Below are 60,948 nucleotides of genomic sequence, written 5' to 3'. Positions count from 1 at the left end.
CTATATCCCCCGGTTGCATTCTGTTGATTTTCACTAGAATCTCGTTTTCATTGATTACTTTTTCAAAGTTCAATATTATTTGAAGAATGTCATTTTGCGACATTTGAAGTGTGGAAAAAAAGAGATAAATGACTTCGTTTCACAGATGATAACACTGTTTCCTAATTGATAAAATTCAATCATATTTATATAGATGTGTATAACAAATTGCATGATTAGTATCTAAACAGTTGTTATAGTAAAATCCCTTGGTGAAAAGGGTGGGGCATTGATTAAGAGAAATATCTATACATAGTAGCTATCACTAAATCCGTGCATCTAACATGACATAGAAATGTTTGTACTCACAATCAACTGGAGCTATGGAAACGAAAAACATAAATCATTGTGAGCACAAAGCCTATAGAAATTGAAAATAAAGAGGACTTTTACATTTTATTTTGTTAATTTCTTTTCCTATAAGTTGGCCCTTTTAAATTGTATTTCTTGCAATTGTTTATTGCATTGAACGAATACATTTTTTAAAAAATTTTGGCTTAAATGAAATTGCTTTTTTTTCAAAAATTGCAATGCGAGATAGAGTACGAATTAAAATAATAATTATTGACGTCATTGATATTCAATTATATACTTACGTACTGTTGTAGTAGCTACAAGAATTAATTTTTCAATTGGTAAAAAAAAGTCATAACATTCATATTTCAGTTGACTGACGAATTTAAATGAATGTCGATTGGCAAATATAAATGTTTCGAAAGCTCAATAAACAAAATGACAAATTACATCATTTCACATGCCCATAAATGAATATGTATCTTAATCCGATAATGGTAACTTTAACTTTTATGAATGGGTAGTCATGTCTTATGAAATACGTGTTAAAGGAATGGAATATACATCATTTTATTATCATGTGTTATTAAGATTTGATTTTTTTAGACAGTAAATATTTATGTTAGTTTCTTTTTTTATTTTAAGAAAAATATAACAATTAAGGGTCTGTTTGTGTATTAATTTATTTAAAGTTTTAACAAGGTAAATTCTTTGATAAAAATAATATATTTTTGGTCAGCAACGGGAGATGTATAATGGTCAAGCGTCATCGTTTTGTCAGTTATTTTTTTTATTAAAACTCTTCCATTACTGGTAAATAGAATTAACTGAAATCCAACAGTAACACAGAGTGTCATTTTGCACTTCCTGTGTTGCATCTAAACCTGATTGAGTTTGTGGAGATCATGGTTGAAAAGTCATTTTGTCAATAAAGATGGTCTAGCATTTCATTTGCAACTATTAACTCATCCAAGACTGGTAAATGTAATTCATAAAACATGCCTTATTACATAATACAATTGTTCAGCTATTAAGTTACATTTTCATCTCAACTTGTTTATGGTGCTAAGCACAGACTATCTGTGTCATTCGTCATCCAAAGGTCTGTTGTCTTGCTACTGCTTATCGCAGCCACCTTACACCTTATAAATTACAGTAGTATAGTATATGTACGCCATATCATGAGGTTTCAACATCGTCTGCAGCACCATACTTAAGTGCACTTTGCTCAAATTTGATTCTGTTTTTATGATATATATTCATACAGAAAACCGAAACTATTAACACAAAAAGGTACAAAGCGTCAGCGTTATCCTACATATGTAAATATTCTGTCAAAACAAAATCAAAATCTTTCTTTCGGAAGTGACGTTTTAATGAACGGAAGCAGTTAAAGTGTGTTTGTTTGAACTTTAACGCAGACGCACAGCGTGAGTTATAGAGGGTCTCGAACATTCCTGTTGCTGGATGTATGAACGATATAACAATATAGCGTAGTAGTGTAGTGTACAAGTAGGCTTTGGCCTTCGTTAGTGGCGAATGACATCAAGTAAGAAAGAAAATAACACAGATTCTGCAGATGAGAAACGTTAGAGCATAAATCAGTGAACATGATTTTTTATCGTGGATTTGATACATTTTTACTACAAAATCCAAGGTCATGAATTATTCAACACTAGATTATTTGATTTTTCTGGTTGGGGTCAAAATAGGGGTACTCCTCTTTTGGTGTCATTTGCCTCAGATGAAGGCCGTTAAACCGATATTTTGGATAACCTATTCTCATCACCTTCTTTTCTTTCTGTTTTTTGTTGTTTTTTTTCTTTTGTTTTAAATTTGTACTACGTATTTATGCACGGTCAACAAAGCCACTTCACAACACATATATAGTTTTGTTTTAAGGAGTAATCAAGGGAACCAAGGTTCTGGCTGTAATCAAAATAATGCAATCCAGGGACAAAGACCAGGCATGGAAAACAGACATACAAAACAAAGAACATAAATTGACTAAAATAATACGTACAAAGTAACAAAAGCAAATGAGAACTCGGACTCCACTAAGAACTGGGAACATGGACCAGGTGTACCGGTAGGGTAATGGCCTCTGATTTTCTGAAAACATCCGCCGAATGGCTCATAAAAAATCATGTCCGGGGTAGTCGAAAGGGGAAAGGAACACTATGACACGTTGAACAAATCAGTTTTCATGGCGCAGGTGGATACACCGTTACGATCCACGAGTTCATGATGACTTCCATAAAACTTCTGTAGTGATGACTTCAATTTTGTAGCAACATAACCCTGTTCCAGAGGTCTACTTTCTAGAAGTCTAGCCCTATACAAAAAGTCTGCGTAGTTTCGGCAATCTATGTAAAAACAGTACTTACACGGAGTTGTAGACATTGTTGTTGTAGTAACTAAAAAGATGAAAAACACATTGCGTTTTTTTGATTGATTTGTTTTTGCATTTTCTGCTTATAATATTTCATTTTTGATATGCACTATTCATGTATAACTTAAACAAATTAATTTGAAATATTTATTTTTTCACACTTATAAACATAGCTGTGTCACATTTTATAATTCCTTGATTTGAAAAAAAGACGTTACGATAAAGTCATTACAAACATACCTGGTATTTGACAGTTTTTCCCTGTAAACCTTGACGCACACTGACAGGTATAACCTGTTTTACTGTTTATACAGAATCCATTGTGTTGGCATGGATCTGGTTGACAATCTACATGAATTCAAAAAACAGTTAATACCAATTTCATAATGTCTAAAAACTATATAATAATTATACTTAAAAAGAGTTCTTCATGCTGGAGTTCGCTTCTTATTTTTAAATTCCTTGTTACTACTTCTTATATACAATTTATAATGAACTTCAAAAATAGTTAACTATAATGCTGTTGTAAAGGGTTACTTATTATAATATGTTTTGTTTTGTTTGTTTGTTGGGGTTTAACGTCCGAGCACCAATATTTCAGCTATATTCAGACGATGAACATGATATTGATGATAAAATGAACATGAAATGGTAATGAAATGAAAAAGGGATGGGACACAAGGACAATGGGGTCGACAAATTTTGATTGCCACTGGAAATAGGGAGAGGTGGGTAGGGTCGGGCAATTTAGCCTCCTGTGGCTGAGCCCTATGGTTCCTACTTCGGGAGAATACCACAGTAGGGTTCTTTAACGTGCGAGGAACGTGGCATCTTTCCCAACACGGTGCACCACTATGGTTTGCGGTCAGGTTTTCCGTATTATAGCCTGACAACCCAAGCATGCAACACGACAGGGGTATCCCATTCCACCACCTGGGGCACACATCCCAGTTGCTCTGTGGGCAGAGCGCCCTAGCCCCCGGCTAGAGTTCTGAGCACTATTTAGTCGCCTTTTACGACAAGCTTAGCGCTGTGCAGGCCTATTCTTTTAACACCCGGACCTGCACGGGGCTATTATAATATGTGTACATCGGATCGCAATTGCAACACTTATATGATTGGTAATATTGTTTAAGGAAACAACTATGTTTCTTTAAAGGACAAAAGTAGTCAATTCTTTGCCATTCACAAAAAAATACAATGACATTTTTTAAAACTAAAAACAATTGTATTATCTGCAAAATGCAACTTGTCTTCAAACTAAAACACATTAAATTTAGTATGATGCACTCTGGGTATATTTTTATTGATTGCAGAGAAGTGAATCAATCTAATGTTTACCGACATACATGGAAAAAAAAACTACACCAATACTCACAATTGACTGGTTCTAAAAATGAAAAAAAAGTTACAATGTGAAAACCTCAAACATAATAAAACAAAATTAATTTGATGATTGTCGTTTATAATTATCTTTCTTTATTTTTGGTTATTTAAAAATATCATACAATGTTGAGCTATATTTTCGAAAACTGTAATAACATGACAAATTCAATTGAAATGCATCATTGAAGCCGCTGAAAGTGAACTGAAAGCGTTGGTATATCAATATGTTTCTGCCATTCAAATGTGTAGTGTAGATAATAGAAAAAAAAACAAAACAAAACAAAAACAAAAAACAAAAAAAACAAAAACAAAAAAAAGATGTTTTTTTCACATTAATGTCTCAACTTACATTTTTGCATGTGGGAAATTATTACAATTTCAATAATTTTCAAAGCTTCTTTAATAAATAATCAATAAAAACACAAAACACACAACATACCTCAACATAAAGTCTAATAGCACATCTTGAACAGTTCCAGATAAAATTCAAAATTGAAAGGCACATAATACCTATTGCTTCCCTATCATTGTATTCATGTTTATAAATTTGAATATTGTTTATGTAAGCACTTTTTTCTCAACAGGTGGATTGTAGAATATACTATGAATACGGAAGATGAATAGTGTCAGTTCAATAATTTGTGCATACCCTTTTCTTAATGTTATCATTGTAAACGGATAGCCTATGAAATCACACATTAATCATTTGTTGAGTTTTGCTTAGTTACATTAAGTTAAATCTTTTTAGACTAATACATTTCTGCTCTCACAGATTACTCTAAACAAGAAAAAAAGTACAAAGTTGCAAAGGGAGACAATACATAGATATTTTCAAAGACAGCATTAAAAATTAAGTCCGCTTTGAATACTCAACAAGTAAAATATCAGATGTCTATTATTTTAATCCCTTCTTATGACCATATGTTATCAAACATGTGCTACCCACACTTACATATGTGTTTGGTATGTATATCGGACTGTACTTAAACGCTTAATAATGCATATAATCTGCACTTACTTGGAGTCGTTGTTGTTGACGTGGTTGTTGTAACTAAAATGAGCAAAATAAATTTCAACACACCAAGATTTGAGCAAAATATACATGTACAATTTGTACCTTTAGCACAATTTTCATTTACAATTTCATCGTGAGGAATATAAAAGTAAGCTTATTGAAGATTCCATATCTCAGCGTTCGTGTTTGTTGAATGTATGTAATTTGCTTTTCTTACCCTGAATTTGACAGTTATTGCCTGTAAATCCAGTGCTACAAATACACGTATAGTTGTTTGCTGTTGTCAAACAATTTCCTGAATTATGGCATGGATTAGGATTACAATCTGTAAAAAAAAATACTTCGATTATCAAAAGACATTTTATGAGCAGCATCCCCAATCCTTGATATAACCTTCACATGTAAGACACAATGTTTATTTATCATTATCATTCAGACCCAATAAATAATCTTACAGAATTTCATTCTTAACATAAGTACTGAAAATAGGGTTTGTAAGTCTCGTTCTAGTTTCAGTTTTCCTTCCGGAAATTTAGATGTAGAACGTATTGAATCCGAAGGCCGGTCTGCATTTTATTGTTCACTTCCGGTAAATGAAAACGCTGTATCACTATGCAAAATCTACTATTTCTATGCTTTTCTTAACATTTTTTTCAGTAGAACTAGATATTTGTCATTTTTTATCAGTATTTTTTTAACAGAAATATATTTTGCTTTTAACACTTAACTCAGTGCTATGTTAATGACGAATCTCTATGCATTTGAATGGGAGATGAAGACTTATTCTCATGAAATCACGGAGTCACGTGACGAGATTTACATACCCTATATGAGCGAACCGACAAATCTGAAGCGATCAAGAAAGTATAAATAAATTGTTTCAAATGTTTTCGATGTGTACAATAATAATATGTCCACATTGTAAATAGCAAACTACTTCTGTTCTAACGTATATACAACATCAGTAGGTGATTCCTGTCCTTTTACAAAACTACTCCAATTCATGATCACTATAATAACGTGAATACTTACAATCGATTGCTGTTAAAAATATAAGGTTAAAGTAAATGATTTAGCACTAATTTGCAAATCAAAGAAACAATTACACATGATATCACACCATAACCTTACATTATGTAGATAAAGAAGTGATAATACAACATACGAATTGAATTCGTTTGCAAATAAACTCCAGTTACATGTAACGCAGCATGATTATCTTATTTCAAAGTTTTACTGTAAAATGAAAATAAATGTAATGATGTACTTACGTAGGTAATATAAGGTTAAAGATGTTTTTTATCAAATAATTATGTTTCTGTCATTGACAATAGGGGTAATATTTTGAAGAATCAAAAAGAACAAGTGTTTAGAGGATTTGGCTTGATGTATATACGAATCGGAAGAACTTTTTATGAAAAATCGTACATGAAGCTGACAAAAAAGTCATATCGACTACAAGTTAATTTTGATACTTGTCGAAGGAAGTCACAAATGACAACAAAGTGGTTTATAGACATATTTAAGGTATCTCAAAGTTACCTGTTTGACAATTTGTGCCGGTAAATCCTGGATTGCAAATGCAAGTAAATGAGTTTTGTGTGCTCACACAAGTACCAAAAGCACATGGCATTGATAAACAATCTGAAAAGCAAACACCCTGTACACACTTCAAGCTTTTACATGTTAAAAAAACACTAGTGATATGATAAATGTCATCGGGTTTTGAATTGTTTCCCCTTCAACATGTTCAAATAAGGGATATTATATACACATTCACTTACGTCTAGAAATGTAAATTATGGCTGCACTTAGCTACGGCCAAAGTCAAAATCTAGGACATTACTAAACAAATTATTTTATTTACATTTAGTAAATTTCTTACATTTTGCTAATATATAATATCAATATATTTTGCAAAGAACATACAAATTTATAAATAAAACTATAGTTATACCAGTACATGTTTTTCTTTGAAGGTGTACGGATACTGTCCCCTAAATATTTAGTGCAGTGAAAGGGAGCACTAACTATAAATAATAACCGGATTAAATTAAAACTTTAATATTTCATGATTATTGATCTTGATATTTGGCAAGACCAAAACATTAACTACCATAATTTATCAAAATGTGAAGAAATGATGAAATATTTTAGGAAAATCAATGCTCACTTGCTCTGCATTAAGGATCAAGAATATCTGAATGTCAGTCTTTAAATATGAATTTTGAAAGCTGTATATTTCTTTAAAATTTGTCGTTTACACTAATGTTTTCCGAAAAATATAGAAGTTAAATAATAACTAAACTAAACAACAGGGAAAGACCTAGATAGTGACTTAAGTGGAAAATGTTTTAAATGATTCTAAATACAAATATATTAAAAGACAATGATAAGAAAGGTATAAAGCATAGTAAAAGAGACATATTCACATAATATATCTATACACATATGCAAACGATTGACATTGTTAACAAAGTTTTCATTAAACATCTTCAAAGGACGGTGCAATTGCTAAAGAAACCTTTATAAGCAAAGCCTTTTTAATAATATTTTATATATATATATATATAATTCGAATGGAGTACTCTGAGTTTTTTTCAGAAACGTTGTGTTATTTTGGCTTCTATTGTTAAGGTGAGCATAAATTTGAATATATTGTAGTGCATCACTGTTGATAGGACATCAAAACTATCGCAAAAAGAGTTGAAGTGTTTTTTACATATACATTAAAATCATACATACGATCGGTAGCTGAAAGTAGTAATTTAAATTAAATCTTTATACATGGCCAACAATTTTGGTACATGTCAACATTTTTTTAACAAATTTTAAACCATTAGAAATCACAAATCATAGTCTACTTAAAATGAGTGTTGGTTTGTATTGAATAGAAAACACGAGGAATATTAAAATAAGGGGAGATAACTTCTGACCTGTCCTTAATTTATTTGTTTGGTAAAGAAACCTTGAATAATAATACTTTTTATTCAGAGTCATCCCCGTTTTTATACCAACGAATCCGTGTTTCCTCTCTCTACATAGGAACATCAAAAATGGTGGTATTTCATTTATTCTGTGCCGCACATATCAGAGGATCTACCTGGTGTTTTACTGGCTGACCTCTTGAATGCTTTGTTGATTTACAACGTTTTCAAGTGCAAATGGGGCCATGATAATTTTGGGTAAGTGAACAATAAAACAACGTTTTGGAGCTTGCAAAATTTATTTACATAATAAAGTCGGAAAATAAATTGTCTTGGAAATATTTGAAGCATTAAAATGTTGGGGTTTTTTTGCCAATTTATCTATTAAACATTGAATACTTTTTATCATTGTTTGAAAAATAACGATAGAAAATATTCCCAATTTATGAAATACATTAATGTTTTTTTCAAACTATTTCAATATTTCCCACATTTAACATTTACTTACATTTTTCGCAAAACAGTCCAGTATATCCATACTGGCATGCACATCTGAACCTGCCATTTGAGCTAAAACATTTTCCCCCATTTTGACAAACAACTCTAGCACAGTCTTTAAAACAAATAGAATGTTTATGTCTTAAAATTCATATTATCACAAATTAATTTACCTTCATCTTCGAGTAATACATGTAATACAATATGCTTTACCGATTAATATGAGGCTGTTCTGAGGTAATTCTGGAATTGGTTAAGTTGCCTTAAAAATGCTACATGTAATGTAACTGTATTCAATATCGATTCGATTGATTCATTGATGGAATGTGATTGAATGTCATTTGGAAGATTTTAAAATGCATTCTGTCAGGACCACAGCGTTTGAGTAACCGAACAGATCTTGCCAAACGGAGCAGCAGCCCGAAAGTAGGCTTAGTTGGCATACTTGGACCCATAAGTCTTACTGCAAGCCAACTAGTCGTACCTGTATTCTTGATTAGCCATTTTTATGTTACTTATTAAGGAGTCATTTTAATCATAAAACATCACTTATTATATATTCCAACGCTGCTGAGTGAGAATGGTTTTGTCGCTCAAAGTAAGAGGGCATAGGTCGTTGTACATTTTGTGTTAATCGTAACCGTTATTTTAAATTAGGACCGATTTATTATACTAGATATCAAAACATGTTTGACCAATTTATTGGCAGTTTTGAAGGTGATCAACCTTTAAAACATAATTGCGTTTTAAATCAGAAATACGACTATGATTCATTGTATGTACAATCCAATAAATTCAACTCTACAAAAGACAATTTTCCGAACCATTAAGGACTTTACTGTGTAATGAAGCTGAATAAATATGTATACTTACGGTTGATCTCTGTAAAAACAATAACGAACTGTTAAAATACAAATTTTGATCATAAAGATTTTTTAAACAAATAGGAATAGAAAAAAGTGTGTGTATGTCTCTTATCTTTAAAATACATCATTTTTGTAAAAAAAAAACTCCTCAAGAGGTTCAAATCCCACCTCTCCATAGTTATAGTTTATTGCTGAAACTAGATCTAATGAAAAACAAGTACTATTTTAAAGAAAAAAAAAAGAAATAGCCGACGCATTAAAATTTTACTACATTTCCTTCAAGAAAATAACACATGGCACGCAATTTCAACTTTTTTATATAGTTTTTTCAAACGCAATTTTAAATTTTCTATACAGTATTTTTGAACGCCTCTAAGTAATCAGTATTTGGCCAATCGGGAAACAGAATTGCTATCAGGTGGCTTGCGGACCTGAACCTAGGTAAAACTCCAAAATGCTTAAATTGAACAGTTGGACGTAGCTTTGGCAGTTTCACTTTTATCATTTTTTGAAGTTATCAAAGGGTTGTTTTTTGATATCTTAATGTACTTAACTCGTTTTAAATTGAACTCTGTGTCTTGTAATATTTAATGACATTAATGCCGTATCGGAAAATGTTGGTTAGAGTTTAAAAAAATGTCGACAACTTTAAATAAACATGACTCGACATGTGACATTAATCATAATACCTTTAGACTATAATCTCCGTCTTTCATCAATGATGCGATATTTACATTAGAGTATAAATATGATCAAACAAGTACCAATGATCAGAACAGAACGACAACTTAGAAACGTCAAAATCTAAGTGCATATCCATTATTTGAAAACGGGAAATAGAGACAATCTACATAAACAATGCAAATACTAGAATTAAATTGCATATAAAACTGAAGATAATGAAAATAAAGCCACACAAAAGGCAAAATTACATGCAATATAAACTCCCACAAAAACCCGTGAGTAACATCAGGTGCTCTGGAAAGGTTCAAATATCCTTCGCCGACAGCTGCATCTATTAGTTTGATTACAATGCAGTTAGAAGTGGACAGTAACTGAATATATCTAGTACAATCTGATGTATATAAACTTTATATCGGTAAATCATACTGTAGGGAATAAGGACGAGGTGTGCTGCTTGGGTAAGCATTCCGAGGTCTGTTTTAAAACTTTTTACTGCCACAGTTTTTCTAAGAGAGTGCCATTCATAGTTTTAAATATATTTTTCGAATCTTGTTCTATAACGATTCGTCATACAATGATTGCATGACGTTACAATGCTGCTTCCGATAAGAGGCATACGTAGAGTGGACTGAATACCACCCAAGTGTTTTTCATTACAATGTTTTAATTATTTTTCCCTTGATATGTAATCTGTAATTATTTGCAGCGCATCTAAGTTAACCAAAAAGGATTGAAAATTGATTTTAACATCCGATTTGTATCAGACTCGTGTTTAAATTATTTTCCACATTGTCTTAATTTAAAAGATGGAGGTTTGTTATCACGCCAAAGTACTTTACCCCCGCCGCATGTTTTGCGCCAGTCCCTATTCATGAATTTCTGGCCTCTGTATGTCTTGTCGTGGTTTCAATTTCAATTTACCTTTATGTTGCTGGAGTATATATATATATATACGTTTTCGCTGTACCTGTTTATAATGTACATTTTAGGTTTGGGACTAGCTCCACCCTTTCCTGTGGCGTGATAGTTTCCTTGCCGTTCATTGAAGACCCATGCATGGTCTTGAGCCGACATTTTTCATTTCGGTGGAGTTGTTGCACTTTCATATATTAAACATATCCATTTTTGTGTTATTTGAAAATATATTGTACATATCATATTTTTGTCGAAAAACAAACAAAAGATGCATTATGTAGTAATTTACAAAGTACATGGACATTACCAGTCACAAGTTTAAACAAATAGAGGAGTTTCAGCTGTGCGATTCAAACCAAATTAATCATTTTATCGAAAGATCTGTCATTTACAAAAATATTGCTGCATCGTACACATCCATACATTCACATGTAATTTAGTTAAGGAGGACTTTCGCAAACAGGAGTTTGGAACACAGAGGTGACACACGCATGATGAGACCAAATCATCATAACAATTCTTCTTGTTCTGGGGAGTAGCTAACAAAGCATTTAGCAGATTTTACGTTCGACTTAATATCCAATCCAAATTCAACACTAAAATTAATCTTGTGTCTTTAAGATACGAACAAGGTGAACACCGATTAAGCCTTTTTCCCGTCGAACACTTTACTTTTATTTTTTTGCTGAACGTGTGATTATTGAAATGAAAGCGGTGTAGTTTGTCAAAAGTATGATCAACGATTAATAAAAGCATACCAATTATATCATTATCTGTTTCATGTTTGTGCAGACTATTTTATTTAGGTAGTAATGCTTTTCGACTGATGTGAAGTAAATAATATACATGTAAGCAAACGTTCACTCGGTGAACTGTGTATTCATTGGAATTATCATTATATTATCCCTTTAAAAACCTACTCATTGAGTCATATTGAAACCACCTCATCTGTTTGTCACTATGTCCGTCCGTTCGAATGCCGTCGTACTTATCTCGGCTCCCAATGAATAGACAGATTTAAAAATTAGTGTGTCGCTTAATATAGATTGGGCATATGTTTTAAGTGATTTTGGTTGCTCAGTATTATTAACTCCCTGTACTAGTGGGGCTATGACTAGCAAGACATCCCGTTAATGTTTATATATATTTATGTAGTCATCGTATTAACACATGACCATATGTATGGCCCTCGATTCTGTAAAAGAGTAATTAAGGGAACCAAGGTCATAGTGGTAATCAAACGAATGCAATCCAAGGACAAAGACCAGACATGGAAAACAGAAATACACAACAAAGAACACACAGTAACTAAAATCATACATACAGAGTAACAAAAGCAAATGAGCAACTCTGACTCCACTAAAAACTAGGAGCATGGACCAGGTGCACCGGTAGGGTAAACAAATAAGTGGCACAAATGAAATGCGAAAAATACCATGATAAGATCCAGTATGAAACATTAATTTTCCAGCAACTAATATTAATTAAATAACTGCTCAATTTCAATCTTAAAAGATAAAAAAGCAATAACAGTTCGAATTGCAAATAGTTTACAACAATAAATTTGGAACACGAGGTTTATGTTAGCCAAGGCTCATATATTTATACATATACACTGTTCATTGAATTCATGCAACTTGCAAAGGGTATATATGCATTCAATAAAGAATATCATATCTTATCGTGAAATGTTTTTGTTTGTTATGATAACCGGTATATGTGACAAAGAGAACATTTGTTGACGTTACGCATACCAGAAATCCAGCCAAAAATATAATTGATTGATAAATTGATTGGAAAACTACCAAGACCCTCCCCTCTGTGTCTCAATGTCACTCTTTTTTTTCATAATACGGGCTTTGCTACTGTGAAGCCAAGAAAAATAAAGTAGTTTGACGGGGTTGATTTATCGGCCCTATCACTGACAGGAGTAGTACAATGATCGTCCCTGTGAAACAGGACTCATTAACGAGTCATCATAATGCACCTACCAATTTATTCCAACAAATGAGAGAGGCTACGCTGTTTTAAAAAAAAATCAAAACAAGATATATCATCAGAGCATTTAAAATGACGTAGTGAACAACATAAAGACGTGCGACACTGTTTACATCACAAATCTAATGTCAAAAGGGTAAAACCGTAGCCGTAATTCAATAATCGTCAAAACTCTAATTTCTATATTTATCTGTTTACCTCTATCACATGTTGGTCCTGTATAATTAGGGTCGCAGCTACAGATATAGGAATTTGGCGTATTTATACATTTCCCATGTATACATGTATTCCTTGCACAATCTGGAAAGAACAAAAAAAGACGCAGTTTATGTTTTTGACATCCAAAAACTTTCTAAAAAAACAAAATTACTAAACTGATAAATTCTAAGCAACAGTTAAAAGGAAAAAAAATCACAAAACAGGTAAGTGTGATCGTTATTTGTTCAACAATTCACTGTATTTTATATTCCATGCACGGGGAATACCATGTGAATTAGAATAACTAGTGTCTAATCCAAATTTGTTTAAATCAAAAATGCTTAAACTAAGTATGGTTTGGCATAGCATGATGATGACAATTCTTTTTAAAAGTAAAAATTAATTCGATTTTTTTAGGTTAAACAATATTAGTACTAACGTCTTGACGTTATAGCTCTCTTTCCCTCTTTTTCAGTATATATTTATATATAAGTATAAATATGATAAAGGTGTAGTAGCATTATTCTCTGATAATGACCCAAAACGATATGTTGTAAAAACATTAATTGTTCAAAATATATCACTATGCATTTAAATTTAAGAAAAATGAGTAATTTGTTGATTTAGGCCATTCTGACGATTTTAAAATGGTGAAATATCAGAGTAAAAATGTAAAATCAAATATAATGTAATGATTTTCTTCACTAAATAAGAATTTATTTCTTGGGTTTTGGACACCAATTTTAATATCAGATTATGACCGCAAAAAAAATATATTGCGTTTCTGTTCAAGCAATTTATTAGTTATACTAGTGCAAGGGAGTAATCAAAGAGTAATCAAGGGAACCAAGGTTATAACGGTAATCAAAGAGTAATCAAGGGAACCAAGGTTATAGCGGTAATCAAAAGAATGTAATCTAGGGACAAAGACCAGACATGGAAATATTCTTATGTTTCCCAAGTTTCTTTGGGTTTTAACCTCATTATTCAGTTTGAAACACTTTCAAAGCTTGATGACGAGAGTCATAAATAGTGATAAATAATCCTAGACTTAGGAAGTTTGCCTTTTCTTCTTGTAGAGGTAAGGCCAGAACAATATGTGACATTAAGCGACCTTACACCATTCCAGAGACTCGACCAAAATAAAAACTACTTACGATTTTGTACTGAAACATAATAAAAAGCCTATAATTATTTTTTTTTAACTTTTAGGATCAATAAAATACCTCAAATCAAAGACGTTAAAAAAGTCCTTAGCCAGACCTCAAAACTGAACCAAAATCGGGTACTATTAGAAAATCTTATAATTCATTGTCAATGCACAAAAACAACTTGAAGACTTGTTTTTTTGTAGTGTATTTGTTTTCTTCAAATTGCTTGCATGTGCAATATAATGTATTATTATATAGTAATAAATATTGTTCAATTCAAATCAATAGAAAACAAAGCATGCAATATATCCTGGTATTTGCACGCAAACTTTCATTCGTATCTGGAAAAATTCGGAGACGTTCCGAATACGTTCTCAAATTTACTGCACTGCTGTCGTCTGCTAAAAAATGGCTGAACGGGATATTGACAGGCGATGACCTCTTTATATGGGTCAAATTTCCGTGTCTGGTGACAGTTATTTTTCTTTCAAATAGTACAAACAAAAAATGCATTCCTTTTTATTTTACTACAATTTATCAAACATTCATAAATGCATATTGCACTAGTTCATATGTTTATTATGCATCATATTTAAACTAATGCAATAAAAAACATACTACGATGTCAAATGCATTATATCCAACAATTATTAGTATAATGTTAACTGAAATATTTATTAAAGTATAATAAAAGTGTTATTGCATGAATACTGGTGAATAGTGTCCCTCGCAGAAAATTTTAATGCACTCGCAAGCTCGTGCAATATAATATTCTACTCGGGACAATATTCACTAATTTTCATGCAATAACCTATATTATTATTATTTTTTAACTTACGCTCGTCTTAATCACGCAATGTACGCATAAGGTGAATTTATAAACCTCCGATTATAATCAGAACTTTCTTAGATGGTATATTCATACAGGAGTATTTCGTAGAATGAATGAATAACCTTCACTGCAGGTACTTGGCACGATAGATAAAATTTTCATCAACAAGACTCAATTGAAGATTTTTTTAAGATACATTTTCGCGGCGCTAAATATTTTTGATGTAAGAATTTTTAACATGGTAGATTTATACTTAATACTATATATCATCATGGACATAAAAAGCAACCATGCAATTGTTGGTTTGGTAATATATTATAGGAAACAAAAAGGTACAAATTTGTCTAATGCTGAATAAGTTCTCAAACCATTACCTCATTAATATTAAACTAATAAAAATACTGTGACAAACTTGTATTTGTGGATACCAATTTTCGTGGTTTATGGAAAAAAACGCCAGTTCGTAGATTCTTAAATTCGTAGATTTGTCTACTCTATCATAAAATTAAATTGGAAATTTTTATTGTATGATAGGGAACCAAATTTCATCGTTTTCCAATCCACGAAAACCACGAAAATTGATACCCCACAAACAATGATACTTCCAAAGTAAAACACAATTCTTTCATATCTGTGTTAATAGTTCATATGCCCATTCGAACAGTGCATACTTTATACTTTATTTCTTTTTTGTTCAGCCATTGCCTTATAGGATAAAGCATCAAATAATTGAAATACTCTGTTTAAATGTTAGATGTCTACCAAAGTACCACACGTATCAAACTTACGTCATTGATAAATTTCTATTTCATCGGGGGTCTTTCATAAAGCATCTGCCTCGTATTTTCTTATAATAACTACATTTTTGTTCCGTTTTAGTAAGACCAAATCATTAGTTTCCTACAAATTGTTAACACAGTCTGAACGTTGTTTAACTTATGTCAGGAAATACTAGTACATTTCCTAGATTTCGATTTATTTCCTATTTCAAATTTTAACTGAGGGATCAATGACGTCAAGAGTCCATATAACTTTGTTTTATTTATTGCATAAAACTGATGTATAAATTAAAGTTTTATTCCTAAGATATACTGATAGATAATGCTTATACGTACATGTATTACAGGTCTTGCCCTCGTAACCAGGATCGCATGTACATGAATAACCGGATGTATGCCTTACACACTTCCCGTGAACACAAGGGTTGCTAGCACAATCTGAAAAATAAGAAATAGACATAATGTAGTCTTTCATGAAAAAAGGTGAATTGATAACATGAAAGTCATGTTAAATAAATATCATGTGAAAATCACGTTAATTTCATGTGAATTCACACGAATTTCACGTGAAGCTCGATTAGCATGAACTTCACATGAAAAATATTTGTCTGTGTATGATAGTTTTCTAAATCCCGAGTTTTTGTACAAGTTATTTTACTTGTGACCGAAACGAAGACTGTTTTCCCTATGAAACTGTTCTGTACCATGCTTTGCTTTTCAGTCAGGTCAATGATTACTTATGCGTATTTTTGCGAGAAAATATCCACTTTAGTACAGTTTCTGAAATCTTTAATTTCAACACAACATGATATGTTAATGAGTAATCAAGGGAACCAAGGTTATAGCTGTAATCAAAAGAATGTAATCCAGGGACAAAAATCCGACATGGAAAACAGACATACACAACAAAGAACATACAGTAACTAAAATCATACATACAAAGTAACAAAAGTAAATGAGTAACTCGGACTCCACTAAAAACTGGGAGCATGGACCAGGTGCACCGGTAGGGTAAGAGTCCTCTGCTTTTCTAGAAACACCCGCCGTTAATAGTTTGTTATGTTGCATTTACCTATCCATGTAATCTTAAGAAGGTATTTCACTCTTTGAATTGTTTAACCAAAACAATAGTTTCGTGTAACCAATAAATCATTGCGCTGCCATTACTTAAGGAAGAGCGCTTTGTTAAAAATTATTTTAATAACTCAGGACGGTACGAATCAATGCGGTATTCTTTTAACAGCATTTTCATTAAAAAGTAGATAAAGAAATTTTTTTAACACGCACTACACATGTAAAAAGAACATCTATTCTATGGCATGAATGGAAAGGATATAAAGTTGATTGAAGAATGCAGTAAATCATTTAATTAAAAAATAGGTATTTCAATCCAATCCGATAAATCAAAATGGGCTCACACACGCACATATACACACCCAAAGGCTATGAAATGAAATAGGAAACGAACATTGGAAAAATATTAGCGGTTAATCAGTTTAAATTGGTATTACTCACCATCAGTTACTGTAAATAAAAAGATTATTTATGTATTTATTTATGTTGTTTATTAACAACAACAAAAACACGAATGCGAACTGCATTATTCACGCATTTGTATTTGTCCAGATCATACACGTTGGTGACGAGAAGTAAAATATCTGATTTCATAAGTGTCCATTTACATTATTTGAGGAATGGTTAATTAAAATATGAAAAATTTAAAGCAAAAAAGTTGCGCATTCCAATATACACTCTAAAATTGTGTCATCAAAGTAGTATTTAAATTATTTCTTGATTTCAGAATTACTGCCGTTGTCAAACATTACAAGATGCAACGTATCATTCATACAAAATGATCGGCTTAAGTTGGCATTAAAAAAAGAACAGTTATCTTACCTTGTTGACATGTATTCCCGCTGTAGCCATTGTTGCATGTACACCGAAAGCCAGTCCGTAAATTCATACAAGTCCCTCTCCCGTTGCATGGATCAGGATAACAATCTAAAAAATGTGCCAATGCAACTAAGGCAAGCAATGACAAATTGTTACATATTACAATGCAATCCATCTTTTAATTATTCGTGTAGCAAACACATTCAATGTATTTTATTTATCAAATAATACATGTAAACAGCAGTCAGTCAAACACAAATGCTGATAGATAAAAGGGGAAGTGGGATAGATAAAGAAGTTGTGTGTTTCTGATTAATTTTAACATGTATAAAAAACAAATTTTTAAAACGACAAATTTATTCTATTCAAATAACCTTTCGTTATTTGGTGAACGTTTTATAAGTCAAAAAGTTTTTTAGCCTACATGTGTACATTTTTTTCTGTTTATGCTTTAGTACAGCTTTAGGGAGATAGAGTATAACATGTCTGCTACATGTATATGATATTCGTCGTTTTTAGCGGTGCTTAAGGAATGACTGTTATATTTTTCGGTCTAAGATGAAATAACCTCAGTCACGTGGTACACACTTATTAATCAATATGATCTCTGCGTAGTAGCAGGTTATTTTCATTTAAGTATCAGAATTCAACGAGTAAAACATTAAAAACATTTGATCACGTCACATTGATTAGAAAATCGTGTCTATGAGATGATGGATGACATTGTTTATCCAATCAGAAAGCGTGTGACTTCTGAAATTAAATTATTATTTGATTAACAAAATAAAAATGCAGTTCTGTAATCAAATATTACAAAATAAATGAATGGAAAAATTTATTTGAATTTTTTGGTTTAATTTGAATAAAATATATTTGCAATTGGTATCTGAATTGTTTTTCATTGAACTTATTTTGCCTTTTTATTTCTGTTTGCAATTACCCATCGATAGTTAGAAGTGGTGTTAAACATGTTTATAATTTTAAAATAAATATTATATGTTTTTTTTTTTTTTCACATCATAGCAAAAACTTTAGTACGCTGACATGCACATTTTTATACAAATTAATTTGATACCAATGAGAGCTAACCGGGTAATAAGTACTATCTTATACTGTCTTGTAGAAAAGAAATCGTTGCAATTTTGTTAACAAAATACACATTTAAAGATGTACTTACAGTATTTAACTGAAACAAACAATTTAAGGAAAGTAATCTTCACAATAAAATTGAACAGTTTTGTCTTTTAACTACAATGGAGACATGTCTTAACAATCAAATTTTGTACCATTACTATTTTAACTAGGTTTCAGGACGATGTCTATATTTAACAATTAGTTTTTAGTAAAAAAATATCACAGAGCCATAAAAAGATTTGTTTGAATATCAGGTATAAGTTCACATAGCCTAAAAAGTTTGATATTCGGTTTTTTAATACAGTAAAGTAAATGAAACGAGGTATGAAATGTAATTATCCGGTCCAGAAAGATAAATAAAAAGCTCATTTCATCTCTCAACCACCAGTGGACTGCACCTTAAGTTCATGGCTTTAAAAAAATACCAAAACACAGTTTCATGATTTTACCGACGGGATGTATGCTATCCTTCAGTAAATATGAAATTTAAATAAAAAGGATTTGTGAGTCGAATGCACAAAATGATTGCACTACATTAGCCTAAAACAATAAGGCATTCAAAATTGACATTTATTTTATTATACTAATGAATTTACAGTGCAATCCAGTTCCGATAAAATGAAAAAAATTTCGGTCTGATAGAATACGATTTCTCTAATATTATCAATATTTCCAATAGAGTTTTTGTCAATAATTCCTTGCTATAATCGACACAATATATTATCAAAAGTACATGGGAAAATTGATATGATTGTTACCTTGGTCACAATTAGTTCCCTGGTAACCCGTATTGCAGTGGCATGAATATCCGTTAGCTGTGTTATGGCATGTTCCATGCAAACATGGATTAGAGGAACAATCTAAATACAAATATAATTGTTGTCAATTTGTATTATTAGCATGAAAAACATAGGATACTTGTAATGCACTTGACTTTGGACCGTTGAAAGTAAAAGATAAAGTGAACACACATGTGAATATCATGATGATATTGTGAGTTAAAAATCAAACAAACCGCGTTTTATTATATAACTTGATTATCGGAGTTCCCAATCTTTATGCGGTGTAACCTAATTATGGACTTGTAGATGTCCTATAGTTTACCTCTCTCCCTCTCTGTCTCTCGATTGGTCGAAATCTATGGTTATCATGACGTCATAATTTCGTTTTATCTGGTGCTGTCGCATCACAATTGTCTTTTTTTTTACGTTTTATAAAACCATGTCATTGTAATGCACAATATAATCATTGATACACATTTTTTATGTGATCAACTATATATTGAAAATTCCAAACAAGAAATATAATGTGTACTTTAAACGGTGCTTATTTTCCTGACATCTAATTCCTTGTACATTGGATAGTGAAGTCTACTTACGATTAACAACTGAAAGTAGACAAAAAATACATATTAGACCCAACATCATATTTAAAAAAGTCAAAGAAAACCCTAAAGACCCCTTCAACATCTTTCAGTGATAAAGATAATTCTTTGTTGTCGGTAGTTTTGTAATTTCAAAAATTCAAATTTTATTTGTGTATACTGTTTTTACAATATTTTACATTATTCTTCTGTTTGTCATTACACGGTCATAATAGGCTGACAACATGTTATTAAATTTCTTATTTCGTATTCATTCATTAATTAGATGTTAAAACCTAAAAAAAAAAGATTCATTTAATTCTAATAAAAAGTTCACCACTTTTTAAAGTGTATTCTATGGTGTTATTACAATTGTGGATTATTATTTGATATTTTCATTATTTCTTTTCACAACTCAATATCAAAATACTATCTTTTTGTAGTTATTCTGAACATTTCGGACAGTGTTTCTACAAGAGAAGAGGATATCCACAGCCTCACCTGGTTTATACTCAGAATTCTAGATGGTGTCATTCTAGTCTTTGCAAGATACTTGCAAATGCTGTAATATGTGATACATTACCCCAAAAGGATACACATTTTTTTCAGTTGTTTTATCGGTCTTTTTTATAAAACGTAACATTACTCTTTCTGATATGTATGTTAATAGAAGATAATTCATGTCGAAAATCCAATAATTTATATTGTATTTCAGTGTCATTCACTGAGTTGTCTCCCTTAAATTTGAATTGTATAGTACATTCCCTTTTCTTTATATCTCCTATAGATAGGGGTTATATGGAAAGCCACATGTTACATTCTGTTTACTATGGCATTATAAACAAAACAAAAAAAGAACAAAAAACAAAACAAAAAACGAAAAAGAAAAAAAAAGAAAGAAAAAAAAAAGAAATAAAAATATGTAGGCTTTCCTACCATGAATAACATTATCCATGATTCTTACAGTGTAGATGGAATGTTACTTTATTTATAGTTTGGGCATGTATAATTGTCTTGTCTACAAATTGGTTTTATCCTGTTTCTCATTCTAATTATGACATCCTTGTTTGTTTTTGCGTTTGTAGTATCAAAGCCTGTTTTAATGTACATTTAAAGTTTTGTCTTCACAGACTGGTTATATTGCAGCATTGAATATTTCGTTATTTGAGAAATGAAGCCATATTTAGTCATTGACACTCAGATGTATGATTTTATCAATACTGACAATAGTCGTCGTAAATATACGGTAGTATTAACTTTAATAATAGTACGTAAGTTTCTTTTTTACATATATATATATACATAATCTTCCAAAATATAGATATTTGTCCATATGCGGAATATAATATATTCGAGATCATGACCATTATATCGTAAGAACACCTCATGCGGTATATTAAGTGGCATTTTGTGCCCAGCAAAGATACGTTTAATTGAAAATCATCGATTATATAATTTAAACAAATAAATGAGAATTTTTGTTATAAAAATGAACTTCCTGTACAAAGTTTATGCATTCACAAACAGATCATCAATCACAATCTAAAAACGTTACAATGTTAAGAAAATAATACCTTGATCACACTTTGTCCCATGATAACCTGGAACGCATGAGCATGTATATCCGTATGATGTATGGTGGCATGTACCGTGTACACATGGATTAGAAGAACAAGCTAAATATAAAATTCTTTGTTAACGGCACAGATTAAAAGTCCAGAATTAGAGAAAATCGAAAATACTTTGAGTTGACTCTGGCAGTGTTATTATAATTATTGAACCATCTGAATCATAAAATAAAAATGTTTCCATATTATTTACCAAAATGAGCTAAAACTCCATTGTTATGTACTGCAAATTAACACAAAAATTCTACAAATGCCTCATTGATCTAACAATTGGTAATTCAGATGCCGGTCATTAAAAACATATAAGACATATCTTGAGTGAAGTCTTTAATTACAATGACTTGTGCTGAAAGTGAAAATGCTAAAAGAGCGTTTATAGTACAAGAGCTGATCCTTGTAACTATAATTGCGATCGATAATCGGTCATCGATCATTTCCGATATGCCAAAATGATCCGTTTAACCAGTTATTGATCGGTCAAATAGTAGCGCGGATCAATTCAGGGACTGTAAAATTTCGGATGGCAATTTTAAGCTAAAATTGGTAGATTCTTTAAAGTGTTTTCATAGTGTTGACCTCATATGACACATAATCTATTATTTGAAACAATTATATTTTGTTGTATTACATTCTAACATACCCCCGTTTCTGGACATCAAATTCATTGTGTGATTATATCAAACGCTTAGTGTTTTAGATCTTTTATATCTAAAGATATAAGGGCCCTAATAAACAGATGACTAAATCAATTGGGTCAATTTATTTGGACATAGAACATTTCGATTGAAACGCGTCATCAAAATACTATAATATAAAAAAAGCAAGTAATCTTATGACCCACAGGTCATTGAGATGGATCGGACACGTACTCAGAATGGATAACACAAGGTTATATAAACCGGCTTTGACGTGGCATTCAGAAGGGAAAAAGGGTCGGCCTGAAACAACATGGAGGAGAACTAATAAGCATGGGTTTCACTTTCGGGTTTCAGCAAGGATTGCAGCCACGGAAAAAACACAATGGGAATTGACTTTATCTCGACCTTATTTGAAACTTGGCATTTAGGTATGCGCGAATTGGAGGAAATTTTTTAATTTACCTACTGTCGTGATAACGCTCACAATTAGTCCCCACAAAACCTCTTTCACAATGACAACTATAACGACCCTCATGAGGAATGCATCGTCCATTAAGACATGGGTTAGAATTACAAGCTAAAAATATCATTAAATTAATACCATTATGAGAACCAAGCTTGTTAATTAATATGTTAAATAAAAGGGTTTTTTTAAACTCTTTCTTGTAGACACATTTTCACCTACATTTTTTCGGAAAAATTATATTTTTAAATAGCCTAGTTTGGAAAAATAGGTTTACTGTTGTATTTAAACAATTTTTATATAATTTCCCTGCTATGATATGAAAATGCATTTTAAAAGTGTAAAGTCACTGTATTATGATATTGATTTCAATATGACTTCTGCCACAGCCTTAAATGTACATGTATCCTGATGTTATTTTGCAGTTTATTCAATATGTAGTATCGCTATCTTGTTTACAATTGCTTTGATCTTGCTATACGATAATTTTCAATCCCACGCCAGTCGACTGAGAATAAACATTATCGCTAGTTTCTATGTCCTCGCATGACATACAAGCAACAACGTAGGAATATTTTACGACCCAAATAACCGTCTGTTTGTTTACTGCGTATGAAATATTTGCTAATTTGTGGCAATATTTTTTAGTCTACAATGGAGTGATTAAATACCATAACATCCGATTAGAATGAATAAATCCCAAGATAATCCTACACATTTTAAGCGCGAATGTCATAGTTAACCGATTTTTTTTTCAAAAAATATGTAACACAGCTGCACAACATACGTGACGTCACGTAGCACGTTGCTGAAAAATAGTCCCGAAAAGAAAATTTTGCAGCGCTTACAAAATTTACATATTTAGGTTAAGAAAACGGAAAATAAAAGAAAAGTAATATCTTAAAATTCAGCAAAACAGCGATAAGCAGATTATTAAATATTTTTTCAACTCGCGGGAGTTTCTCATGCTCATCTCGTCTCAAAGACGCTCGACGAGACAAGCATGAGGAACTCCCTGTCGTTGAAAAAATATATAATAATCTAATATTTTTGATGATACAAACAAAATATGTACTAAGCAATATGTTGTCGGTATACGTAATTCACTGGAGTTACTTCCTATACATCAGTATTTCAGTATAAACAGACACGCCGCTGGAATGGGTCTGTTTTTCAAGAGTTGAAATATATTATTGGGTCATACGTTTTCTACTCTCCTGTGTGATTGGGTTGTCATTTCTGAGGTTTACTATATAAATGGGTTATATTCCTACAATTTAATAATTTCCAATTATCATTAATGAATTTTCAATTAGTGTCTTTTCTTATCTTCTCAATTCAAATTGATGTGGTAGAATATATGAATGGTTATGTATTTTGCACTGAAAAATATATGAATGAGATGGATTTTCTTGCTCGACAAATATATGAATGGGGAATATTTTTTCAGCTCAAGATGCACAACAAAAGTCACCCCCATCCCCCCCCCCCCTGTGATGTAAGTAGATTCGTGCGTACATTATCTGCATGGAATAAACTTCTCATACTACGGCGTATATAAATATTGATGGATAAAGAACATATTTCATATTTAGGAAAAACAATTTGTGGTAGTTAAACAGAATCAATAGTGATAAAGGAATACAATGGGGAATGTCGACATGAGAGTAATGGATTTAGTTATCGGTTATTTGGGACACGGAGTCTTGCGTGTCGTAAATGCTCAGTTTACCAAAGTAAGGAACCATATCGTTCAGGAATTTCGTTTGTCTAGTTAGTGTCAGTTTTACTAAAAGTTTTAAAGAAGAGTTCATATATACTTAATGGTATGACTAACATATTCCGTTAAATGTTATTGGAGTTGCTGCGCATGACGATGATCCCCTTCGAGGATTTCTTCCTCTTTTCCCCATTGGTTTTTGGCTTTTAATTATGAAAATAAATGGCGTACTTACGATCGATTACTACAAAAATAAATGAGTATCATTGTTTACATTCCATGTACATGACATTTATATACAATGACTGGAAATAAAAAATAACTACAAGAAACTAGTAGCTACCTGTTTTATGCAGAGTTGTTATGTTTGAAGTTAAAGACGCTTACCCTATCGGTGCATCTGCTTGATACTTCCATTAAAATAGAGTCTTGTTTTCTCATTTATCCTTTTTTCGTGTATGGATGTGCGTTTGTTTGCTTTTTATCTTAGTTAACTTCTGTTCTTTGTGTATTGTCTGGTTTTATTTTGGTATAGTCTCTGTTCCTGGGTTATACATAACCTGTTGATTATTTTTTCCTCCGAATTAAATCACATACTATGGTACTTCCATCTGTTTCTAATGTTTGTTTCCGTATATGAGGAAATCAACCAAATGACTCCTTGTACAGTGTACAATCCAAGGTTAGTTAATACGACAAACAAAAATACACTAAATCTTTATGATTCGACATAAACATCTATACAAAACAAAACAAAAAACAAAAACAAGAACAAAACACATCTTAAAGTAAAATAAATTTTTTGAAATCAGAACTAAACCGTGAATGCTCCAATGGGAAAACACATTATTTGTGGATTTGAATTAACCGTTCATCTTTATGATAGAACAAAGTTGACTGCACTTTCTCAAAATAACAAAATAAACCATTTTTATATTATATCAATATGTTTTAGTTTCTGTATTTTTATGTGATTCATTTGATATTGGCTTGTCTCAAGCCTTTGAATTGGGTGGGTATCTTTATAATTTGGTCAACAAAGGTTATTTTGTATAAACATATTTTGGTGCTGTGATATCAATGACATCGATTGCTCGGTAGTCAGAGGTTCAACACAATCCTAAATTGAATACAGTTTTGATTAAGGATCAAACTGTTATTTTGGACTTGAATCAAAACATGACTTTTTGTTAGCATACGCTTGCTCATTTACTGCCACACGGATCAAGAAACGCAAACTGTCCAAAAACTGGTAACCACATGACGACTTTTCATAAATACGAATATTTCCTAACTAATTATTAACTAATATGAAATAGTTCCGATGTCAATATACTCCATCTTTATACAGACTTTACTCTGCGTTGATTATTCAGGTTAAACGTGGTTTACTCTTTGAATGTACATGTATATATATTTCAGACCTATATATATATATATTTATATATATGCAATTACACAAAATACCTAAAAAAATTAAAAAAATAAACGTAAACTTACATCTATCGCATATAACGCCTTTGTAGTTGTGTTGACAAGAACAATAAAATCCGGTATAGGTACTTCCGCAATGTCCATGTACACATGGGTTACTTGCACAATAATTGTAAACTGGCTGCTGAATTCCTGAAAAAGTCAATGAAATTGTCTGTTTACTCATGCAAGTATAATATGTATGAACTGTAGGATTTTTGTCTCTGGATTTACGTGGCTTGTGTTGATAAGATTTATGCATTAAAACTTTTTTTTTAAAAAAAAGAGGAGTTTTAGACAACGGAATAATATATAAAGATAATTTAAACGTATAGAAAGGTCTGAAAAATTCCAAACGATGTTAGACTTGACTTGAGCATGGCAAACGGGTGTTATTTTTATCCAAAACATGGAGAGATACACAAGTTGATTAATCCTACGAGGAGGAATGACCCGGCCAACGAAAGCTATATTTTATAGTCTGGGGCGTCGGATTTCGTGCAAGCGGTGTTGCCATAGATGTCCCAGCGGTACGAGTTCGAGTCCCCGCGGAGGAAACGGCCAAAATTTTGCATCGTAGATTTGACGGTTCTAATATCGCTGGAAATTTTTCAGACCTTTACACACACACACACACACACACATATATATATAGCTGAAATAATAATCATCCTATTTTGTTTTATTTAAACCCAATAAAGTTTGTAGTAGTATCGCCATGACTTAAGCATGAAATATTCTTCCGTGTTTTTTATCGATAAAAAAATAACAAGTGTCGAAGTGAACGAACTATTTTTCTCAGGTGATCGAATAAAACTCTGTTGATTTGCTACCGGACTAAAAATAATTACCACAACAGTCATGTTTACCGCAATGACCATCTGTGCTGGCAACCCAAATATAACCCGCCGTCTGAAACAAAATAATATACCTACAGAAGTGCCTATTGCGCGTGAAAAAAATGTATTGACTTGGCTGAGACACACAAAAGACTTTACATGTTGGAAGTAGCTGATTCTCCGCCAAGTATGCCCTATGTAAGGGAATAGAGTGACGACTGTTTTAAACGAATTCATGATAATATGCCCGAGTTGTACCTGCATTGAGACTCTGAGACAGTACAATAAAGGTCTAGTAAGGCGTGTCAGACTTATTTATAGTCTGTTTGATTGGGAAAATTGTTCTCCCACTCAAATGCATGAAATTTTGCCGCAGTACACTAAGCAATAGTCAATAAATCGACAAGTTGATGTCTAAAACAAAAGCGCAAACGGTAAATTAATCAATAAAAAGCAGATAATTCAAGCCAATAGACAATACCATTGCACTTTTGTATATTAGCCGTGCGCTATTTTATACCCATAAAAACAAACAGTTTTATCTCTCATATTTGATCACAACATATTCATTGATTATGAACTTACTTGATGATAGACTTCGATATAATGGTGCTCCCTGGAGTGATGATGATGTCCCGTATGGTAAACGTGAGTAGCTTGTAGGGTATGGGAGTGTCGCTTCTCTCCCAAGATAAAGTTTTGGTAATTAGAACTTGTATCTATGTTTGTCCCACCAGACGAAATCGCACGGGATATTGATGAACGGTGATGATGTGGATGAATTTGATCTGGTTGGAGATTACGTTGATATACCCAATTGTGTATTTCTCCATGTTTTGGATAAAAATAACAGCCGTTTGCCATGCTCAAGTCAAGGCAACAAAATATAATCGAAACTTGAAATATGAGACTACCCTATGAAATATACATATAAAAATTAGATTTGTTATCAAGTTTAAATATAAAAAAAAATCATGTTAATATCGCAAATTTCAGTTGTACGCTGTACATATGTTCCAAAACGTAACCTCCCAATTGCAGCATTATAACAAAACACTTATGAAATTGATAAATCAAATATAAATTGCATGCAGAAAGTACTCAAAACTAAATAAAATTGATAGTCTTTTTTCACTTACAATGCGTTTCTATAATCTAAAAGAAAAGGAATGGGAAATAGACAAAACTTATGATCACACAATTGGAGGGACTATTTAATAATAATTTTTGAGCAGGCAAGAAATAGCAATTTTATTCTTGATGCGGAACAGGCATTTCAAATATGTTTTTTGGCTTGTCAAACCTCGCGCTTCTTTTTTTGGCAATACGAGTTTCAGTGTAGGTTCGTATTGTGTACATTTTGTGAACGTTTATGTCAAATGTCAACAAGCGTGAAACTTCATTAGAGGTGTAATGAATACATATTTTTATTAGTATATAATAACAATTTCATCGAATAATAGAATAAATAATCGGACAGAGTGAATAACCAAAATATGATCACTCGTTCCTGTTTATATTTACAGGAACACTTCTTTTATAAGGCACATTTTTTTTTTGTATCCTTGGTTAAAAAGTCTGATGGTAGGATATCAATGGCGTATTTTGAAAATCTACATAAAAAGTGCAGGCTCTAGCATATTTTATCAACTCTAAGATGTTAACCCGTAAAACAGTAGAGGCTGGGTTATTGGATATGTAAATGGAATCTATCGAGAAAACTTGAGATTATTCATGGATAATACATCGACAATATATTTTTTTGTAAAGCAAGTCGTCTCGTAAGAGTACAGAAATAAATTGGAAAGAAGAGGGACATTAGAACAAAAGGTCTTTATAATGTCTATTTATATTTAAAAAGAATAGTCATTGTTACATGGAACGGATCAAAATATTACCCTTATAGGCTTTGTGTGCCATTGGCATTAGGACTGATTAACACCTTACATATAGAAACATTAAGAAATTTAAAGTTCGGTTTCTTGAAACTTTAATACAGACCTACAGTTAGCAAGACATTTTAAGTGTCAGTCCCTGTAAGAATCAGGCAGTGGGTGGAACATGGTATGAAAAACTCATCTTTTTTTATAGTGTAATTGGACTATTTGCACCATCAAAATCAAGGAAAACAGATATTTTCCATATCATGCTGGTCACATTTTCATTGAAATGCACTAAAAATGAACATTTTCTAAGATTCTATTTGGAGAAAAATGTCAATAACACAAATATCAAATAATGGTCTTTTCAAATAGAGAAAGTATGTTTGGTGATATTTATCGTCATATTGGTGGATTTTAGGCATGCATGTTTCTGATTGTTTCCATTTTGCCTAATTCTTACAAACATTTACACTTAAAAATAAGACATTTACCTGATATTACACAAAAACAACACCTTTTTTCAAATGTGGTCCATTGAAGAATTTATCTGACTATTAAGAAACACGGCTTCAAATTGACAGAAAATAAATCAAAATTACGTCATCAAAGGTAAACTAATACAACATCTCAATTTAATTTAAAAGGGTATTTAAAAATATGGTTTTGTTTATATGAAAGACATTTATAATATGTTCTGGGTCAGAAATGATGTATTGCTTTTCACTACTTATGCGATCGACTGACCATATATCAAGAACGAAATTACGTTCATTTTGCCAAATAAGCTTTTGTCTCTCGAAATATAATGATATTACATCTGTTCCTAAAAACATTCACACTATATTATAAACAAGTACGGTAGTGAAGGTAATATGACCACAAAATGTATTTGTCGCAATGTAGAGTTTGGCCAGTTTTAATGTTAAAATATTTACTTGAAGTAATAAATTGTTATACATTATTTTAGGATAACTTTAAATTGAACGAAGCAAATATGAAAATAGTCTTTTTGATGGCTATATCTTTTTAAACTGAAAAATCACTAAATGCTCAAGATTTCGACAAAATGTTCTCGAATAAAATATTCCACTTACCATTGTGTTTGTATGTGAAATTCGGCATTAAGGTGATAAGCACAAATCGAATATCAGGACACGTCACAATATTCACCTCGTTCAAGGTAATGATCTGGATTTTTGTCACGTGCTTTATCGGTCAGCAACTTTATAACAAGTGCAAATACATTTTTGAATTTTATATCAAAACTTTTCGTGTAAAAATTGTATAGAGCTTAAACGGGTTTTGTTTAGAAAGGTGTTCGCTTTACCAAAGTGCAACATACATTTTAATTGGTTTCAAAAGTGCATGTTTTTCACATGTTCTCGGTTTATTCAGGGTTTGATTCAATATGCTTCGCTGTAATTTACAAATATTCATCGTATATTTAAAACGAATAATAATAATACTATTTATACGATATGAAAAAGAGAAAACTAAAACATAATTCGTATTGCCATTATTTTTCTTTCGTTTGTGGCGGCATTCAATTGCTAGCTTATGCATTTAGAGATTCCATATCAAAACAGTTTAACAAGCTAATTGTGTGTACATCAATCGTGATGTTATGATACAATTGTAGGCAAAATTAAGAAAAACAAGCGTCCATACCAGACAGCATGCCTCCGTTGGGCCAACGTTGGCTCATGGTTGGATCGTTGGCTTTTAGTTGGCGTTGGCAAGACAACGTTGGCCCAACATTGGCCCAATGTAGTAGTCCGTAGTTATGGAAATATTTCTTTTTGATTTATTATTGAGCAAAATGGTTTTTACTTAACAACAAAATGATTAAACACCACATTTTGAAATTTTAAATACTTTCATATCATAAAAAAGGTTCTACATTGACCCAACGTTGGTCCAACGTTGGCCCTACTATATTTGAACAACCAATTCAATTTATGTTTCTTTTTAAAAACTTGATTTAAAAGCGAATCCTGCGTGAGAGTATTGTTAAATTTTGAATTTTAAATCAAAACCATGATTACATGATTTCCATTATTCTACATTTGTCCAACCAAGAGTCAAAAGTTAGCCAACACTGAACCAACATTGAACCAACGTCGAAACGACTTTGGTAAAAAAAAATGTTTAAAAAGACTAAATATTATACTTGATGCAAAAATGTATGTCGGTCTCAAGAAAGCAAAACTAGAAAGCAAATAAGGATGTATGAAAGCAAATATTGTGATGCATCTAAACAGCGACACTAAGTTGGGCCAACGTTTACCCAACGTTGAAATACCAAAATGTGTGTTAATATAATTTTACTTCTTAAAAAAAAAAAGGATTGTTGGCTCTTTTCTCGAATTCGGTAAACTGCATGTTTCATATTCATTCAGCAAGTATTCGCGTTTAATATTTAGAACTTAATAGCACAAAAATAAATAATTATGAATAACCAAATTTAATTTATGATAACAATAGTGTATATGGTTATCTCCCCCTTGTGCAGCTTTGTAACTGGGTGTATAATACACCTTTTACAAAACAAAATTTGTTTTTTCATTTTGAACATGTATACATATGTATGCATATTTTCAACGTAAATTCATCCTAAACATAAAACAGTGACAAATATTATCATATGTCTATTCATGCAAAAAGATTGCGAATTTTTCAATATTTAGTATACCAAAGCTCGTAGTATCTCCTACTCTTATAATAGATTTTCTTGTTTTAATTTGTAACCTACAATCAGCTTGTCATTGGTATATTCTTACTGTAAAGAATTTATAAGATAAACTGAGGGAAAATGTGAGCGCTTACTATGAAGGAGTGCCAGCATCAGCACTCTACGACAAGCCCAGGAAATACATAATAAAATATTTTTCTAATATCTTAAGGAATACAATCGTTTGACCACATGGTTGGGTTATCGTTCGGCTTATGTATGGCCAACATTGGGGATTCGTTGGGTCAATGTTGGCATTACATTGGGCAAACGATGGCCCAACTATTGTTTGCCTCCGTTGGGCCAACATTAGCTCTCTTTGCACTTACAACGTTAACCCAACATTAGGTACGCTACGTTGGCTCAACGTAAATGACTCAGTTTAACCAACGTTGGCCAAACGTAGGAATGGTGTCTGGGATGATGTCATCAGGTGCTACCAAATTGTAATATACAATATTTCGACATTAGATATCAACAATAAAGAAAGATATGTTAGGGAACTTGGTTTATAGCTTGAACTCTTACTGTTACCATATAAAATGATCATATGGAGGAAATAATAATAGAAAAAAACGGGAAACGTGCACGTGGAACTAAAGGGTAACCTGTACACCATGCCTACTATACTCTTCTTTATCATCGACATAATTTGTAGCTAAGATTGATTGCTTTGAATGCTTATGTTATAATTGCATTAATAAAAAAGTAGTATTTTTTTAACAAAATTGGGCTGTTTAATGACAACAAACCGGAATATATTCTTTAAGTCAAACTACAACAATATCAGACTGCCGGGAGTTTTCAGTTGTTTATGATAAGTTTTAGCCTTTAAACATCAAAAAGGAGGTAATTCGTACAGGTTAACAGCCCATCAAATTTACTTTTGTGCCTTTGTGCAAATTGTATATGTCATTTCAAAACTTTAAATCGCTTTAACTCAGAGAAATAAATTCAGTTTGACGATTTATATGAAGTAAATAAGGAAGAGATATTATGTGTGTGCAATAAATTTCTGCACATCTTGGTTTATCCAGTCATAATTCTAATGCTTACTCATCTGTCAATTATATTCGAATAACGATAAACTGTATGTCTATTATTTTCGTCAAAATCTATCATTTGAGTCATTTCAATACGTTCGATAACAGTAAAGCCAACGTTCCCAAGTAATTTCAGAATAGCATATTCTACATACAATCAGTGTAAAGGAAAGTACACTTTTTAAGGTAAGAAAAGTTATGCAATGTAGTTAATGATTTATTAAGTAGCACTCCACATAAGAATCATACGATATGTGATTCATAGCTTGAAAACCGACATAGTTTTATTTTTGATATTTTGTTTAAAATGTCATGGTAAACAGAGGGTAGCCTGTGGTTTTTCATACAGCCCATGTTTACAGGAGATAAAAAATATATAAAATTTAATGTAGATTTCAAAATTAAGGGAGGCAACTCTGTAAATGACACTCAAATACAGTAGAATTCACTGGATGTTCAATGGTGATTATCTCCTAAGAGCAAGTAGATATAAATTAATAATTAAACATTTCTCAATGTAGACCCATAAAACAAGTTAATTATAAAAATAAAAATGTGTAGTTTTTTTTTAGGGTGTATCACATTTTTCAGATTTTGCAGGATTCTTATAAAGACTGCTACTTAATTGCTTATGTTAAAATAGTATTTGGATATATCAATTGGTATTTAGTTGTATGGTTGCACATTATAAGTTGGACTACTTCATTTGGCAATTACTTTATCGATGTACATTCTTTGGCTGAAATACTTATCTGGTCATATGGTAAAGTTGGATGACCTGGTAATATAAAAATCGTTGCAATCAGTTATTCGTTCTGTTCTAGATATAATGGTCACAAAGCTTGGACAAAAGTTTAGCACATCGATCAACAATTGTCTAAATTGCGATTTTAGTTTAAATATTTTCCTAAGTTAGAATTCCAAAGAGAAGTTATCGAATGGCATCGTCTAGAGGCCATTTAGTGAATTGTGTCTTAAAGGCATTAAGTTAAAGTGGAATTAAGGGTCATTTTCAGCCCTTTCTTCAGATTTACGGACTTCTCTGGTTTTATCCATTTCAAAGTATTCACATTTATTCCTAGTGACCCCACTTTTCTTTTTATAATTTAATTAAATAAACCTTAAAATGTTATTTGGGAAGTTTTTTTTTATTACACTGTTGTTCTTTCTTCAGTAGTTTTAATGGATAAAACATATTAAGACACAACTTATGGTAAATCTAGAGAAATCCTGTTCCTTCTCAAATTGAGCACACTGACCCATCTATTTTTTTCATTTAAAATTTATCTAGCATAGAATATCTTTTAATAAAAAACATGACCATTTGAAATCATTATTATTTTTAAACAGAGCATCGAACATCCTTATCGTTGTTATGTTTTCTTAGGCTTATCAGGAAAACTTGTGTATTATTCACCACATTCTGAAATCAAAATTGGTATTTTGAATTACATGTATTTGTTTGTTTTAGTTCATATTTACAATAGAAACAGGGATAATCATTTGCTCATTAAAACTTTCAAGGACAGTTTCGAAAACTTGTTTAATTTTATTCACCACATTCTGAAGTTAAAATTGTTATTTTAAATTTCAAGTATTTTGTTCTTGTTTTAGTTCATATTTACAATAGAAACAGAGATTAAGAGTTGCTCATTAAATCTTTTAGAGACAGTTGGACATTATCCGTGAGTTAAGAAACTGCACAATATTCTTATCAAAGCATTAGATATCAAACAAAACAGATATGCTAGATGTATTGTTCTAATATTTTGACTGGCAATATTTGATGTTTAGTGGGTTATGTACTTTATTTTATGTTTTGATTAAGCCTGCTTTTAGCTTTATCGATTATCTTTGTGAATTTGTGCATTTTTATTGTCTATATATGCTAAATGTATGAGGCTTGGGCCTTTCACGCTTGTTTAACCCCTCCACAAGTCTTTCCTAATTTTGTGATAAAATTGAAAAGTGGATTATTCTTCTTTCATTGATCATTTTAAGTGGAGGTTGATTTTACAAGAAAAAAGCGATAAAGAATCCATACAATCCTATTAGAAATATGCGGTCGTTGTTGTGCAGATAAAGCCAATGTGTTGGCCTCCGATTAAGAATTCATTAAAGGAACAAAAATAATTATCATTTTTCCATGCATCGTGAAATTAATGGTAACAAAAACCTGGTGCAATATGTCAGTTTTCATTTAAACTAAAACGATTTTTGCATGATATACTTACTTCGAATGTTGCCTACTTTACTACTCCGAATCCTGCTTGAATTGTAGTGATCGATTTCTTCTAATGCTGGTAGTTTTGATAGTATTGTCATACTTTGATATGTTCTGAGATATTTTTCAATACCAATGCAATTAAAAATCATCAATATTTATTGTAAGATTTTGTAAGCGAACTTCTACAACGAAAAAGTGAAATGATTGAACATTCTTGAATAAAAGGTACAAAACAAACATTCTTTCCAATATTACTGTCCTTCATTGTGTACGCATTAAGTATTACGATTTGTCATTTTAGTAAAAACATATATTTTTATTTTTGCTTTTTTGAGGTAAATTTCACATTAGTAATACTAAAATTTTAAAATAGTTTTAATCAATGTGATTTTCAGTCAATCGCATTCTTCTCGGTGATAAATGATCGCAATAATATCTGAATTTAAATTAATAACAGGTAAGTAAGTTATAATAAAATTATTTCAGTATACGTATTAAGTGCTCTACCGAATGAATGCAATATATAGATATTGCCATTCTTTTTATACATGTTGTATACCTTTGGTAATTTAGGCTATGTTTAAATCATAACTGAAATTGTTTTTGACGTTCAATACTACAATATGTGTTCTATGAATCGATTTGATTTCATTTTCATTAAAATACACATTTCAAATATATTCTAAACAGCCAATTAACGTCTGAAGTGTATTATGTAGTCAAGAATATCACAGATTTCTTGTCGAAATGTTTTCTTCTGAATAAACTTATAAATACAAGTGTTATACATTTTGTTATATCAATGAATTCGTTTTCACCATCACTTGGTTATGATCAAAGGTCCCCGTGTGTATTCGCCTACCAGTGGTCAGATTTGTATGACAACGAAATAACAAATGTCCAAATATCTGAAACACTAAGATTTTCCGGTGTTCTTGCAGGTGGATTTGGCTTCCTATTTCCCGTGTCGGTTGTGAGAGCATCTTGTGCTCAAGTGTGTTTTGAATGTGGGTCATTCTTTGTATTTTGTTCTAATGCTGCGGATGAGAGACTACTAACTGAACAGGAAATCAAAATTTGCAATATATATATATATATGATTGATACGTTTGTTTTAGATAAATCATCCTGTAGAATGGTTTGAAAATATTAACAATTGCAATATTAAAATAGAATATGTTTGTCACATATTGGCGTCTGAAGTATCTAATCTCCTCGTGTTCTTGTCTGGTCAAGTACACACAAAATATTCTATCTAACGCTTAATAAGGTCAAAACTAAGTAGGGTAAGTCAAAAATTGAATAAAGGGCACTGGCGAATAAGATTCACGACATATTGAAATGAGACATTATAAAAAGTTAATCGAGCTTTTGCAGGATAGTACTGAATCAAACACTACATTTATTTCTTTTTTATGTTTATTTTTGTGCATTTTGTAGTCAAATGTTTGTTGAAACCTAAAAAACAATTAAACTGGTGCAATTCTAGAATTATGATCAGTGAAACCCTTTTAAATAGAAGAATGAATAGTTTGGAAACGTGACATTATTAAAAGATATATTGGTTTATATGCTTATTGAAAACTGAAAACGTGATTTAAAGAGGTAGACCAAGGGTAAGGGACACAACTCTTTAAAATAATTTTGAATGTTTGTATGCAGCATTTTACATCAATTTTATGTAAGCGTCTTATTAACTTGGATTGATTTTATTCTGTTTCAAATAAAAAACTTGAGAGGCTTCAGTGAAATTTAATGCGATACAAACATATCAATGATTTTAATAGTTGTGTCCCTAAACCTAGGTCTATCTCCTTAAGCAAACTGATTGTTATGTCTTAAAGAGGTTTAGTTTAGAAATGCTGTACAGTGCAAAAATTCCAACTTAAAAACAAAAAAATGCATCTTATTACAATATGTCATTTTAATTTTTGTCAGTCACTGGCTAGAGGATTTAACATTACTCCATTCTATATTCTGTTTAATGATTTTTCTAATCAATCAATCAGACTCCGTCTTTCACGATTTTGATAGCATGATTCAAAGGAAAATAACCCAAGGATTATGAAAATGTCATCTAAACAGAAAATAGAAAGGAGTGTTGTTATATCCTACATGCACTGACCTAGTAGAACAACTGATTGATTAGATTAAAAAGTATGTATAACGGGCATAAAAATTGTGAAACATTGGAAAGAAAATTGGAGAGCTGATATTGTGAATCAGCATTTGACACATTGCTAGTGTACATTTGTACTGTGAATGTTTTAACAGTTCAGTCCGCTTAAATATTTGTCAAGATACGTTGCATAATTCGACTTCTGTTATCCACCTGCATGCTGCAACGGTTTTTCGTCCTCAACAGTGTTCATCCGTGGTCAATTGTCTGTTGAATGATACAAAAACAAAATATTACTTTGAAACAAAAGAATGTTGCACCAAAGAATTTTCACTGTCCGAATTGGGTACAATAAGACAATAAAATAGTTAGACAATATGGATCAGTTGATACATACAAAAATACCGTGACAACCAACCAGTTTGTTTACAAAATGAATCAATTAACGCTGTGACTGAAAACCATTCATGATTACACAGAACGATCACCACACTGACACAGTGATACACAAAAAAGAACAAGAACAGAAGTTATATACATGTAATTAATTTTTCAATAAACCATTGTATTATTTTGCTCTTTTAAAGCAAACAGATGCTGAGACCTATTTGAACTCATGATATATTTTGTGGTATTTGCGGTGCATAATGTGTTAATATTTGTTATAAACACATGCAATTGACAAAGTAAAAAAAACAACTTCTATCAATATTAAAACTAGAAATATTGTATAAAGTATAACAATTAATACCATTCGGATGGTCAGTCAGTCGATCAAACTTATATTCGAGAAAGAGGTAAAAAATAATTGTTTATCACAAATTGAAGACAAAGGCATTTTTTTTTGTCATAGTTGAAACTCGGCCTATTTAAATAAATCCTACATTTTGTACATATACAATACTAACATGTTTTTATTTCGTTCTGTAATACGTGTATTATGTTATCTATTTTTTCGTTATCAGGGGAAAAAACGATCTATAAATTTTGAAAATTGTATCAAACTTTGTTTTTTTACAAACTAACCAACAGTGTTTGAAGCGTTTATAATATATGGAAAGTGCCAAGACAGTTGGTCCTGAATGAAATATTACGAATTCAATGCAATTACTACCATATATATTATTTTAAGATGTCTGGTTTTTCACAAAAAGGATTGTTTTGGGAAATATTGAATTAAAACAAAAAATCATTAATCGAACAGTATAAAAATTAAAATGTCAGTTTCTGTATTCTTAGAGGAAAGCTGTCGGTAAGATATTAAGACGAATTTGAGTTCTTTTTGTACAAGTCGTTTTAAGAATAGGACAAAACAATGTATAACGTCCAAAACATTTAAATCAATATGACATCATAAGAATCAATATGTTCATTGCATTACCAATACTCGATCTCGGCAACTTTACAAATACATGAGATACAAGTTAAAACGATAAGAGAATGTATTTTTGTTTAAAATGTGCCCTCCAGTCAAAATTGTTCCTTTCTATTGCATTTCAATAAGTTAAGTATTTTAAGTATAGTCACATGATCAGTAAAATCCATATAAATTAATATTTTTCTGCAGATATTTAGAAAAATGAATGATGCTTTTCTTTATATATGGGAAATATGTTTCAAGACCTTAATAAAGATAGAGCTGTTTTTGTGTCACAGCGAGGATCCTAAAGACTTATAGACGTATTTTATTTCAGCGACGGATGGAAATGTTGTATATACCTTTGTTCTTTTCTATTTAATACCTCATACTGTCATAGATTTCCGCCTTCCACCGCCGTTCTTGACCTATTATTATTTTTAGCATTATTTTAGTTACTTTATATGCTTTTTGTGACTGTCTGTTTTCCATGACTGGTCTTTGTACCTGGCTTACATTCTTTTGATTTTCACTAGAATCGTGGTTCCCTTGAGTACTCTTTGACCTTTAAAAGGCAGCAATGCAAATGTCTTGTTAGATTTAGGAATCGACATCAATTTGAAAGCAAGTGAGTTTATATAGGTTCACCTAGTTTAAAGGTTTTTTCATGTGTGTACGTTTTAAATTTTGTGTTTTTTTATGTTTGCTGTGTTGTCTTGTTAAGGGATTTCCTTTATTTCCTTATCTTCGGCATTGCTACATGAATATTTCCTTCTACAATATTATCCAGTAATCACGACAGATGATCATTACTAAATTAAAAAGAATAACTACCAAAATATGAGTCAAATCGTCCTGAGATGTCCCACTGTTTTAACAGTGCAAACGCTTTCAGATTTGCACCACTATCTTCATAAGAAATTAATCTTTTTTTCATTAGAAAGTTATTCATATAGACAATAACTTCTACGTAGAGTAAACATCTGTTAGACTGTCATTATCAGTTCACCGATTAATATGTGACATAAGGCATCGCTTTTGAAAATGGCCAAATTTTGGCAAAATTTTCCTTGAATTCCGAGTTCTGATTGAGACGCATTTTATTACAAACTTTCATCAAAATTGTTCATTAAATAAAGAAGTAATATCCATCGGTAAAAAAAGAATTTTAATATCCGCGATATTTTCAGTTTTTTTTTCGTTGCCATAGCAACAAGCAACATATCGATTCACTTGTTTACTTAATCTCATTAAGCTCATTTGGTTTTACGTCAACACACAATTCAAGTTTCTAGCCATATAGGTTGCCAAAATATTGCAATGTCCTAGATTATGACCTTTGCTGTCATTTTGAAAATGATGTTATTTCGGTAACAAAATATTGTATGAATTCCGAGATTTCAATGAGACGCAGTATACAACAAAAATTCATTTAAAAAAATAATAAATAAAATTTACGTTTCCACGAAACGTATAGAAGTCGCCTCCCGTTTCTTGATCAGTCTTTTGAAAAACATATCGTCAATGGAACTGCTTTTTATTAATCGAGGCAGTGTTAAGAACCTGGATATGGAATTTTATCGAAATCGAACAACTTTGAATATTTATCGCGGTGGCGGCCATCTTGAAAATGGCCGTCGATAAGTATTTCAATTATCGATTAAGCCGCAGATTCTTTCGACCGCGATGGCGATCATTTTAAAAATGGTGGCCGACACCTAGCTCCTAGTGCAAATTGATCCACAAATTATTAATCGGGACGGCTCAGAGAACCTAGATATCAATTTTCAATCGAAATCGGACAAATTTGAATTTTCAAACGCGTTGGCGGCCGAGACGCACGCAATTTATTTTCGTGATTTTGTTTGGACTATTAAGGTTAATATATATACCAAGGTTCGTCAAATTCTGATCAGCAGTTTGCAAGATATATAAAGTTCCAATTTCCGGTGTAAAAAAAATGAATATGTCCAGTCCGGCGGTCATTTTGAAAAAATGGCGGCAACATGAATAAAAAATGTTGAAATTCTTCATCTTTCGAAGAGTAGTTTTAACTTCCTTTGAAGTTTCATCTCAATCAGATGAGGCGTGACAAAACAATGATTTTTTATGACAGGAGAATTAAAATAATAACAGTAATAAGAGACACAGTAAAAGTAATGAGTCTCCACCACTTCGTGGTCGGCGACTTAATAATACAAAACAGACCAATAGCTATATGTCGCCCGACATTCGTCAAGGACGACATAATAACCAAATGCACAAGTAGAGTAAGCGTCCTCTTTTTTTCTAGAAAGACCAGAATCATATATTTTCAAAAATAACCAAACACTTGCGATTGTATGAATATATAGTTTTGTTATTTATAGTACCTAAAAAAAAGAGAGAATTCGTATTTATTCGTATTTTTTGGAAAAAATGAAACAGAATAAAGGGTAGGGATTACATAATATTAATCCATTGTCAATGACACAAAAATAATTTCCGGCTTTTCTGATTGAGTGCATATTATAACGATCTTTCATTTTTGTGAAATCATATTCCAATGACACAATGCTTTTGCTCATGACAATTTTGACATGCTGATTGATAATAGTTAATAACATTGAAATTTGAACACTGAAAGAGTAATCGCTCTTGATTTGATTGATTTAAAAGAAAGAAAGCTGTCATATGTTATCATAGAGAGGTAGTATTAATATACAATGAACCGCTATGGGTAATTATTAAATTCCAACTTATGAGCAGTAAAGATTCACATTAATAAATTATTACATTAAACACTCATTACCGTGTTCCACAATTAGCTAAAACCATTGTACGAACTGAACTTGACTTGAATTACTCTGTAATACTTGTTTGCATCAATTTGTAGACTTAAAGGTGTGTGTGTGTGTGTGTGTGTGTGTGTGTGTGTGTGTGTGTGTGTGTGTGTGTTATAAAACGATGCACTACATTGACAGTTAGATTTTAATTAGTCGCACAAAAATTAATAACCACAACAGCTAATTGAATTTGACGATAACAATGGCCTGAATATGTTCTACCATAAAAAATGACTTTTATTATCCCTTTATGATAAACGCTTTTTTATGTCACCATCCATTTTGATATGTTATCTTGAATCAAAGTTACGGAAAAACTTTTAATAAATTTTGTTTTGTTTTTATTGCTACATGCATTAATAGAAATATGTACAAAAGCGAAAGTATTCATGGAAGAACGACTGGAAAGATTGAATGTTTAAACTACAGTCTCAACTTTCAATAACATAAATCGAAAATCAAGGTTATCAAACTGTCTGCTGACATTTACATTCCTGAGATTATCTAATTAATGTATTGTAAACGACGTTTACCGAATTCGAATTCTGTTTCCAGGGCACAACAATGGCGGTTATCATTGTTTAAAGCAGTCATCTAGTTGAATATTGAGTGATAGAGTGTACGGTTTATCCGCAGTTCCTTTTTAGAACCATCAAAACAGACTTATTCACAATGTTGTATATATATTTCTGATTTTGTTTAAACCCGGATGTTATGTATGAATATCTCTCATGTGGACAACTGGAGGACACTTTCTCTGCCTGGGCACCTGATCAATACCCATTTATTTCGGGGAGTCCTGGTTTCTTATTCACATCCGTAGTTTCTTGTTACATTGTTTTAGTCAATTTGTGTAAGTCAAAGTGCTTTGTCCGTTTCCAATATCCTTATTTTGTGTTCGAATCGTGCATAATCTGTTCCTCGTTTTATCCATATCACTATATATCCGGGCTAAATATTGAAGTAATATGTAAAAAAAACGGAGAGAAAAAATATATATATTCACTAATTATTATGATGCTTTGATTATTACAAACAGTTATCGAAAATACACATGAACTCGCATCATTTTAAATATTGCTGATGTTTACTTTAAATTATCCATCATTGAAATGTTATTTCATCATACATTAAACAATCGAACTATTATCAATGCTTGTAATATATGAGTATACCTTGGCATAAAGAGCAATAACAAATTTCCGTACTCATATGCAAACTTGGCAATTGTCAAAAGATGAAATATCCATATAGCAAATGGCAATAGAAGGGCAAAAAAAAACCGGAGAGTTAGAAACAATCGCAATATTTCTGTCTTTCTAATGAAATTTATGGGTCAATCCAGGTTTAATAGCGCGCCAAATCACTTAAATTTTCTATTGTTTGCGGTGTAAACAGACAGGCAGCAAAAATTATGCTTTGGACAATGTAGGTAAAATTAGTTGTTACATCAGTACATGTATTAGATGTATTAGTAGTATTATGCAATTTCATCTTCTATAAATTTTATGTCAGAAACAGGATACTTCTCAATAACATCTGGATATCAGAATCAAGACAACTTCGATTAAAATGTTTTGTTGTATGTATCATCAGACACTGTGAAGTCAGCCTCATACCTTGACCTACACATAGAATTAATGGTAAAGGAAAACTATTAACCAAACTTTACGACAAACATGATGACTTTTCATTCAGTCACCTTTCCTTTCATCTGTGGCAACATCCCTTCAGCACCTGCGTATGGAGTGTTCATCTTACAACTCATACGTTATGCCAGAGCTTGCGGAAACTACACAGACTTTTTATATCGCGCTAGAATTCTAACAAATAGGTTTCTGGAACAGGGTTATGTTGTTACAGGATAGATTGAAGTCATCAGTACAGAAGTTTTAAGGTCGTCATCATGAACTCGTGGATTGTTACGGTGTATCCATCTGCGCCTTGAAAACTGGTTTGTTCAACGAATCATGGTTTTCCTTTCCTCGTTCGTTCACCCTGGGCTTGACTTTTTATGAGCAACACGGCGGGTGTTTCTAAAAAAGCAGAGAACGCTTATCCTACCGGTGCACCTGGTCCATGCTCCCAGTTTTTAGTTGAGTCCGAGTTGCTCATTTGCTTTTGTTACTTTGTAGGTATAATTTTAGTTACTTTATGTTCTTTGTTGTGTATGCCTGTTTTCCATGTCAAGTTTTTGTCACTAGATTACATTCTTTTGATTACCTCAATAACATTGGTCCCCTTGATTACTCTATCATATGCCTCTGTTGCAACTCCGATTTTTCGATCTTTTACCTCACATTCGAATTACAGATTAGTGTTTTGATCCTTATAAATCCCAACGGAGATAAAGTACAATATAATGGATGATTTGAATGGTTTGAAAGCAAAATTTAAAGAGATGGCATTTACTCCATCGTTGCACTATATTCATATCCCTTGTGGTTTGAGTCCTGTGGCCCTTTTCACAAAAAATGGTCAGAGTAAAACTAGTTGTAAGTTATGGCGTCACAATACTTTGATTTACTATGACGTCATTACTTACGACTAATTTTACACTTACGACTTTTTTTGGAAAGGACCACTGGTTCTTAATTTATTCCTGTTTCAAAGATACTAATGAGGAAGGCACACATCTATGAGGGCAAACAATGGATTATGTGAACATTTATCGTCTATTATTGCTTTCGAAAACTGACATTGCATCAGAACTTGCCCAGTTAGACTTGATTTTCAAAACTCATATTAACATTTAATGTTAAAAGTTTAATAACCTGTAAAGAGCATCCATGTATGAACATCTGAATACGCCAAATGATGTTAGGTCTTTACTTAGTCCTGTTTCGTGCCGTATTTTAGACATGATGTGTCCCGAGACCACAGACACAATAGAGATAAACATGATTTCAACATTAGTTGTCCAACAAAATATTTGATTATATAAATTATGTGCGTGAGTGTGTGTATGTAAGATGGAGAAGTGGGATGATACTAAATACCCAACTTTATTTCTTGGCGTATTGCTATCTCTATTTTCAGATTGTGCTTTTTGAAGTTAAGCTTACAAAGGAAAAAATGGAACATCTGTTTTCATATGTTTAAATCATGTGGAAACATATCTGTCGGGTCAATATAGAAAGAGAGGTTTAGTGCCTAAAGATCACATGGACAAAATGTTTCCATATTTATGTAAAAACGATTTTTGTATAAATTCTAAAGAAGACATCTTCTTACCATAGGTGTTTTCAGAAATAATTTGTTAGTCCTAAACACGTTTTTCTTGTTTGTCATAAACACATAAAAGGCATACAAGAAACTATGCTTGTCATGTGTTTTCAAAACATTTGAAGACACATATATTGCAATTTATCTGTATGAGATGGTAAATCCTTATATCATCGGAGGCTAACAGTTAATGAACTTCAATGTCCTCATTAATACGTCTACAAATATCATAGTATTGACTAATAGCACTTGAAGCCACTATCCTATTTATGGTGTCTCATTAAGATGTCCATATGAAGTATACAATACTAAAATGTTATCGTTTAAGGCAATTACCATATGTTGATGTATAAACCGTAAGCAACACAAAACTGACTAGTTTATAACATAAACTAATATTGATAAGCTGATATGAAGAGGTAAAATTATTCCCAGAGGTAGTCATTTTGTAGTTTTATTACAAACAAATCTGTATTTTTAACTGGTACTGTATATCTAGATAAAATAATGACTGAGATGACCATTCACAGTAGTTTTAAGACTGATGTGTCTTCAGCAACGCTTTTTCTGCCCATGTGAAATGCAATTTCCCTATGCAACCAAACAAATTGTTGCTTTAGTCATTTTGTGTAGACAAAAACTTGTATGTAGTCTCAGTTTTGGTTGAATTAGTAAAAAGGTCTTTGTCAACGCTTTTATGGGTTTAGTAAGATACAAAAATGGTTACGTCAATACCTTGTTTTTGGCGTTCAGATATATAGCTTTGTAGTCACATAGCTTTTTTTTTCTTCTTTTGTTTTGTTCACCTCAACGCGAAAAAAAAATCGGAATAAAACATTCAATGTCAACACTAGATATGATTTAAATGTTTAATTTAAGGCATGTATTCTACAAAGCATGTTTGCGTTGAAAAATGCAATTTAAGTTTTTAACACTGGAACCGTTGAGATGGAACAATATGACCGATCAAAATAAAACTAGCATTTACATAGACTCTTTATTACTTTTCCTCAGTAACATTTTGATTCTGCATGTTTATAACAGTCATTGTTTGGGCCTGCATTGATTTTTTTTTATAATTTAAAGATCCATAGAAAAGAATGCTAAGTTAAAGAATGACAATATCACTAAAACTACCAGCGTTAGTATTAATGTCATTTTCAAACTCATTTTTAATAACCTAAAAAGCATCAATTTGCACAATATCATTTCAACTCAATGCAATTTCACTTCTCCTTACTGATTGTTGGTACATGTATTGACATCTTTTTTTATCATCTTTTTATAATTTCGAAAAGTACCGGATCGCCTAGTATAATAAATCTGGTCTTAATATAATATTTACAAAATATCAAAAATAAAAATATATAGTCTTTCCAACCATGCATCACATTTTACGTTATTCTTAGCTGTATGCTACTTAAATATGTGTGCCTAAAATACCATTCAATACGTTCGATGTCCATTTTCTGTTCCTGGGTTATACATGTATTTGGCCTGACCGTAGTTCAATGTGTCTTATTGCTGTGAATAATTACAAAATTATAGTAAATATAATATTAGTCTTAGGAAAATACAGTGTACTTGTACTTAAATGACTTGGTTTTAAACCGATGCCTTTGACAGGGATATAATACGCCGGGAATGGATAGGTCGTATATCGGTAATTGCCATTACAAACTTAATAACTTCCTTTAAATACTTACGACCTTAATGTAATATGGTACCATCATCTTCCTCATTCTCCTTTTTTCTGTGACAACATCCCATCAGCACCTGCGTATGGGTATGAACTTTTTATACTTAAATACTCAAACGTTACGTCGGGTCTTGCTAAATTACGGGGTATTTTTGCTAGACGTCTTACAATTAGGCTATTGGAAAAGTGTTATGTTGTTTCAAGATTGAAGTAATCAGTACAAAAAATGGTGGTCGTCATCATAAACTCGTGGATCGTGATGGTGTTACAATCAAAACCGTAAGAACCCATTCGTTCACCGTATCATTGATTTCTTTTCCTGTTGCGTCTACCCCAGACGTGACATGCATATATCATAAGCAACTTGGAGGGTGTTTCTAGATAATCAAAGGACTCTTTCCCTACAGGACTACCGGGTCCATGCCCATATTTTAGATGAGTCCCGGTTGCACACTGACCTCTGTAGCTTCGTATGTGTTATTTCGGTTATTTTGTGTTAACTTTTGTGTTTGTCTGTTTTCACTCTTCAGGCTACTATACTACTAAAAGAAGAGACCGATTTTTTTTGAGCCGCAACTCCTCTGAAACCATACAATGTCGAATATATTTGTGATACGAGGTATAAATGTAGTTTTGTGTACTTCCTAAATTTGTCTTTGAAACAATCATTTTCAGCTATTTTTTTAAAGAAAATATCCTAATTCGGAGACTATGGTTGGTTGTGTGTTATAATACACTTTCGCGCATGCTCAATCAACGTATTGCCCTGATCACGTGAACATGTGTTATAGGAGTATTGCAAGTTCATTATTTTGCTTATTTGAATAAAATCCACCATTTTACTGGGGTGTAAAACGTCCAGACATAGAACGTGTCGAAATAAACTACCCACCTTCTATGTGTAAATATCTGCGCCCGAAATCCGGATCCCTCCCCTTTTTATGTGTAAACTGGCATGACTGGTAAACCCCTTACCCATTGCTTTGAGGAATTTAAAAAAATTAAATTGAATAAAATTATATTTTCAGACTGGTGGGATTTTGACATGCGTATTATTGATTTTTTTTTCATTTAGCCTGATTCTTACAAAGACCAACACTAGTAATGTCTATTCTTTTCAGTCCCCTTTTTGTGTTTGAACAGTGCTCTTTTTTTAACAATATTTTCTCATTTGTTCAAATTTGATTGAATTTATCTTAAATAAATAACTTTAATCATACCCAATGTGCATGTTTCCCGATTTAAAATCTATTTTCTCCATACACAATCCTAAATCCTCATCAGATTGATGATTTCTAATTTCCATAATCCACTTTTTGCCATAGAGAAGGGAGTTTATATTGTACGTCAACAGCATACTTGAGGAAATGGAGGTATAAAATGACGACACAAATATTCGACACCTATCCATAAGGTTTAGTACTTGATTCGAATACAAATTTTGGGATCTCTATATTTTTTAAACGCGGATCTTAAAACTGGGCTATCTACTTTTGCTGACAGTAAATTCGACGACTAAATAAGATTAAATTTCTCTAATCCGATGCACGATTCTAAAGCCTTGGTGAGATATCCGTGATTATAAAACAAAGATGAGATTAGTTGAAATGATGCGTCATTAAAATTCGTTACATCTATATCAGCTTGTGCCAACGTATTTTTAAGGAATTATGTAACTTGAAACTAAAATGTCCATTATGTCACGTCTTCTTATGGGTAACTCGGCGCTTGTTTCTAGAAAAGCAGAGGACGCTTACCCTACCAGTGCACCTGGTCCATGTTAATAGGTTTTAGTGGAGTCCGAGTTTCTCATTTACTTTTGTTACTTTGTATTATTTTAGTTACTTTATGTTCTTTGTTGTGTATGTCTGGTCTTTGTCCTTCGATTACATTCTTTTGATTTCCGCTAGAATATTGGTTCCTTTGATTACTCTTTATGCACATTATGAATACAAATTTTCACTTCCTTGTTGAAATTTTAATTTAGGTATTACCAACGTGCAAAATATTTTTCGAATTCTACGAAAAAAAATTAAAAAATCTATTATTTGGATAGAAATTCATGTAGAATGATATATTATTAGAAATGTTTCCACTATTAATTGTTTTCTATTAATCTCCTAAATTTGACATATGGAAACAAAGCGGAAACTATCTGCAAAATTGTTTTGTAAGGTTGATGTTCAAGTGCTAAAAGTTCAGTCTTTATAAATCAAATCACAATCATTTGAACAGATCGTTATATTATTGTTGCTAGACTAATACCGGATTATACTCACTTTAATATGAAGGGTGCCGCTAGTGTAGCAGGACATTCTTACCATCCTGTTCATTGTTTGTTAGTTTTGTTTTGTTTTGTTTTGTTATGGTTTTTTGTGTGTGAGGGGTTATATGACTTTAGTAATTTCTGTGATGCCTGTTATCATAATCTGCAGTTTGTATACGTAATCTATTTTATTCGGTTCATTACATTGTAAATGGAGTTTATCTAGAATACCTATTTTCTTGTTCCTGCCATTTCCTTAGATTTTGATGTGTTTGACACTTCGATATATGTTTGCGGAAATTTAACAAATCATTTTCGAGTTTGAGATTATGCGAGTCGCGTATAGACTTTTGACATCACAGTACCAAATGTGTCTATACAACATTACCCGCTTGATTGTCAAATGCAATCCAAACCAGTAAGGAAAGGTATTGTAAAGATGATATGAAGAATGTAGACTAAATATTCTGGCAAACATATTTTAAGTAGCAGTCTTTTGAAAAACAAATCAGACAGAAGGTGATTCATGCATATCAAAAACCCACTGAATTAAGTTTTATTTCTTGTTCAGAAACATTAATTGATCACATAAGCAGTCTTAGTTTGTCATTTGGTTGTGGCGTATTTTCCTTGTAACTACTGCCCAGTATTTTTTTATTAATTACCCTTCATTATATAGTAAAGACAAAAGAGTGTAATACCATTGAATTTAATAATGATTATTCAACATGAATATGTCACCTTACAGTATTTTCATGTTGCCTCCATCACAGGTATTGACCTATTCAAACATATAACGTCACTAGCGATAGCCTTAATAACCCATAATTCGTTTGAAACCGTTAGTCATTAAACACGACATGTACTCATCACAACAATGTGGACATCATTCGTAGCTTAACATGCAGAGTTTTTACATGATATGGTAAGTTTTAGTTTTTCTTTTAATGTTGTGAAAACTAGTTTGCTCCGAAGGCATATACGGTGATTGATTCTGTACTTTTTCAAAACTAATATTCTATTCATTTTAGAAAAAGTAATTACTAAAATCCAATATTCTTTGATAGTGGTTAAATATCATTCGGATCATTATAAAATACAGTATTTATAAGTCTACCTATTTGTTTTGTGCAGATATATGATTATTGTTTTCTCTACACTACTTTTATTTTATAGGTCATGTTTAATTCAACATTTTACAATTTGAATTTATTATTTCATTTCAATTGTGTATTGTTCTTAATAGCTTTAAATGAGAATTCTCTGCAAAACAAAATGTTTTTTTTAATCAATTAGATCGAGCTCAACTTTTCAAAACAATTTTTGTCGCATATCTTAGAATGTTTTGTTCACAGTGAAGTACTTTTGATATGATGCGCTTTTGTATAGGACATAAGTTGAACATTTTTCAAGCCAATTTGAGATTCTAAGGACAATAAGTATTATGAAATGAGAATCACTTAAAATGATACCTGTCCTTGGGTGAATTGACGCAAAACTAAAAGCCACTAAAAGACACTATGATTTTATTTTAAACACTAGAAAAAAATAGATCAAAGGTTCATGGTAGGATTACAAACATTTTATGTACATTAATATACTGGTTGGACTATCAATTCATTGAGGGAATGGGCGCTACATAATGTTGTTTGTTAGGGTGTTACATAGTCTCCAATCCCAACATACCATCCCTATTAGAATTTTCTTTATCATATATGTATATTATGAAATCTAATTTCATATTTTTTTAATTCCTCAACATCTGCCCTGTTATGTTTAAATAACTTCAATAATTTTTTTTTTTTTCAAATCAGAACCTACACCTAGAAATCGATGGTAAGGGAAAACTATTGACCAAACTTTACGACAAACGTGATGAATTTTCATTCAGTATTTTTCAACTGTGGCAACATGCCTTTAGCACCTGCGTATGGAGTGTTCATATCACAACTCATACGTTGTGCCAGAGCTTGCCTAAACTACGGAGACTTTTTGTATCGTGCCAGACTTCTAACAAGTAGTTTTATGGAACATGGCTACATTTAAGATTTAAGTCATCACTACAAAGGTTTTAAGGTCCATGATCGTTACGGTGTATCCATCTGCGCCATGAAAATTGATCTGTTCAACGTCTCGTAGTTTTCGTTTCCTCATTCTACTACCCAGGACTTGACTTTATATGAGCAACTGGGTGTTTCTAGGACGCTTACCCTACCGATGCTTCCAGTTTTAAGTGGAGTCCGAGTAGCTCATTTATTTTTGTTACTTTGTTTGTAATATTCTAGTTACGTTATGTTCTTTGATGTGTATGTCTGTTTTCCATGTCTGGTCTTTGTCCCTGATTTCTGCAAGAATCGTGGTTCCTTTGATTATTCTTTATGCACATAATGAATACAAATTTTCACTTCCTTGTTGAAATTTTAATTTAGGTATTACTTACGAGTAAAATGTTTTTGGTTCCCTTGATTACATTTTTATAACTTTCAAAACTAGTTTCCCCATCCATCCAAAGTCCCCATCCCCAAACCCTATACACACTACCCATGTTCCCGATTAACAACCTACATTCCCAATAGAATGAGAAGGTTATCCAATATAATTTCTGTACACATTGTCTTAGTCCCAGTCAAAAAGCCATTGTTCTTTATCAGTACTATACTAACGGTCTTGTTTTTACGAATAAATGCATTAATATCAATCGGGAATAAAAAGCCTTTGGGGTAGATCATTACTATTACAAACTGATGTTTTAAACTGGATTTGCCATTGTAAAGATGTATGATTTTACATTTCATCGAACATAAAACGTTGTACTATATTTAATAAACCCAACAGACATAAACTTGACAAATATAAGCGGGCTTTTATTACGTTTTCATTTCGCATCTTATAAAAATCTTTAGAACAGAACTTGGAGTTATGTTTTAATAAGTCATGATAATTTTATCAGAAGATTATAAGTGCTTTTAGACATCATTAGGAATCACTTTTGTTGAGGAAGTCGGTTATGAATACAAAAAAGTCGCCAAGATGATGCTATGGTTTAGTGCCAGAGGTAAAATAATATAAAACTATGGAAATATTCTAATATGACGTCATTAACAGGCTTTGTGGTCGATTTTCGATTTTTATATAAGCAGCATACGATTTGGGCGTATCTTGTGTGTGTGTAAATTAACAAGCACATGCAACACTCCAATGTGTTTCCAAAGCATGAATAAAAATCAAATTCATATTCAATAAAAATATTAAAGTTATACTTAAGAAAAGTTATATTATATTCTCTAAAACCACGTGTGCCAGCATGTATGAAACCAAACAATCGGCATTGGATGAAACATTGTACCTGTCCATGTGTGAACACCGTGACCTTATAATGCAAACGACTACCGTCATATGTAACCACGTTCTACGTAATTTGCCCTTTCCTCCATTATTGAAAAAAAATAGAAAGCAAAGTTTCACTAGCGACCACTTCAAATGACATAGCTAGCGTAAAGTGTACAGCCAAATATGGAAAAATAGGGTGGGTCTAAGTTTACCATAATAGGTCACGAATATGTAAAAAAAAATCCGTCATTGTCCAAATAGAATCGAAATAAATCAAATAAACTCCATTTTATCATTGTTTTACCAGGGACTGACCATTCATGTCGATATTTATTTCTTAATTCTATCAACAGTCAATTAAGGTAAGACAGTAAGACTTAAATGCTGAATTTACATATATTAATGGCTTTGTACATGTACTTACGTAAAGTACAGCTAGTTTTCCTTCATTTGTAACTATACGTTATGTTTTTGTTTTAAATTGTGTCATTGTTAAGTCATTAAAAAATAATTGATTAATCACACATCTTTCTGCGGTTGATACACACTGGAACATAATTAGAGATCTTTGGTAGAATGAATAAAATGTATAGCATACGTTACATGTCATATCACAAAATCGACAAAATTTCGTTGCCCTTCATGACATTCTAACGACAAAGGTAGCTTATTTTCTGTTATCATTAACAGGAAAACAAATGATTAACTCTTATTATCACAAAAGAAAGAACACTTCACTAGTTTGTTCATATAAACACATATATTGCTACCTCAAACATGAAAAATAATGTACTTTCCACTATCATTGACCATTGATCTAACAAAACCACATATGTCGTTACATTTTATTATCACCATAAAAGACGAGAGATTGTCTAAAAAGCTGAATCAATTTTGTTTCCACATTCATCTGTTTTTAATTTTGTATTTTTTTTAGATATTTGTATTTTACTTTTAATACTGTATTTTTATTGACAAATGTTTTAACTAATAAAATGTATAGTCATTAGTGCAAGACATATAACTGATATATTGCTATCATTACCATGATGAGAGTACATACATGCACTTTGGTATCAACATAAACAAAAGGAATACCCCTTCAGTCTTTCATCACCAGTAGAAAATAATATCCATAGTTTCAGCGTCGTTTACTAAGTTAAATCTTTAAACCAATCTTAGTAGAAAAAACATACATCTATGGATCCCTTAGTCTAAAGATATGATTGTTTTCAATGCATAAACAGTTCACTTTACAAGAAACCGTTATTTTTATTCTTGTAGTAACTGTCTTTGTCGTCCAAGCTGGACTTTTAGAGAAAGTGATGGAGAGCTAAACAGCTTTTATGACACTGGCGTCGATTTCACAAAAAGTCGTAAGTTTAAAGTTAAACGTAAGTAATGTCGCCACAACCAAAAGTAGCATTATGACGTCATAATTTAGGATCAATTTCACAGTTGCGACTTTTTGTGAAATTGACACCAGAGGTCTGTAGTAAATTGTCGTGCAATATAGATAAGTTGTTACGTTTTTACAAAAGAATCTTCAAGATTTGTGATAAATCAAAGCTATCAATATATTATCGACATTTAACAATGATTGTCAAAGAATTTCTTACTTCTGAGAAGTTGATTTGCAGAAAAGTATTCAGTATTCATTGTGTGGTAATAATAGATTTCATACACAATTAAGTGCTGGTCATGTGGATGGGTAACAAACACTCTGTAGCTTATGAAGCCGTCGTAGTGCATCAAATATACAACTTTGTTTTGAAATAATTTTGTATATACTGCAAATGTGCAATCGTTGCTGAATTCTTATTTAAGTTAAAAGTCACCTGGATGTGTGTGTTGTCTCATGAAAGGGTTGCCATTTTGAAGAATAAAGAGTTTCTGTTTCGAAGAATAAAGAGTTTCTATTTCGAAGAATAAACATTTGTGACTAATAATAAATCTACTATGACGTGCTGTAAGATTGTTAGATCACAGCCTTTTTAAATTGGTGTTGGCACACAATCAATGTCATATGATGTTCTCATTCAGCAGATGGGAATGGAATGTATACAGCAGGTACACTACTTACAAATTGTACATTGAAAAAATTCTTAAATTGTGAATATATGGTTGGCGAAATGGGGAACGGGAAATGTGAATTTCGTTTGACGAATTGGGAATTTGAGTGAACAGGATAAGGAAGACGTTTTTCAAGGGATTTATTTACAAAATAATTTTATCTAATATAATCATAAAAAAAATAATAAATTGAATGTTGAGGAGTTCAATAATATGAAACGCATGTTGGTATTGCAAAGCATGATTAAGACTATTGGGTATTGGGATGGTATATAATGTAAAAGGGAAGTATATACAATTTATGAAGCTTCACAAACTAAACAAAAGTTGTTCTGTTATTCTGTCATTCGGGTACTGAAATCACATCTCTACCGGTGCACCTTTTCCATGCTTCCAGTTTTTAGTGGAATCAGAGTTGCTCCTTTACTTTTATAACTTTGTATGTATTATTTTTTTTATTTTATGTTCTTTGTTGTGTTTGTCTGTTTTCTATGTCTGGTCTTTGTCCTGCTAGAATATAGGTTCCCCTGATTACTCTTTCAATTGAAAACAATACATTTGAATGTTTTTACAATGCTTACAAGACTCTGATTCTCTACCTTTTGTATATTAAATGATATATGAAGTACTGAATCGATGTCCTCAATTTTAAATGGTATAAATTGCAAACATACGGTTTTTACACAATTTTGAATGAGCATTTTGTTTGAATGTTCAGCAAATTAAGTCAAATCGATTTTTGGACAAACTTTCAACTGAAAAAGAAAATTATTTACAATGCAAATTAAAATTTCAAAATATTAAATAATAATCAGCAATATGATTAATTACTCAATTATGTGTTATAATTATTTAACAATAAATAACAATATAATTGAGTTTAAAAAAGTATCTGATACTATCCGGTACATGTCATTTGTGCATTGTGGTTGTGAATGGACAAAACAAGAACAAATCTAGTTCGGTAGTTTTATTCTTGATACCAGATGCAATATAAGCAAGGCATTACCATTGAAGCATATATAATAAGCAAAATTGTCACAATTCATGGCTTCTTTTAGATCAACTACATTAATTGATGACTTCTTACATTACCTTAGCTCTTTTAAAATATGTAAAATTATAAGAATCAATTTTACAAAGGAAAACTGTTGGCCAATGTAAAAGTCGGAATGACTTTCATATCAGGTTTATCAATGAAGAACCTGATTTTAAACATTCATAAATTCTGCGAAAAAAACAGTGTTTAATCCTTATACAGTGTATTTCCAATCCTGAACTATCGGGAAAATTTGTATCGTTTCTTTTTTGTTGACTTTCATCCCATGAGGTTAGCACTCGAAATTAACATAGCAACCGTCAGCATTCAACACACGCCGTTACATGTTTGTCAATTTCAATCTTCGAAATAAATACGGACTGCTGATAACTATATTCTTTCATAATTATTGTTTTGAATTCACGAAGCCGAAAAAGAATGGAATAAAATAGACAATACTGTTTCCAGTCTTAATTGACTTTATTTTTTGTGGACGAAATGGAAGCCATGCTGTTTAAGATATGTACATGTAATTTACACTGTTGTAAAAACTGTCGTCACTGAGGTCGAACATCTATTCAAAACGCACGAAAAAAACATGGGCTAATTAGATTGGAATTGTTTCTAACTATATCGGTATTTGACGTATTTTTTGATTACGTCAAAGATGTCATAAATGAAGAGGCTGGTTGAAGTGACACAAACTCCCAATGACAATATGTCATATCTGCTAGCTTATTCCCCACATTTAAAGAATTGTTTTTACATGTAAGTCATACACAACATGACGACAAACATGTTTGATTAGCACTTTCAACAACTCATTTCGAAATTACAATTTAATTGAATTAAATATAGAGAATTAAGCGATTTGACAAATATAGATAATCTTGTCTTAACGAACATTTTGATGGGGAATCTGGGTTTGTTAATCAGTAATAATTCCAATATATAAACAAGGCCTTCACAATCTATCGAAAAATCAAATTTTAGATAAAAAAAACGAACTTTAGTCGCAATGTTTTATTTTTAAATAGTAGGGTAATACACTGGGAATTCAGAATTTCAATTTGTTCCCTCAATAAGACTATGAAGGTATTTATTGTAAAAAGCTGTCGAGGAGTTCTTATTTCGATAACGACTGTTTGACGCTTCTAAATCCATTACACGCGTGATTACCAGACCTAATTGTTTTCACAAGGTACTCAAAAATTTGTAAATACCATTCCATAAAAAATGATTAAATTCGTCTTCTGATTGCCATAGAGAATCATAGAAGAAAAATGCAATTCAGAGAGTAATAAGATTTCCACTTGACTGCTTGTTTTCTTCAATTTTAGTGGAATGTTCTTAATATCATGACGATGAAAACTTGACGATTTGCTGAAATGACAGAGATTCAATAACTGTGAAATTGTCAATATTCCTGTGTTCTGCCAACCAAGGGATGTCAACGAAAGTAACTTCGTAAATAGCGATTATTGAAACTATGTATTTTCTGAATGACAGAGCTACTTGATGGCTAGATCTGTCATTGTAATAAATTGCAATAGGGCTGATGGTCGTAAGGTGCAATCTAGTAGGATAGGTCACCTAGTGTTTAAAGTTAAAAGAAGAAAGTTTTTGCATTTTCATTTAATGAAGCCAATACCCTGGTTCTGTCGAGATTCAATAGTTTCTGTCTTTGTCCTGGTAAAGGATAATGAAAATGTTGTAAGCAAAATTCCAAAACGAAGAAAAAAGGTACAAATCTCATGTCAATAGAGTGAAAGACGGGTTTATTTCAAGGCGGTCATTTGTATGGCGATCATGCTGCCTGTTTTATGAGTAATATTAATTTTTGTCTATTTTAGACTTGTTCTAGATCTTTACCGGTTTTTCCTGTTGATAAATCAGGCTGTGTCTTGTTGACTGCCTTCCATTTGTCGTTTTTTTATTATAATGAAGCCAAAACTGGAACATTGCTGGATGTGTCTGTGTGCAACTGTTACATCTAGGCGTTACAAGGCAACATTGACAACGTTTTAAAATAAAATCGATATTACAAGAGATCTTGAATTGGGAGTATGTACAGGATTTGTTTGTTTCTTTGTTGTTTTTCAGAGTTTTCAGAGAGTTTCGTCTTTCTCTTGTAAAAATGAGTTTTCAATATTGCTATATCATTGTATTTTAATTCACAATTTTGCCATACAACTTATGCTGAGGTGTTTATGGATACATGTATTACTGAAAAGAAATTTGACGATTAAAAATTAGCAGAACCAAAACATTGCCAGGGATGTACGGCCTTAAAAAATGTACAAGGCGAGATAAAATATTAGTAGAAATAAAGTCAATTGTTAAACTACCGAGACGGAAAATATGGATTCAATTTATACAGAGAACCCTATATAAACTAAACATAAAACATCCGTGAACCTGTCTAAACCAAACACTTTTTAACGTCTCTTTACTCACCTGGTCCATGCTCACAGTTTTTTTTAATGGAGTCCGAGTTGCTCATTTGCTTTTGTTACTTTGTATATATTATTTTAGTTACTTTATGTTCTTTGTTGTGTATGTCTGTTTTCTATGTCTGGTCTTTGTCCCTTGATTACCGCTATCACCTTAGTTCCCTTGATTACTCTTTTATATCAATATTAAGTATCAGTCTCTGTTACAAGCAGACAGTAGTTGAAACATGGTATAAAATATCCCCATGATTTTGAAATTGTAATTTGATTATTTGCACCATCAGAATCAAGCAAAACAGTCAGAAGTTTCCATATTGTCTTGGTATATTGAGTTATAATTTCATTGAAATGCACTTAAAATGTACAATTCAATGGTATATAACTCTGTCAAAAACAAAATGAAATCTGAACTAATCCAATGATGCAGAGAACAAAAAGTGGTCTTTTCAAATAAAGAAATTTTCCTTGAAGTGAAATTACATTATCTGATCGTTTGGGTTTAGACATACATGTTTCCCATTTTGCCTGATTCTTACAGAAACTTACACTTAGAATGTATATATAAATATTGTTTTTTATATACCAGGTTTAAAGTATAACAGGCTTCGGTTTGGACAGATTTCGCTTTATAAGATTTTTTTTCGCAAATGAAAAAAACGTTGTTACAACTGTTTGTTGTTATTTCATCAAAATCATATCCTGGAATATCCACGCTATCTCTGCTGTCTTAGAGTTTAAGTTTTATTTCTGATTTTAGTGTCAGAATGTTGTTGTCTTTATCTTCAAATTTCCTTTGTATTTTATTACGCGAAAGAGGAAGTACTTTCACATGTCAGTCTTAAATTAATTGCAAAACAGATCTGAAGAGCAAAAAAGAAATAAGATTGAAAAGATTTAATGTATAACATTAATGTCAAAATCCCGTATAATGATATAAATACTGCACTAATTGATTTCCTTAGGGAAAGTTTACAGGAAAGGAATATTGATATACACAATCAAAATGAAAATGAAAAGTCCTTTCAACTCGGAATTCATCTTTAGTTAATTAAATGGATTTGGGTTGGTTCTTTTTCTAATCCAAAATAACATTTTACCTAACCTTACATGATCTTCGTTTTGTTTTGTTTTGTTTTGTTTTTTTGTTTTTTTTCTTTTCTCAAAAGAGTTTCTGTACGTCAATTTTTATTTCACCATTGATACCATTTTTGAAGAATTTCTATAAACCTTGTCATTAAACATGTAAAAGCAATGACAGGCTGCTCTTGAATTATAACTTTTATATTTTTAAAAGTATCTTAAAAATGATGACTGAACTGTGAAAACAGCAGAAAACGGGGAATGACAAACTAATGAAAACTGACGAAGAAACGAGGAACAAAAATTTTGCGCAGAGTGACGAAGAGACGAACAACAAAAACCAAAACGTGGGGAAGTGACGAAGAGACGAAGAACAAAAACTAAAACGTGCGCAAAGTGACGAGTAACTACCTTATGATCAGCTAAGTTTGGCTTGTTAGCAATATTTGTGTTTTGTTCTACCCTCTAACATTTGTTAGTTTATTCATGTCAAATGGATCTTTCATTTAAAACGTTTTAGCAAATATCAAGTAATACATAAGGTTATAATAAAGCTGTTTTGTGGTATTTTATTTTGTTTTTAATATCTGTCAAATTCCAGTTCACTGTATTCATATATGTCACGATGCAAGAGTGATCAAGGCTTTCAGAAGTGTCGTTAAAATATATCCCACAATATACACGATATTCACATTTGTCATACTATACTTATTTCCATAATTGCTTTATTGATTAACAACTTAGGATTAACACACATAAATCTTCATAGTACAATGAATATATGAAATATAACTATGCATATTAAGGAAGAGAGTAGAAAAATACCAAAACAATGATTTTCTACGATAAAAAGAGCGAGCTTCAAATGCGTATTAGAAAAAGTATTAACAAATGCGTCGAATTTTACATTTTCCAGTAGATAATTTTATTTTACACGTCATGTATAAATACCTTTCCGTAACTGCTTCTTTAAAACTAGTATCGATATAAAGGCCTTTCATGGGATTAATTTCAAATTTATTCATATTATTCTGAATATGTGCGCTTTAGGTTTTTTTAACATAGAAACCTATAAATCTTTTCCGACTTGATTTCAGAATTACAAAGCTAAAAGCATCGGGAAATTACATTTTGTTAATTGGTAAAATTGGGAATGTATTTCTATAGTGTTTAAACATCACTTTTTGGTTTGTTACTTGTAACTGTCTAAGCCTCCACAATCTTCCTTCGTAGTCCATTTCCGGAAAGTTTTGCCTATACGAATAGCACACAACTGTCTATGCCTCCACAATCTTCCTCCATAGTCCATTTCCGGTAAGTTTGATTTTGGTTTAAACATTTGTAGGTTACTATTATATTAACACCAATTTTAAGGGATTTTATAAGAATTTGCACAATTAACATAAAATACAATGTATTACGACATCATAACGATGTCAGAGCATCATGACTTGGAAATCTGTTTGCGGGAAGTTACAAATTTTGAACACCATATGTTTATAAAAACCAAACATTTTTGGAAAGCAAGAAATCAAAAACTATACGGTATTTTGGGGCCGATTTTGACTGCAATTGTCCCTACCTCAATGTGGAATTATCTAAATACATGTCAATATCAGGTATTTAAATATCAGTAATCGAACACATCAGACACTTTTACCTCATATTCATGTAGACAAATACAAATAAGATTAGATTATTTATTTCAGTATTTCAAACTAAAACGTCAATCTCCCGGTTTTCATTGTTTGTTTTTCTTTTCTATACGAAAAACATTACTTGCATTATCCTTCAAATTCTTTTAGAAAGACACAAGCTTGCATCACGAGATACAAATCAGTTTTCCACATTTTAAGTTTCTTTGTAATGTGTCTGTCTACATCAAACTTTGTCGGCTTAGTGAAGTGCTAATTACTTCAATATTCTCTGTGAGTAATGAAAATCATATTAAACCAGCATAACTAACCGAAATAGACATTTACGTAATAACGATTCAAGTACTTACTTATTTAAGTGTCTACAGGCACTTCCGTATTTAGTACATACTATATATGAGTCTTGCAATTATTTTTTGATGAAAGACATGTTTAATGAAATTTCCCGTCAAACTTTATTTTCATGCAGTTGACATTTAATCTTAATTCCATAACGCAAAAAGAATAAAAAATCTAGCTAATAACAACATTTGCATTTGTCAACATGCCGTCTATTAGATTTGACAAAAATTCCATTATTTTACAATAACAGATAATTTCTAACAAAATATTTGACCTCATTAATTGAATCTCATTTCACGATTGAATGACATAAAAGATCGAAAAACATAAAATGCTCCGATATTTAATAAAAACAAAAGTATTTTTCAACTGACAAAAGTCACTGTGTCCTCAGATACTGAAACTTTACAGTACATTAATTTCAAATAGGTTGATCGAGGTCAAACTTTTCGGACAGATAATACAGTAAAACCTGT

General features: G+C 31.6%; 1 protein-coding gene and 2 long non-coding RNA genes across 3 annotated transcripts; all 3 read right to left on the bottom strand.

Moving 5' to 3' along the window:
- Window positions 1-246: 246 nt before the first annotated feature.
- LOC148601622 (uncharacterized) lies at window positions 247-6,172 on the bottom strand. Its single transcript, XR_015917202.1, has 7 exons — window positions 6,159-6,172; window positions 5,344-5,451; window positions 5,130-5,162; window positions 2,966-4,115; window positions 2,721-2,750; window positions 636-650; window positions 247-360 (listed from the first exon to the last, which is right to left on the bottom strand). It is a non-coding gene; the product is annotated as an uncharacterized LOC148601622 (long non-coding RNA).
- Window positions 6,173-9,423: 3,251 nt separating this feature from the next.
- LOC148601621 (uncharacterized) lies at window positions 9,424-16,413 on the bottom strand. Its single transcript, XR_015917257.1, has 3 exons — window positions 16,311-16,413; window positions 13,213-13,314; window positions 9,424-9,433 (listed from the first exon to the last, which is right to left on the bottom strand). It is a non-coding gene; the product is annotated as an uncharacterized LOC148601621 (long non-coding RNA).
- Window positions 16,414-25,004: 8,591 nt separating this feature from the next.
- Window positions 25,005-30,199, bottom strand: LOC148601620 (uncharacterized). Its single transcript, XM_088556222.1, has 5 exons — window positions 30,103-30,199; window positions 27,711-28,040; window positions 27,138-27,198; window positions 26,314-26,439; window positions 25,005-25,057 (listed from the first exon to the last, which is right to left on the bottom strand). Exons 1-5 carry the CDS (start codon window positions 30,103-30,105, stop codon window positions 25,020-25,022), a joined length of 558 nt encoding a protein of 185 aa, XP_088412348.1. The 5' UTR covers window positions 30,106-30,199; the 3' UTR covers window positions 25,005-25,019.
- Between the last annotated feature and the right edge of the window lie 30,749 nt (window positions 30,200-60,948).

This window comes from Perna viridis, chromosome 12 (assembly GCF_037379345.1).
Source record: "Perna viridis isolate PV_CMFRI_1.1 ecotype Kerala chromosome 12, ASM3737934v1, whole genome shotgun sequence".
Taxonomy (NCBI): domain Eukaryota; kingdom Metazoa; phylum Mollusca; class Bivalvia; order Mytilida; family Mytilidae; genus Perna; species Perna viridis.
The sequence above is the reverse complement of the archived record's forward strand: the minus strand, read 5'-3'. Positions and strand labels throughout refer to the sequence as shown.

Excerpts from the sequence above, each read along its gene's own strand:
- LOC148601620 (XM_088556222.1), bottom strand. Across the intron at positions 26,440-27,137 it reads CGGTAAACATGACTGTTGTG|GAATTCAGCAGCCAGTTTAC; the intron begins GTAATTATTTTT and ends TGACTTTTTCAG. Across the intron at positions 25,058-26,313 it reads AGGCGTTATATGCGATAGAT|TAATCGATCGTAAGTACGCC; the intron begins GTAAGTTTACGT and ends TTATTTTTGTAG.